The sequence below is a fragment of the Peromyscus leucopus genome, chromosome 16_21 (assembly GCF_004664715.2).
Source record: "Peromyscus leucopus breed LL Stock chromosome 16_21, UCI_PerLeu_2.1, whole genome shotgun sequence".
Classification (NCBI taxonomy): domain Eukaryota; kingdom Metazoa; phylum Chordata; class Mammalia; order Rodentia; family Cricetidae; genus Peromyscus; species Peromyscus leucopus.
The window spans coordinates 72667348-72739436 of record NC_051084.1 but is presented as its reverse complement, the minus strand read 5'-3'; the positions used below and the strand labels follow the sequence as shown (position 1 = coordinate 72739436).

The window sequence follows — 72089 nt, the reverse complement described above, 5'->3', positions numbered from 1 at the left end:
AAAGGCACCACAAGAAAACAAAGGAACTAATTAACCTGGGCTCACAGACACTCAACAGAGACTGAACAGACAACCAGGAAGCCTGCAAGGGGCCCCTTGGCCCCTTGCATGTATGCTAAGTTGTGTAACTTAGTCTTCTTGTGAGACTCCTAACAGTGGGAGCAGGGGCTGTCTCTGACTCTGACGTCTGCTTTTGGGACCCATTCCTCCTACTGGATTGCCTCGTGGAGCCTTAACAGAAGAGGAGGTGCCTGGTCTCACTGCAGCTTGATATACATTGGGTGGCTGATATCTTTGGGAGGCTTGCCCTTTTCTGAAGAGAAACAGAGGAGGAGGAGTGAATGGGGGCAGGAAGAGGGAGATGTCGGAGAGGGTCTGGGAGAGGGAAGAGAGGAGATACTTTGATTGGTATGCAAAAACAAAAAATAAATAAACAGATATTCATGCCCCAAAAAATGTGCAAAACCTGTCGCTGGCAACAACTCTCAAACAGGTAACCCATTCCCAGCTCTAGGATTTCCTTTGTTAGCCTATGGTGTCTCCTGTGGGTATTATTGTCCCGTTATAGGATAACAACATTTTAACTGTTTTCATCCATGTGTGTTCGTGTGTGTGTGTGTGTGTGTGTGTGTGTGTGTGTGTGTGTGTGTGTGTGTGAGAGATCTCCTATAGTAGTAGGCAGGTTTCCATCTGACTTTTTGTAAATGTTTTTAGAGTTATTTACCCCTCCTCACACTCCTCCCTCTCCTGCCCTCCCATCCCACCCCAATTTAACCCTTCCTGTTCCGTTAATCCCCCTTAATCTGTTGTACCGCTGCTTTCTATCTCTTCTCTTTTAAGGCCCCTTATTAATATCCTGACTTCTTCGGGTCTTCCAAATGAAATACACATATTGGAAAATTCAAAGGTAGCATCCAAAAATAGGAGAAAACCTATGACCTTTATCTCAATGGGTCTGGCTTACCTCACTCAGAATGACTGTTTTCAGTTCCATCCATCTACCTGCAAATTTCATTTTTCTTAATAAGTAAATAATACTCCATTGTATAAATATATCACACTTGCCTTACCTGTTCATCATTTGATGGACAGCTAGTCTGTTTCAATTTCCTGAATATGGTGACTGGAGCAGCAATGAGCATGGATGAGCATACCCATGGTGGTATGGCTGGATCATATGGTAAATCTATGACTAACTTTTTGAGAAACCTCCACACTGATTTCCATAGTGGCTATACCAGTTTGCACTACCCACCTGGGGTGACTAAATATTCCCCTCCCCCCACATTTATTTATTCATTTACTTATTCATCTTAGCCATTCTGACTGGGATAAGATGAAATCTTAAAATAGTTTTAATTTGCATTTCCCTGATAGCTAAGGGCACTGAACATTTTTTTAAAATGTTTCTTGGCCATTTATGTTTCATCTTTTTGAGAACTCTGTTTAGTTCCATGCCCTACATTTTGATTGGCTTGTTTGTTTTGATGTTAAGTTTTTTTCTTTGTATATCTAGATACTAACCTTCTGTCAGATGTATAAATAACTGATGAAGATTTTTTCCCCTTCTGAAGACTGCAGCTTTACTCAAGTGATAGTGTCCTCTGCTGTACAGAAATGTTTTAGTTTTGTGAGGTCCTATTTGTCATTTGCTGGTCTTCAGCCTGCGCTATCAGGGTCCTGTTAAAAATGTCCTTTCCTAGGTCAATGCACTCAAGTGTATCCCCTACTTTCTCATCTACCCAGCTATTGCTAATGCTGTTGGCTCTCCTCCAGAACTTCCTGTATTTGACCCACAAATGTGGAACTAGGAAGCTGGTATTCACCTGGAAGCTCCATCCCTACTGATTGACTTTCAAAGTGCTAGAAGGTCCGTGCAGGAGAAAGACCATCACAGGCTTTACCTGTGAACCTTGCCAGCTGCAATTATGATTGGACTGGCAAACCAAGTTCACTGGCCCAGTAGTAACCAACCACCCTTCTGATTGAATTTCAGTCCCTCTCCACAAGATAAACCCCCGTACTTGGCACCATTGTTGAGCCAAGAACCCATAGCTATACAGATCATAGACCACAGGAAAGAATGTACTGCTATTCTTCTTCTAAACAGACATAGAATTAAACCAAATCCTAACGACTTATCATACCCATAGATCATGCATCTCTCAGTTCTCATTAGAGAAGCTTCTATTCGCAATATATGGTAATTAATACAAAGACCCACATCTGTACTCGCCCCATCTCCCAAGGCTTAGGGGTCATTGTGGAAGAGGGAGCAGAAAGGCTGTAAGAGCCAGAGGCAGGGAATCTACAAGGAAACAGTGTCCTCTGAATGCCCCAGGCCAGCTGCACATATGAAGTCACAATAGTTATGGCAGCATGCACAGGCCCTGTGCATGCTCAAGCCACACCAAGTCCACTATGGAGAGCAGAGGTCGACAGGAAGTCCCACCCTCAGCCGAGGAACTGTTAGTAATTGGTAGCTGCAGGGCGAGGGAGAGGCAGCTTTCTTTAAGAATTTTGCCCCTAGGGTTAGTAAGATGGTTTAGTTAATCTCTATAGGAGCCATCTATGCAGGGGATACAAATATCCAGGGGGCAGAAAGCTATGGGGCACATTTTTTGCACACTCCGACACCCATGTTCAGACACCTAGGAAGGCTTTGCCATTTCCTGGGGCATGGTGGGGTGGGGCAAGGCAGGAAAGCTTTGCCATTTCCCCATGGGTCTGAGGTTAGGGTCTTTGACGGGTGCTTGGGAGGGGGAGTGGGCATGCTCTGATTGGGTGATAGGCACACCGGAAAAGCTGATGCATAAAAAGCCCGCCTCCTGTTTAGCACTTCTCTCCCTTTGTCCTGACGTCCTCATTCCCTTACCTGTGATTCTGAATAAATGACCTGCAGCCAACTCTGTATCTGAGAATTCATTTTCAGGAAACCCAAATTAGGACAGATATAAACACACATTTCACAGAAGGAGAATAGGAAAGACCAGCAAGCTGAGGCTCAACTTGAGTGCTCAGATAAATTAAAACTACAGAGGGAAGCACCATTTTACCTCAAAGTCTGGCAAAAAAAAAATTACAAGTGTAATTTTGTTTGAGACGGCGTCTCACAAAGTCAGCTTGGCCTTGGACTTGCTCTGACCTCCAACTTGGGATCCCTCTGCTTGCACCTCCAGTGCTGGTTAGGGCTGTGACAGCTAATCTTGGTTGTTAACTTGATGACATCTAGAATCAACTAAAACCCAAAAAGATGGGACTCGGGTGCTAGATTGGAACTGTTGAGACATCCAGTCTCATGGAATGAACTACCAGACTCTTGGCCTTTCCACTGTGAGGCAGCCATTGCGGGGCTACCGGAACTACAACCTGTAAGGCACTCTAATCAATCCTATCGGCTCTGTCCCTTCTGGAGCCGTGACTAACACACAGGCATACTCCAACAGGTTCATGTGGTGTTAGGGACTGAACCCAGGGCTTCTCGTATACTAGGGGAACACTCTACCAACTGAGTGGTAGACTAGACCCCCAGACTAGAGCTGTGGATCTGAAGGACGTCACGGAGAACAGTGGGCTGGCATCTGAATACAGCCTCCAGCCTCAGCAGGCCACACTCACTCTCCACACCCAGCCCACCCGACTGCCTGTCAAACTGCTCTTCTGAGCTTCTGATGTTTTCCAACATTTGCCCAGCTCTCCACTCCCCTTCCATCTTCTTCTTTTGTACTTCTCTTTCTATAGCCTCCTTTACAGCAAAATTCCTCCAATGAATTATCTATATTTTGTCTTCTTGTTGGACCCATCAACATCGACTGACATCGTTAATGGTTTCTTCTTTCTTGAAGCCCCTGGAAAGCTCCTGTGGCTCTTGCTGGAGTCTTCCCACATGGTTCCCGGTCTTCATTCTGCTGCTTACTCAGTCTTTCCAGATGCCTCATGTTGCTTTGTCTGAGTCCCCAGCACCTCCGCCATATTCCATGGCTACCCACCTGCAACAGCGCCACTGCCCTGGCTTCCTGTCTGGATGCTCCCTTCCTCCTATTCTCCCAGAAGCTTCTCTCTCCTAGGCCACTGGAGGGATCATTAAAACAACAATAACCAAGGCTCTAAGTCAGATCTTGTTCTTTTCCTCAAAGTCCTTCTCATTTCACTCAAAATAGAACGTGAGGTTTTCACACTGTGGAAGAAATCCTGTCTGATTGGCTCCACCCACTTTCAATGATCTGTTTTCCTCCTCTGTCCCCTCATTCGACTCTCATCTCCTCACTGCTATTCCTGGAACTGTCCTGTGTTTCCCATCTCAGAGCTCAGCATAGTCATACCTGCAATGTTCCTTTGGTAGCTATCCACATGGCTACTCTCCCTCTACTGAGTCTCTGTGCAAATGTCACTCCATTCTCAGATGGCTCTTGCTGACCTCCTGGTCTAAACAGCACCCTCACCCCCTCTCTGCCCTTATCTTGACTTATTTTCTCCTTTGCTTTATACATAGCATTATATATTTATAGCCTACTCTCTTCCGCCACTAAAACAGGAGGCTGTATCTATTTTTGATTATACTGTATTTCCATCCTCATCATATTTAGCATAGAATAGGTGCCTAATTAATCTATGCCAAATAAAGGAAAGATAGGTGCACGGATTGAAAACTAAGCAAAAAAGAATTCTCAGAATTTCTCATGATGACGAAGTACTTGCAGCAATATTAATGAGCTGGGGGATGTCAGTCTATATGCTGTGAATATGTGTTGCTCTGATTGGTTGATACATAAAGCTGCACTGCCCTATGGCAAGGCAGCTTAGAGGCAAGCAGGAAATCCAAGCAGATAGACAGAGAGAAGGAAGGAGAGGAGAGGGAGACACCAGCCACCACCCATGGAGCAACAAGATGCCAGCAGACCGGTAATGCCATGACCATGTGGTAACTTATGGATGAACAGAAATGGGTTATGTTATAAGAGCTAGCTAGCAAGAAGCCTGCCATAGGCCATACAGTTTGTAAATAACATTAAGCCTCTGAATGATTATTTTATAAGTGGCCGAGGGACTGTGGGGCAGGGTGGGACTAGAGAAACCTTCTGGCTACATTAATGTCCTTCAGTGAGGTACTGGAAAAATAAAATACTTCATTCAATTATCTTAAGAAATAAACTAAATTCATGTGTCCAACTATCAGTATGGGTAGATCTTAAGAATACAAGTTCAGGGGAGAAGTAACAAGAGATTAGAAATGGAGGATAAAGAGAAGAACATCCAAGTAAAATAGAAAAATAATAAGATACAGTTGGATTACATTTAGGCCCCTCCAAAAGAGGTTGAAGCAGTAGGAGGAGGGATAAGTTAGAAAAGCAAAATCTCTCCATTACGATGCCCAGAGGGCAGAGTGCCGTGGACAACCTACGGAATTAAGACTCAGCTCCAACATCAATAGTGTTAGCAATTCTGACGTCTGTTCCTTTACCCAAAATAACTTTCCCAAGAGCCTTCATGTCCTGCTTTAGTCACATCTCACAGGGTGCTGGTGCCATAGGTTTCAATATTACCCTGGTTCTACCAGTGAAAGAAATAAAACAAGGGAGGGTGGGTGACTGTATTAGCCACAACGCCGCCAAAGTGGAAGCTGAGATCTGGTTCCGGAATCTCCTCTTTCACAGCCATCTCTGGGTGAGCAGTCGGGCCACTCAGGGCAGCACTTCTGATGACAGGAGGGTTAGCAGAGCGTATGTAGAGTGGCTGCAGGTGGCACATTGGAGACCGTGATCCCTGAGAAGGAAACAGGGCAACACCTGTGTTGGTGGACAGAGAAATTACTCTTCCTGCCAGGGAAAGAGGACAGGAGTCAATCAGTGAGGTGGGACCAAGGGGCTTGGCTGGCTGGGCAGGACATACATATGTATTTGGGCCCTGCTGCGTCAGGGACCGGGTGACTCTGGGGACGCTATGATGGACTTAGGTTATTAATAGTCTGTAGACTACCACGAAGGAAAGTATAGAGACCAAACCTAAAACTAAAGCTCTAAGAGGAACAGACCCAGGGATGGAGCCCAGGACCTTGAACATGTCAGGCAAGTGTTCTCCCCGAGCTACACTCTACCCACTGTGATTGTAGCGCCTTTTATTTGAATAAACAAGTGGTATGCATGCTACTTAATATCCATACCATTGAAAAATTAATTTTGAAAAAAAATTTAGAATCCCTTCATAACCAAAGAAGTAGATTATTTGACTTTAAAAATGAATTTTAAGGAAGCACACAGGAGATGGCTCAACAGTCAGCAAATTCATGGCTGTAGGCAGAACTATTTGGTTCTGTGATCCTCAGTTACACAGAAACGCTAGTCTGTGTTTGTGAATAAGGGAGTGATATCTTCAAGTAGGTTTTAGAAATCATAATGAATAGAAATTTGAACTGAAAGATCAAGGTGCAAATCCAGAAATTCCTTCCCAGACAGAAGTTACCCAAGGTCATTCTATGAATATGAATCATACTGTACTTACCTTAGTTACCTGAATCCCTTAGCTATCCTTTTATTCATAAAATGTAGTTGCAGTACTACGAAAATAACCAAAGTGTCTGATACACAGGCATCTGTTTTCTGTTGTTTGTTTGTTTAATGAGAATGCTATGGAACAGGTCTTCCTAGAGAGTGGAGCACAAATGCCCCACTGGTCCTGGGAATCCTAGGCTCCCGGCTACCCCTTGTCTCCCTTGGATATTCCATAATTGTCCCTTGGCTTTTCTGTGCCACCACGCCTATGCTCTGCCTAGCACATTCAGAAGGAGCTCTCAAAAAGGGCCTTTGATTGCTCACCCACCCACCTTAATATTCTGCACTTGCCTGTTGCTCCCTACCACTGCCCACAGAGCCTGGAAGACCTACTTGCTGCCTCCCATGACCTCTTCCTTACATAATGCTTCCCCATCTCTGCACCCGGCCACAGCAAGCAAGGAATTCATTTATGACCACAAGGCCTTTGCATGTGCTGCATCATCTTCTTCCAGAGACAGGACAGCGACCTCCATCCCTCCTGATAATGATGCTTACCTTTAGTTAAAGGTCTCTCCATATGTATGGCACTGATATTCCAGTAAGTTTAAGTGGATATAAAAAGTTCCTTCTTTATGCATTGGTATTCTAGCGCGTAAGTCGCAGTAGTGTGTTAATGCGCAGCAATACACAGGCCTATGTGCTAGGGAGAGCAGAAAGGCAGGGGAAGGAGGGTCACCACGGTGTAGACGTGGGTGAGGAAGGGTCCCTGAAGAGAGCGGAGGTGGGATGGATACTTCGGGCAGGTGAACAGGGAGGATCTCCCAGCTAAAGGGGCATTTGAGCGCAGCTGGAAGGGAGAAGAAGTCAAGGATTTAATAAGGCAAAGCCCAGCAGACAATGTGAGAAAATGCCCCCAAAGCCCTGGCACAAACTGTTCTTTACAGTTCCTAGAAGAGCAAGAGAGCAGATAGAGCAGATCTAGAGCAGGGTGAGCGGGGGTGGCCGTGGGGAACCGAGGTCTGAGTGGGGAAGGGGATACCTACCATGAGGCCCGGAGCTGTGCAAAGCACTTTCCCTCCCAGGGAGGAAAGGGTCATGCGTGGATCTGAGTGGGTGAGAGCCAGGATTCAAAGTGTGTTTTGAAGAAGAATTTGGGCTGTAATATAATTCATAGCCAATAGTGGACTCTGGGAGACAGCAGGAGCCCAGAGCCCACATGGTAAGGGATGATGGTTGTGGAGAGTGACGGAATTCCGGGTTTGCCTTGAGGGCAGGGCAGGCAGGCTTCTCAGTGCCCCCAAGCCTGGGTCAGTGCCCCTGCCTCAGATCTCCTTGAGCTTCTGTGAATGCTTTTGAGACAAGAAGAGAAGTTGCAGCCATCAATGGTCACCCAGAGAGAGATTAGACTGTCCAGGACAAGGAGGCTCCAGACTGCCGGAGGGGCCAGGACAGGCTGGGGACCCCAGGGACACAAAGAAAGCAAACAGAGTCACCTGCTGGCGTTGCCCAGGTTAATGAGTGACTGAGGAGGTAGGAGGAACCCTTCCCAGCTGGACCCTGAGCCACACTTGTGCCCTGTGCCACTGAGCCAGGCCCAGAGAAGGGTCACAGTCATGGACCCTCCGTGTTGGGCTCTCAAAATGGGTGAGACCTCGGCCTGGGGCAAGACCTGAGTGGTCTATGAGGGCCCTGAGCGTGAGGCGGGGCCCTGAGCGTGAGGCGGGGCCCAGAAGCAGCACGTGGCCATACCTGTGTCTGCAGTACCACAGAACATTCCATGCCTCTGTTCTGTCTTCTGCTGGCTCTGCGGCTACTGAGCACTTGAAATGTGGCTCTGCAGCCAAGAAAATGATTTTTTTTTTCTTTTTGAAACTTTGAATGGACTTAAATGTGAAAACCCTGTGTATGTAGCTAGTGGTTGTCTAAACTGAGATGGGCACAGGAGCAGGAGATTTAGACCCCAAATTCCCTGACCTGTACAGCAGGGAAGCTGTGAGTGGTGTATGGTCCGGGGAAGTTCCTGGATGTCACCACGAGGTCCAGTCACGGGAGTCAGTGTGGGAAGGTGGAGACTCCGGCCAGCTGTCCATTCACCAATGCCTTCGCCCGGTTTAGACCAGTGCTCCCAGTGCCTTAACACAGCTGCTGGGAAATAAAAGCCGTCAGTGGTAGCTGAATAAATACTACCCCACAAACGGACAGACAAAACGTGGGGTTTTGTTAGCAAAGCAGAGGCTTTCACTAACAGTGTCCGTGGATGCGAGAGTGTTGGCTAGATTGACAGGTTCACCATCAGCACTCGGGACCGCGAGGGACCGGCTTCCTTGTTTTGTTCTGAAACAGGGTCTCTCGTGTGCTGCTGCAGACTGACCTCGTGGATAACCCTGAACTTCTGATCCTTCTGCCTCTACCTCTGGGAGTTCAGCCTTCATGTGTACACTCTCCAACACCCAAGACCCTCTCTATTACACTTAAAGGCCCTTCTGCCTACATCTCCAAACCTCAATACTTCTGAAGCCTCAGACCTGTTATTCAATCCCTTATCCAAGTCATTTTTACACCCCACTTCTTCACCCTGCTATACCCCCATATTGGCAGTCAAAACCCAAAACAAAACAAAACACTAACAAAACCTTCTACCTAGTCCAAGACCTTCACTCCACTAATACTGCCCTTGTCCCTCTGCATCCTGTGGTCCCTTCCAGGCCCTGCACACTTGGCTGCCCTTCCCCCTTTCCCTCCACTGCCCTTTCTACGCCAACTCCAAAACCCTGGTGCAGACCATGCCCCTCACTGTTTTCCAAGAGCCTCCCCAATCATCTGTGTTCCTAAAGTATCTCAATTTCAAAACCCACCTGGACACTGCCCACTCACCCCGCCTCCCCCAAACCTATTCTAATGTGACAAAAGCCTCTCAAATTGTATTCTTCCCAACAGACCCAGCTTTCAGGTGACAGTTGTTCCCAAATTAACCTTATATTTGATAGAATTCCTAGCCACTCCCCCATGACCGCACAGGCACTGGCAAGACATTCAGTTATCTCAGGATCTTACGTCCTACGTGCGTAATCTGTGCGCTGCGTGATCACGTAGTCGTGGTGTAGCTACATAAGCCCATTTGCGCATGTGCGGGGGGGGGGGGGATCTATAAAATCGGGTCACACGTACCCCATTCCCTTTTTCCTGCACAATCATTCCCACAGGCCTGTCACACCCTTTCTGTTCCCTTCCCTCAATAAACTCATAGTGGGCTTTGCTGTACCTCGTGACTTTTCTGAATGGCAAGCAGTGCCATTTAAGGAATAAACAGCGCCGCCTAATAAATAACAATATTACCAGTCTAAATTTTCCTGACTCCTCTCAGGAACTCTCAGACTGCAGATAAGCACTCCTGCCAACCAGCAGCCTGTTTCCCCACCTGTCTGTTCCTGAGGGTGGGATCTCTCCCCATTTCCCTGGTTCTCTCCCCCTCCCCCCAATCTTGGGACTCTTCTTACCAACTACCAGGGCCATGGGCCTGAAAGTTTCAAATGCACATCCACGATAATTTTTTTTTCTTAAACTCCTTAATTTTACCTCTGTCTAAAGTTGATCTCTTCTAGCAGATTTCAAATCAACTACAAACTGCTACAGCAGCTCCCCAGCCCAGCTGTCTCCTTGGCATCTACATCCTGGTCCAGCTCCACAGATGGTACTTCCTGAGCTTGGATGGCCCCCCAGAACCTGGGCATTGAATGAGAATGAGACAGCCTGCTCTTTCTGGCTTTGACAAACATTCCAGCTTCCTCGGGTCCCTAATTATGATGCCTCAATGTCAACAGAAAGCAGCCAGAGAGAACGACACCCATTTACCCAATGCCTAACCCCAATAATAAAACAAAAAGGTGGGAATGAAAAACACCAGTAGGCCCGAGCATGGCAAACCTGGCTCTGGCAGGCCTTGCCCTTCTCCCGAACCCCTCTGCCTTCCTAACTGTTTGCTTACATTCCTAAAGCTAACCACCAAGGTCTATTCCCTTATGCGGCCATTTCTTCCCCCTGAGGTTGGCCACCAAGGTCCAGTTATTACAGTACTGAAGTCCAGTAATCAAAAGTCCCCTTTGGCCCACCTTATTAACATGTCCAATTGAAATTAAACAACTCATCCTAACACGGGGTTTCCCTTTTCCCATTATAAACCCCCATTTGCCTACTGGCCACATCTGTCTCCTCTCTATCCAGAGGCAGTCCTTGTCCCTCTTTGGACCAATACCCCTCCCCCTCTTCCTTGTTCGATTCCCCTTCTCCCTTCCCCTCTATTTCCTGCCCTTTGTCCCTCTGGGGCAAATAAATCTCCTTTGTCTGAGAACTTGGTCGTGGGTGTCTTGTGCCAGTTCCAGGCCTTTCAGGTGTGCCCTCCATATCTGGATTGTGGTTCACGCCCAATGCAGCCATCACTGGGGCAAGAGGCCCAGGAACCTCACCCCACCCCAGCTCATTAAGCACACAGGGGCCCTCACTGCTCAACCAGACCTGCGTGCTGAGTAGCACATGGTGAGGAACTAGTCCCTGGGTTTCAGAGTCCTCCCCATCTCTGGCTACTTAGGGATGTGACCTTGGGCAATAAATACCACCTCTCTATGGGTCAGCTTCTGGGTGAAAGGGGGCTGATAACGGCACCGACTCAAATTAATAGAATTTAAAAAACTATTTGAAGCACTTTGTTTAAATGTCTGCTTAGTATTCAATCCGCAGCAGTGCCCAGCACTGTCACTTTGGGAAGTGTGAGCTTTCATTACCGGGTCTTATGTGAGGACGGGCATTAGAGGTGTAATCAAGAACCACAGAGTCCAGTCATTAAAATGCGGACACTCACGCAGGGCAGGAAGTGTGAATACTAGGAATTTAAGCTGTTTAACCTCCAGCACTTGGTCAAACAGGGAGATTGGACTAAGGTTTACAAGAGGGTTCCCTGAGGGGTTAATAGGTGTCCTTAAGTAAATTTGGGAAACCTGGGGTCAAGTTAAGTGGATTACTGCTGTCTGCCCCCACACCCTGCTGTCCTCAGAGCTTCCTGTTAATGTGCATTGTAAACCTCCTTCTACGAGTGAATGCTGTCTAGACCTGAGGGCCTTGCAGTGAGCAGAGCAGAGGTCTGTCTTCCAGCTGGATGCGGTTCAGATCCCCAACCCAGCCCATTCGGAGCCCTTCAAGGTATCCTCGAGGTCGCAGTGGGGTTCGTTCCTAACAGGGTAAGGTACTTCCAGTCCCTGGGTAGAGGCTTGAAAACTCGTGCTGGGGCTGCAGCTGGGACTGTTCTCTTCGCCTATCTGGAACCAGCTGGTGAGATGTCGTTTGTCCTCATGTGACCCATCTGGGTGCTGCCTGACCCTGGAGTTTTCAAAATTCCCCAGTGTGAAGAACCACTAACCACTGGGCTGGGAGAAACCACTGACTGGGACCCATGACAACCTGGGTCCTGGAGTGCATGTGGGGGATAAAGGAGGAGGAGACACCAGCGCAGACAGGAGAAGGGACGCTTTGTGAGACTGAGAAGTTGCAGAACGGGAACCGAGGACAGGGTGACCATGGTGACTGGAGCTACACACAGTGTGTCCTTCCCTGAGCACCAAATCAAATACGAAACAAAATGGGGAGCTCAAGTACAAAGCAAGATTCTTGGTAGGAATTGAAGAAAGCAGAACCTAGGAGGTGGGTGAACCACGCAACATCAGGGTAGGGTCTCTCCAAGGAGACTTCCAGAGGCTCAGCTCCAAGAGTCCAAGAGTGACGGCTAAACGGACTGTCTCCTGAAGGATCTCATTTTCAGTTTGGCTCGGTTGGTGCCATTGTGTGTCCTGTTTCCTTCCACGGCAGCAAACTTTATGGTCTGTGACATCATCCCTCACAAAACCTGAGACTATTGGACCCAGGGGGAAAGGAAGGAAGCCAGAAGCCACCGTACTTGGAGGGCTTGCTTCCTGGTGGCAAGAGCGTGGCAGAAGGTAACCGGACATCCGGTAGGGCAGCTTTCTTCCCTTCCAGACAGTGTGGCCCCAAGGGAGCCGCAGGTCTCTAAGCCGAAGAGACCACGTCCTCACTGCATGAGCGGCGGGCATTGCTTGTCGATCCCTGGGCAGTTTAGCTGGGCTCACCATGCTTCTCAGGGCAGAGCTGCGGAGTTAGGCCAGAGGCTGAGACTCGTGTGGAGCAGCAGTGTGCCTGGCAACAAGTGCTGTCTATTTATCTATTTTCAGGTCTTATATTGTTATAGTAGAAGGTTTAAATTTATGTGTGGAGACTATGAGAGGCATCAATATAAAAACACAATATATGTTATTTATTCATCTGTCCATTTATTTTTACACCCGTTCATTCAATCATCATGACACTGAAATCTATGCCCAGCACCGTAGTAAACACGGGAATGACTAGATTGGCCATGACCCTTACACATTAATCAGACAGCTAAGCAAACAGGAATAAAACACATGCATGTCAAATGTAGAGAACACTACTGGGGTTTAGGAGATTAATAATTAACATTCGCCCCATCTCACACCCCCAGCAGTTGCCTCGGTTTAAAAATAGCTGAGAGACGGGCACAGGAATCAAGAAGACAGGGACAAACATATCACTTCCATGACTGACAAGAATGTACATAGGGACGGTCCCTGAGCTGCAAAGCTCAGGCTGTGAGTGGGGCAGACAACGGTAAAACAGCAACTTTCTTAGGAGGGCTCCCTTCCAAACCCAGGGGAGACAAGGGGGTGGCTCCCCTCCACTAAGGGTGAAGCGTGAGTTCTGGAGTGTTCTACCCGTGCTGGCAGCCTGTGGGATGGAGACTGGGCATGGGCCCTTGCTGTCCAGGCAAGCTTAGAGAGAGATTAGCGACAACTGGCTTAGACTCCAGGTGCATGAGACACTCGACCCCCAAGCAGCTCTGCTCCTTGAGGGTTTTGGTGTCAAGAAAGTGAGGGGTTTTTCCCCCTAAACAGGGGACACAGTGTTGAAGCTTACTGCGACAGCTGTGGAGACGAGAGGCTGACAAGACAGTTGAATTACAAAACCCAGTCAACAAACAGGATGCTCAGTCAAGTTTGCAAGTTCACGTTTAACTGTGTATCCACGTCTTACTGAAAACTATAGGTGGGGAGCTAGGTGTGGTGGCACACGCCTTTAATACCCGCATTCGGGAGGTAGAGGCAGGCAGATACCCCGAGTTGGAGGCCAGCCTGGTCAATTAGGATGCAGTCACAGGAACTGGTGACCTGCAGATGGAGAAATGAGGCAGACTCCAGTCCTGCTTAGAGGTAGTCCCTTGAACAATGATGTGGTGAGTATGGAAGCGTCTAGGGCCAAGGGCGGCTGGGACTGAGTGAGTCACTGGGTGGTGCCAGTGCCACCAATGTCAGAAAGGGAGAATGAAATCAGCCTTGGCATTGCATTTTGCTGCTGTCCTGGGATGACGTCATGTTAGCTCCAACACCTGCCTGCTTATCAACTGACTTTAATAGAGTCTGCTATTGAAATGGAGACAGGGGCCTTGTGTGTTGCCGAACAACAGTGTCCACAGCACGTGGCTCACAGTCCTAGTCTTGCTGTGTCTCATACGGCATCACAGGTGACTGAGAAAACTATGAAAAGGCAGACCGTGCGAGTTCGTCCAGAGGTGGGGGAGCACCATTCTGATTATGTGACCCTGGACGAATCCCCTAACTTTTGGATTGAATTGTATAATGAATATTATGGTGATATTTTATTTGTACTGATATGTGATTTTATTTGTATGTTAATAAATAAAGTTGCCTGGGGGTCAGAGCTAATAGCAAGCCCTAGCAGAAGCCAGGTGGTGGCGCACACCTTTAATCCCAGCTCTTGGGAGGCAGAGCCAGGGGGATCTCTGTGTGTTCAAGGACACAGCCAACATGGAGACACACACCTTTAATCTCAATACCAACCATAGAAGACCTGGAGGTCTGTACAGACAGGCAGTGACGAGGAGGTCATGTGGTTGGGTTTACAACCAATGAGAAGGCAAAACAGAAAGTCTTTATAAAGACAAACACACAGGAAGTAGGTCTCTTTCGGAGAGGTACAGTGACAGTGAAGGGTAAGATTTTAGCTCTTAGCTAATGCTCTGACCTCTTGGCTTTCATTTTTGCATTGGTTCTGTGTTTCTTATTGAATAAGACGGTTGGTTACATTTACAGAATATAATCTGCCATCTCATATGGCTGGTGCAAACTTCCAGTGAATTACAAATATGGGAAATATTTTAGTAATACTAGGAATTATTGAGGACTGAGTGTGTGTGTGTGTGTGTGTGTGTGTGTGTGTGTGTGTGTGTGTGAACAGCAGTGTCTCTTTCCTCTCCTCATGATCAACTCTGTAAGAACACAAATGTGTTGGGTCCTTCCCACTCTGTCCTGGAGACACTGACATGGAGCAGACAGCAGCGTGTCCTTGTCTGTCCAGTTGTCCATCCACTGGCTCACACATGCTGTGGCCCTTTCCCATCTGCATCTGGTCCTTGTGAGCAGCTGCTGTCTCCTCAGGCTACCTGGCCTTTTCCCCCGTCACTCTGAGGCCAGCAGCAATATGGGAATCCACCCCCATGTCCTTCCCGGGCTACTCTTGGAGGTGATACTCAAAGACACTGTGCTGGGTCAGCCAGCCCAGGATGCACCCTTTGAGGTGAGTGTGGCTTTTCTGGAAGGTGGGGAAAACCAGGTGCCTATAGCTTTTCCAACATCCACATGTTAAGGCTGAAATCCCCAATGGGATATTATTTGAAGGTAGTTGAAGAGGTAACAGGGCAGGGCTCTGAGATCTCATAGTGGGACTAATAGCCTGATTAAAACAAGAGATCAAAAGTTAAAATATATTTTCAGTTGTGAACCTACCCTTTAATAGCTGAACTACATGTCTAGCCCTATACCTAACCAAAAAACTGTTTGCAGTTGATACCCACTGGCAAAGGAAATTCAGTTTTCTCCAATGGAGTGTCAGTGGGTGTATCAGCTTCACAAAACAAACTCAGGGTTTTTGTGGGCTTTTTAAAATTTTATTTTGGCTCTTTTGATTGTTTATTTTATTGTTTTATTGCATTATTTGTTTGTTTTGATTTTCCTCTTTTGTGGATTTTTTGTTTTGATTTTTAGAGAGAGAACATAAAATTGGGTGGGTAGAGAGTTGGAGAGGATCTAGAAAGAGTTGGCATAGGAGAAAATATGATCAAAGTATACTGAATGAAAATAATTTAATTAAAATACAGTAATATAGAGATTGATTGTGCACATTCTGCACACACATACACACACACACACACAAACCATACCACATGCATACTGTATACATTTATACATATACCATACATACTCTCTCTACACATTTACATATATAACATGTAAACTCTACATATTTGCATACCCCACACACTCTGCACATGTATATATACCACACACTACACATGTACACATAAGCCACACATTTATTCACACGACACACATAGTCTACAAATTTACATACACCACAGACACATTCTACACATTTAGATACATATATACTCTATATATCCTATACATATATACTCCACCAAAACACTCTACACACACACACAAACACACACACACACACACACACATACACACACACACACACACACACACACACATACACACACACACACACACACACGAAAGGCCCATAGAGAACAAGGCCCTCTGGAAGCCAGACACAGAGAACTTAGCTGAAACTCCATGAGCCAAAAGCTCTGTTATGGAAAGTCTGGCAGAGATGACCACTCAGACACAGTTTAAAGTCAACTGAAAATCTTTGTTTCAGCTGGCTGGGACTACACTCAAGTATTTGGGACCCAAGTGTAAGCCTGAGCATTTAAAGCAAGGGGCTTTTAAAGGCAAAACCACATTCTGGTCTCTCACTCCACAGTTGCGGGGGGAAGTTTTACGTAAGCAAGCAGCTTAACAGAAGCTAAGATAAGTCAGCTAGTATATCCTGACCTTGGGTTCCTAAAATAGAGTAATTTTCATTGGAATTCTCCATCAAGGAGATCAAATTCTAGTTAAACCTAAAATGGCCTCAGCAAGAATACCAGATGGAGGAGCCTCTGCACTGTCTTGCCCTGCCACAGCTCGATTTGGATTTCTTTCCAAGAGCTCTAAGAAATAACTAAAAAAAATAAATAAATAAATTTCTGCCATTTGAGTCATTTAGTTTACAATATTTCATGTAGTGAACAAGTTGGCTATGCAGGTCCTAATCTATAATACGTATATATACATATACATCTATATATACCATATATACACAATACACACACACACACACACACACACACACACACACACACACACACACACATATATATATATGTAATTAGGCTCTGTAGGTTTCCCCATCATAATCTTGATGCCCCTTGCTCATAGAATCCCTCCTCACTCTCTTCAACTGGACTCCTGGAGCTTAGACTAGTACTTGGCTGTGGATCTCTGCATCTATTTCCATCAGTTACTGGATTATGATGGGGAAACATACAGAGACAACCAAACCAAGCTAGTGGGAACTCATGAACTTCAGACCAACACCTGTGGAGTCTCCATGGGACTGGACTAGGCCCTCTGCATAAACAGATACAGTTATGGTAGCTTGAGCTGATTAAGGGGCCCCCTGGCAGTGGGATCAGGATCCATCCCTGGTGCATGAGCTGGCCTTTTGGAGCCCACTGCCTATGGTGGGACACCTTATATAGCCTTGATGCAGGGGGAGGGACTTGGACCTGCCTCAACTGCATGTACCATGCTCTGCTAACTCCCCATGGGAGGCCTTACCTTTTCAGAGGAGGGAATGGGGTGTGGGTTTGGTGGGGTAAGACTGGGGGAGAGCAGGAGGAGGAAAGAGAGTGGGATATGTGATTGGTATGCAAAATGAATAAAAACTTTCTTAATAAATAAATAAATAGAAAGAAAATAAATAAATAAACCACATGATCCTCTCAAAAAAAAGTAATTACGCATAAGCTTGAAAGAATTTTAACACCAAAGCAAAATCCCTATCTGGTTACTACCTGCTAGCAAGTGTTTAAGTCTTTAAGGTAGGCCAACTCTATCCCGTGGTCTTGGAGAAAATTATGTTGCCTTTGCTTTCCTGTTTTCTGCCTCCCAAACATGCATAAAGGCCAGCCTTGAAAAGGAGATGTCACTAAGGTGTGAGTGTGTGAGGAAGAGGGAGAGAGCTTGGTTGCAGGGAAACCAGGGAAACCGTCTTCTTCAGCAGCTATTTGTGCTTCAGTGGGGTCGTGTGGACTGTGGGGTGCATGGTGGTCACCTGGGGCCTGTCTTCAACACCAACCTGACGCAACTGCATTCAGCCAGCCTGTGGGAAACGTGGTTCCCACACTGGATGTGAAGTGATTGGCAGGCGTTGAGGATGTCTAGTGCCAGAGAGAAGACTCCTGCTCAAAAGGAGCGATGTGTATGCTACGAGGAAGAGTATGGGGTGAGTTGGCCTCAGGCAGGACTGCGACCAGGGGCTGCAGTGATGTGTGCGGGGCCCCTAGCCCTTCTGTCTGCTTTTCTCTGCAGTGGTTTCTCTCGCACGTATTTTCTGGCCCGGTCTGGGCTCCCTGAAGTTGGTAGTAAAGTGGGGGTAGTCTGGCTCCAGATCTCCAGGGTGTTACATCAGGAGAGAGAGAGAGAGAGAGAGAGAGAGAGAGAGAGAGAGAGAGAGAGAGAGAGAGAGAGAGAGAGCCCCTTCCCTAACTCTGCAGACGAGCTCCCAGAAAAGAATCTAATGATAGCTTGGGTTGCAGGTGTCCTGTTGGTCTGATGCGCATGGCCAGAGCAATGGACAATGGGTAACTCTGCAAGGCAAAGCGAGGTCTGTTAAATGAAGATGAAATAAGCAGGCAGGTCAATGCACTTTTGCCGCTCATAGATACAAGCAGGATTTCCCAGGTACGAGTGGGCCAAAAGCATAAGGCAGAAGAGTTCTATGAAGATGCAAGTTTGGAGGCCCAGCAGAGACAACAGGCACTCCTGCTCTGGGCATGGTTGTAAGCAAGAGCCCTGAGAAGATCTAAGTGAGCTAGGAGTTTTGTCCGGGAGGGCTGACCACGCTCCCATTCTGTCTTATGATGTTACCTAAATCAGTTTGGGTATTAGAAATAGAAATTTCCAAATTTGGGCTAGCAGCGGCCGTTTGTCCAACGTACATTGGGGCCAGATTTGTGCTGAAAGGTGAAGCAAGGTCTCCAGCTTCAATTCTCCTAACTAGAGCTCTTTTAAGTCAGCCCTCAAACAGCCAAAGGAGTGTCTTTTGTGACAGAACACTTGGAACCCAGGCTAGGCCCAGGACCAACAGGGGTCAATGTCCTGTTGTGTTGAGCATCCTCTATGTCTAGAATGACCAAATGCACCTGGACATAGGGGGGCAGCACCAACCTATACAGTTCCAGGGTTGAGGAGCCGCAGGGCTAGTGGGGGTTTGTCTGAGCTTTCGGCTGAAAGAGCAATCTCACAGCCAGTGGAAAGTCCTCGGTGCCTTCAGAAAGCTCTGGTGAGCCCCTGGCCCTCTCTAGGTGCCTCTGAGTTAGGACCAGCATTCCCTTGTCCTGGTGTCTTGCTGTGTTGTATGCATGTTCTAGTTGAATGCAGTGTGGCCTCCCACCTAGGTCACAATGTGTCAAGGTAATTCAGATGAGAGAGAAAAGGCTGCCTGAGAGAAGTGGGTTATAGAATATTAGTGTAACTATGTAAAGATGTGTTGCATTGGTTATGTTTCGGAATATTTGTTAACTAAGTAAAGATATGTTGCTGTTTTACCTTGCGTGCCTAAGGCACCTAATTCGTTTAGTTAAAAAAAAAAAAAAAAAAAGCTGAGCAGCCAATAGCTAGGCAGAGGAGTATGGGGATATTTTATTTGTACTGAAAAATGATTTTATTTGTATGTTAATAAATAAAGTTGCCTGGGGGTCAGAGCTAATAGTAAGTCATAGCAGAAGCCGGGCGGTGGTGGCGCACACCTTTAATCCTGATCACATGACAGACAGATCTCTGTGTGTTCAAGGATACAACCAGCATGGTGACTCATGCCTTTAATCCCAGGAACTGATGGCAGGAAACAGAAAGGTATTTAAGGTGTGAGGATGAGGAACTAGAGCTGGTTAAGCTTTCAGGCTTTTGAGAACAGTTCAGCTGAGATCCATTTGGATGAGGACACAGAAGCTTCCAGTCTGAGAAAACAGGATCAGCTGAGGAACTGGTGAGGTGAGGAAGCTGTCTGTGGCTTGTTCTGCTTCTCTGATCTTCCAGCATTCACCCCAATACCTGGCACTGGGTTTGTTTTTATTAATAAGAACTTTTAAGATTCCTGCTACAGAGAAGGTATAGTTGGGGCTGGCAGACAGAGAGAATGTAGGAGGCAGAATCTAGGCTCAGGGAGAATGGAAAGAAGAAAAAAAGGAGACAAGAGGGAGATGTTGGGGGCTAGACAGACAGACAAGGAGGCAGCAGGAAAGGAGGACATACAGAAGGAAAAAGTAAAAAGCCCAGAGGCAAAACGTAGATGAATAGAAACAGGTTAAATTAAGTTATAAGAGCGAGTGGGGAAGCCTAACCTAAGGCTGGGCATTCGTAATTAATAATAAGTTTCCATGTCTTTATTTGGGAAGCTGGTTGGCAGCCCAAAGAAAAATCACAACTTCAGGGCCCTCTCGGACCCTGGGCCAGGGAGCATATGAAAGCCATGAAGGTTGGTCCCTGGGTGGACTTGAGGCAGTGCTCAGATTTCCCATCCAGAGTCTTCAGCATCATATGTTAGATTGTTTGAAAAGCTGAAGAGAGAGGGAAGGCAAAGAGAGCCTTGGTCTGACCTTAGGTGGGACCACGTTCATTCATCATAAGGGGCATCTTGTCACCCACGTGTTGTGAATGGCCTAAATGCCTACAGGGGACAATAGGATGTGTCTCTTTTAGAGGTGGACATGACTTCTGTAGTCTGCAAGGGAAGCTAGAAAGTGTAATCTTCAGCAGGAAACTATCAAAACCCCTAGTAAGGTCAAGGTTCCATTTGTTAAAGTCACAACATCATCATCTAACTGACGGTGTAAAGGAGAAATATCATTTTTATAGGATTGTCCAGCAATGTCCCAGGGACACCATTTTGAGATCTTGAATAATTCTCCAAGTTGTCAGTTGGACCACAGGCTATCTGTCTGTCTTCTTTAATCAGGACACAAGACATCATATGACAACTGTGAGAAATACTCTCCCAGAAAGGGAATGCTTTCAGAAGGAGACTTGTGAGTGAGACGTAGTTGTCCAAATACCATGGTTACATGTGTTAGTTATCTGGCTGCGTTGTGTTCTTACCCTGCAAGGAAACGTCACAAAACACGACAGAATCCGCTTATAAGAGTTTATTAGAAATAAAGGGATAGAGAGTGCGCAGGCCTGTGGGAGAGACACATGCGTGGAGAAGAAGGAGCCAGGAACATGGCGCTCGACTTTTAAAACCGGCTGGGGGCGTGGCCAGGTCACGTCACTACTCTACGCGTGTGCGTAGATCACATGGTCACGTTGCGCGCTTACGTGACCATGTAACATCACGGACCCTGATCACGCGAGACCCCTTGGCCCGGAACTTGCTAGGCGGAGATATCCGGGCCCACCGGGTATCCTAGCTACGAGACGCCTTGATCCGGAAATGGCTAGGCGGAAGTGTCCACCTGGTAAATAAACCCTTCAACATGTAAAATCTGAGGACTGTCAAAGAAACATATATATTGATCACTTTAATTCTGGTTATACTTCCCCTCTGGGTGTTTCACACCATGTCGGATGTTGGTGGCCAGAAGTAATGTTTTTTTCTGTCAAGGGCAGTTGAAGATCTGTCCTCAGAAGTTACTTGGGCTTAGGAAGAGCTCTGGCTCTTCTAGGGCTTTTGTTTTGTTTCTTTGTCTGTGGGTCCATCTATGTGAGGTCAAGTCAAAGGCCTTGCTTGACCTTTGCTTTATTTGGAAGTGTAGACATAATTTTTTTCCTCTTTGCTGGCCCTTTGTTCTGCAGACTGGACACTGGTTAGAATCCACCCAGTGGTGTCCCCATGGCCTCCCTAAAGCAGAGAACAGGCAACTTTTCATACTTACAGGACAGTTAGAGATGCCCAACCTTTCCCTGCAACTTAGTTGAAGTTGGAGGGCAAGGGGGCAATAGTTTCCCTTTCTTCCCAGAACCCCATCAGTGTAGGCCTCCCGGAAAGGTTGCTGAACAGAACTGGTCGGCTGCACCAGTTCGCTATTTGTAATTTACCTATAATGTTTAGGTGAAGTCTGAGCAGAAATTACACACTTTAAAAATAAGCCTTGACTGGAAACACTTGACTAGTCTAGAGTCTTTGGGGTCCATTCTGTAGTATTTAGTTTTGGATGATCTACAAGTAAAAGAAAAGCTGGATATGGGGAAACTTAGGGGGATTTTCCTGTTGTTTATGAAACAACTCTAAATAAAGACGGTGTTATAGCTAAGAATTGTCTGGCAGCTTAGTGGACATACCCTCCTATCCTTTTAGGGTTAGACTGATTTCTTACCTTGATCAATTAGTGGACCTCAAAAGAAATCCAGATGGGCTCCCCAAATGATGCAGTCCAGAGGTCTTGGTTGGGCTAAATTTTTTGGCCAGTTAGAGAATTAAAAGGCAGGAAAAATCTGGAGGGCAGCAGGTGGCAGTGGAGAATTCTCAAACACCTCCCGATGGAAGAAAGGTGTTTATTGGGGGTGAGGTAGCACAAAAGACACACAGAGAAAAAGACCCTCTGCAAAGCAGAGAGGGACTCAAGCTGAAGATCCAGTCCCTTCTCAGGGGGGGCTTTAAAACTCTGAGGAGGAGTTTTCCTCTGAGGGTGGTCAGTTTGAAGACAGGTAGGATGGTTGATTGGTCTGCAACTGTCCTGTGACATGTTCTTATCTGGCCTTGGACTTGTTGAGCCAGTCCATCAGCAGGAGGCCTGCTGGTGGGAGACAGAAGTTTACATGGCCTTTGTTTTGAGCTGTCAGGCTTTTGTCTTAAATCACAAGGGCAAAGGAGAAGCCAACCATCTTGGAAATTCTCCACCTTTGTTACTTAGCCATGGCCCCTCTCCCTATCTGTCTGCTTACCTGGGTTACCAAACTTTTCCAAAGTATCTATGTCCATTTATATTTCCATCAGTAATGTCTCAGTTTTCTACATCCTCACCAACACTTATTATTGTCTATTGTTTTTATTTTAGCTATTCTGGGGGGGGGGATGTTATTATATCTGGTGCATGCATACATGCATGCCTGTGTGTGTGTGTGTGTTCTTTTTTTTTTTTTTTTTTTTTTTTTTTTTTTTTTTTTTTTTTTGGTGCTAGGGATGCAACCCAGGAATTCACAAATGCTAGGCAAATGCTCTACTGCTGAGCTACATCCCCAGGCCATTTGTTCATTATTTAAGTATAAATGGTGTTTCCCATTCTATATATTGTCTTTGAATGTATAAACTGAAGGTATGACCATTCCATGGTATGGTTAAAGGGGAAGGTTTCTATTATAGATATAAAAGAGAGAACAGCCAGAGGCATCTGGAAGGGTCTGGAGCATAGAGAGAAAGAGGTAGTCTGAACATGCCAGCAGACTGGACATGGCCAGGGCTCTCTTTGGGGGGGGGGGGAATAACAAATAACGAATAAAGAAAACATAGTGAGAGAAGCAGGAGAAGAACACCAGAGAGAGAGAGAGAGAGAGAGAGAGAGAGAGAGAGAGAGAGAGAGAGAGAGAGAGAGAGACGGATGGAAGGACAGACAGAGACAGAGAGACAGAGACAGAGACACACAGAGGGAGAATCCCAAGGTTATAAGGAGAATTAGTAGCTGGGAAGAGGAAAGCCCTGAGCTGGGGGGAGTTTAGGGTAGGAGAGGGGATGAGAAGGACTAGGATGTTAGCATGGATTTTGAAATGTGTGTGACAGGTACTTGTGTTACTGAAGGAGCCTGGAGGCCTAAGCATGTGCTTTGATATGCTGATAGGCACCACAGGCAGTCATTTGTCTCTTCTGGCGTATGACACCTTTTGGTAGATGGAAACCAGTTTTACAAGTTCCTGAGGAATTCTGGTTTTTATCTACTGCCAGAAACCCTCCTTTGGTCCAGGTTGAGTTCATTTCTGGATATTTGGACTGCCTTTTGGATTTTTGGGAACTGGAGTTTCCTTTGGACCTGACATTGAAACAAATATTTTAAGGTCTAGTCAAGTCCTGTTGATCCTGCTCTCTTGGAGGCATGGCTAAGAAAACTGCCACATACAGCATCATGAAAATTCACACGTTTTAATTTATGAGTTTTTAACTTTCACTCTTAAAATTTGACTTAATTATTTGTATGTAGTGTGAGATACAGTTCCACACAGTAAACAATTTGACTTTGTCCAAAGAGAGAGCTAGCTTTCCCCCTTGGCTTGGTAGTCTGTGCCATTCATGATAGAAGGGTCTTGGGTTCACAACTGACTTGTTGCAGCATGTTTTACAGGAAGAGGAAATTTGAAAATGCTGGCTTGTGAAACCTTGACTTCTGGACGGCTGCAGAGTTCCTTGCAATTGGAAATGCAGTTGTTCTGTGATCAACTACTGGAGGTAGACCTTTCCAGAGGAATTTGAAAACGATAGGCCACACTCCCAAGGAGCTGTCTCATTGCTTGCATAGGAAACGAAGAGGAACAAGAAAGAAATGGAATGTATAGTCTCTTAGTTGCTGTTATCTATCGTGACTAATGGATATAAAGGAAAATTCTGGGGTCACTTCTGATGCTGGGTAAAGTTTGGCATCCAACTATTTTATTTTTTACATTAATTTTTAATTAAAATATAATTATATCACTTCCCCCCTCCTCCAACTCTTCACATGCCCAACTTGGTCTGTCTCAAATTCATGGGTTCTTTTTCTTTAATTGTTATTGTCAGGTGTGTGTGTGTGTGTGTGTGTGTGTGTGTGTGTGTGTGCATGTATGACACACACATAATACATAAATACAACCTGCTCAGTTGCTTTGTGTTACTTGTATGAAGCCTTGTACTTCTGTATTCAGGGATGGCCACCAATTAGGGTGCTCATACCCAAAGAAGACTGTTTCTCCTTCTCTCGGCATTCCTTAGTAGCCTGTAGTTCTTTGTCTAAGGTTGGTGCCTTGTGAGATTTTCCACTTCCATGTTAGTATGTCTATTGGCCTGTGGAGCCTGCTATCAAAGGATGTAGTTGAAATTAAGCTGAAAGAAAGTGTCAGTTTGGGTCTTTGTGTTGGTCCAACCTTAGGTCCACTCTGATCTAAGAGCTCCAGGCCCTGTTCCGAAGGAAAATGTGATGTTGAAACAATGGTGAAGGTTAGGATGTTTAGAAGAGAATGGGCAAAGAGGAAAATGAAAGGTAAAAACCCCCATGCAGTGTCAAAGACATTATTAATAAATGGGATGAATAAAGACACATGGCTGGGGCCAATATCAAGGCCACATTGCTACACCCTCAGAAGTTGGTTAGACAGATGGCTGCCCTCCACTCTAAACAATCAGGCCAGTTGTTGGGGTCAGGAGGAAGTCAAAAGACTGCCAGACCCCAGGAGTGCATGAACCTATGGGCAGACCTCCTTCTGTGATGACAGGGTAAGGAGTCGGGTGGCTTGTAGATGACAGCGTGGAGACCACCTGGCTTTCCCTGCCTTGGCGACTACAGATTTTCCTCTTCTAGTCCTGTCTTGGAAAGAAGAGAAACACTGAGTTGGATCCCTGACTTTGATTATTTGGCTAGATCTTTACTATTTTAACGATCCCTGCTATGCCTTTACTGAACTTCTGTATACTTTTTAAAAAAGGTATTCTGCCATCTACCAGCAACAACACCCACAGATGAAACCCAATGATGCAATTGCTGTGTTGGTGGAAGAGTCCATAGCAGCCCAAGGGATTGAACTTCTAAGATTGAAAACAGAATCATTTATATCAGGGTGACATTGCCTTTCAAGTAAATGATGTATTTTGATTCTTAACCAGTAGTTTTTGCAATAAGGGCGTTCTGCAAATGCAGTGTCGGTTATGAAGAATTTGTAGGTGCGAAGAATACTGTAACTTATTCATTTCATTGACTCATGATGCCCAGCTGGAGAAGTATTGGTTTTGTTTGTTTAGTTTGGTTTTTACCATAGGTACATAGATCCACTATTATAACACAAGTGGTTTTAGCCTTGTCACTCTTGACTATGTAAGTTAGATAACTACTTTTTGGAGGAGTAGGAGACTATCCGCACACTATAGGATCTTTAACAGTCTCCTGGAGTTTCCTTATTTCATTGCTGAAATACTACCGCCCAACCTCCACACTAGCTATGACAAAACAGCTCTAAGTGTTGCTCAATGTCTCTGGAGGGAAACCATTACCCAGTAGAGAGCCACTGACCTTTCACAACATCTAAACTGATCTCAAGGTAGACAGCTGGTTGCTCCTTGATGACTCTTCTCCATGGTGGTTACACCCTCCAGTGTGGGGGAGGGGTAGTAGAGAAAAAGAACTGGAGGTCAGCAATTATCACTCCTTTCCAAACTGTGACTTAGCTCAACTCTTGGTTCAGGCTGCTCAACCTTTGTAGCCATGGTTACGTCACAGAGATATCCACAGGAAACAACTGGTGTCTCCACCAATATATTATGCAATCACTAGAGAGAGCTAGGGTTAGCCCGAGGCTATATCTGGACATTTAAGTTCCTTTGATCTTTTGTTATTGTTACTTATATGTGGAAGAAACCTAATTGATGCAATTAGGCAGTATAAATTGATTTATTTTTGAATACTTAGAGTCCTATTACACAATTAGGTTTAGTAACATGATTCTCCAAAAAGTTCATCATCTTTAAGGAGCATGGTATACTGTTCTCACCAGTTCTGTTCTGTGAGGAAACTTGGCCCAGAGGAGAAAGACATTGCTGGAGTCTATGAAGCAAGATCTTTTGATTTTGAATCCTTCAGTCTGATTCTTAGATCAAGATTAAGTTACCTTAATGTTGATATTCTGTGTCTATACTTAAAGCTGAAATCATTCACTTTTAAACCACAGCTTTTTACATTAAGAATGATGATATAAAGACTTATTTTGTGATAAGACATGAATAACAAAATTTTCTGTTTCAAAGTGCAAAATTCAAAGAGATTTTAGTACGTTCAGAGTGTGCAACCATCACCACCACTTCCGGAAGACCATCTCCCGGAAGGACACCCTGTGTCCTTCACGCCTGCACTTTCCCCATACAATGCTAATCTGGCTAATCTGATATCTATCAGAGTCTTTTCCTTAGTACCAGGTTTCCAAGGCTCATTTGTCAAATAGTCCATATCAGAACTTTTTCCCTTTAAAGGCTGGATAACATTCCAATGTGTGGACATACCACATCACAAATCTTTGAATTTGGGAGAGGTCCAACTCATTCATTCATTCATTCATTCATTTAGACAGGGCCTCAATAAGTAGACCAGGCTAATCTGGAACTGGCAGTGATCCTCCTGTCTCTGCTTCCTGCATGTGTGAGGAGTACGAGTATATGCCACAATGCCTGGCTCCATTTTTTCCCCATTCTCTTGCCTTATCCCTTTGTTGCCATATTTAAGAAATTATGGTCAAATGTTAAGTCAGGGAGATTTATGCCCACATACTCTTCCAAGTCCATTTGAGTTAGTTTTTGGTATGAGATAAAGGTTCAGCTTCACTCTTTTGCATATGGGAAATCCAGCCTTCTGAAACCCATTTGTTAAATGGTGTTGGACACCTGTTGAAAGGATGATTTTGTGGCTACAGATCGTTCCACAGTATGTTGTTATCCACTCCCCATTCACCTGTAGTGTTGTAGAAATGCATATCACTCTGCCCAAACCTTTCTTTAGAGGATGCACCCACCTCTCACCTCCAGGAAAGGCAACCCTAGACTCTTGTAACCTTCACTTTTGGATGGAGCTGACTGACTACATGGAGTCACACTCAGCCAAGAATGACATCAGATTTTACTCTGGGAATGTGTTCCCCACAAGGATCCATTGTGAATTAGATCAGGTTTCAAGGGTGGTACTGTGGGAGACAGAACATTTGGGAGCTGGGGTCCAATGGAAGTTCCTTAGGTCACTGGGGGCATGACCCAAGTGTGGGACCCCTTTCTCAAGGGACCCATTGATATTCAGACAGATTTATAGACCCTCTCCCTCACTCTCTCTTTTTTTCTGCTTCCTGACACAAGACTGATCGTTCTTCCTCCACACCTGTCCCACATTGACACCGTGAAGTCCTCAGCCAGAACTGGCATGTGCCCTTTAAAAGCAAACAGTGGACTGACTCACTTCTTTCTCGCTATAAGTACTGGGTGCTGTGTATATTGTAGTAATAAAAGGCCAACTGAGAGCCGGGCGGTGGTGGCGCACGCCTTTAATCCCAGCACTCGGGAGGCAGAGCCAGGCGGATCTCTGTGAGTTCGAGGCCAGCCTGGGCTACCAAGTGAGTTCCAGGAAAAGGCGCAAAGCTACACACAGAAACCCTGTCTCGAAAAACCAAAAAAAAAAAAAAAAAAGGCCAACTGATATGGATACTGAGCTCCACAAGCAGATGTGTAGAAATAAGTTTAAAGGTAATAGGAAATCTTGGGATTGATGCTGCTGTAATGACTCTTGTATGAAGGGAACCAAAGCAGATTTAACATCCCAACTGTGAAACATGGAGAGATGTGTTTGTTAACATCAGCTTCTCTGCTTCCTTTATTTCCTCTCTTCTCAATTAGTTTGGGGAGATGTTTGCTCTTCTGTAAACAGGCTTTCTCTGATGGAGATAAACTTTGCATTTGTTGAAAGAAAGAAAGAGAGAGAGAGAAAGAAAGAAAGAAAGGAAGAAAGAAAGAAAGAAAGAAAGAAAGAAAGAAAGAAAGAAAGAAAGAAAGAAAGAAAAAGAAAGGAAGGAAGGAAGAAAGAAAGGAAGGAAGGAAGGAAGGAAGGAAGGAAGAAAGAAAGAGAGGAAGAAAGAGAGGAAGAAAGAGAGAAATGAAAAATAAGCCCAACTCAACTGACTTAAGAAAAAAAAAAGCCACAGAAGCTGCCTTGGCTCATCAACCAGAAGTCCAGGCTCACTGAGGACCTAGAGTTGTTTCTCTCCATCTCTCAGCCTCACCTCCTGGGGCATTTGCTTCATTCTCAACCTCTTGAGATCTGTTCCATCTGTGCACAGCAGGCTGGAAGGGAAGGAGAATTCCTGAGAGTTCCTCATGCTTGCCTGGGATTCACAGCCACTGGGACTACACTGCTGAGTCACGGCCCAGACTCCACCAGTCCCAGGGGCGTCTGATGTGGACCTGAGTCATCTGTCCTCTGATGGGGAAGGGAAACCCTGCAGAAGCCACACTGTAAATGTAAAGGAAAGTCTGGGCTCTGCTATGAAATCAGCGGAGGAATGTGTGCATTTAGATGCATTCCATTTCTTTTTCTGATATTGCAAACTGTGAGTATCTTGTACACAAAGATTACATATATCTTATACACATATCTTTCATTGTTTCCTTAGAATGCTATGATCCTATTTGCAAACCATACCAAATTACATACCTTAAACCAATAAGGATGAATTATTTCTCACTGTTCTGTGAGTTGAGCTTAGATGGGAAATTCTGTCCTGTGTACTACTGTCCTGTAACTGGACGTGTTCGGAGTTTGATGGGGGCAGGACCATCCAGGGTAGCCTTCCCTGCCCGGCCTTTTCTCTCCATGGCCCATTATTACCCCACAGTAATAGTCTGGGCTTCTTTATGCTTTGATAGATGGCTTCCAGGAGTGGGACAGGGGGGAACTGCCAGCTACTCCTCTAAGGCCTTGCCTTGAAGGCCCCAGTACATCACCTTCCTTCTGTTCCCAGCATGAGTGATAAATGCAGCTCAGCCTCAAGGAGAGAGGATGCACGAGTACTCGAGTGGTGGAAATGCCTGGCAGATGCCTGCCTGGCAGACGCCATGCAGAATTAAGCTCATACCAAAAGTTGTGCCCTAGAAACATTTTGCTGCTGTACAGCTCCCTGCAGTGTGCAAGACTGTGCTTCTTGCACACACAGATTCCACCCTTGGTAATTCACAGGCTTAGCAGTAACACGGAGAGTACTGTCGCATAACTATCCGAGAGGCTAAACTTCACATACGTCTGGGTCACAGAAATACCTTGACTATCTCTGGCGTCAAGACTTGATATGGTATGCATGTATGTGCCATCACCTAGTTTCATAAAAGGCATCTTACCGATTCTATTCCCTCTTCTACTTCCCCAGAGTTGCCATTATATTGAATTTGTGGTTATACTTCCTTGTTATTGTTATCATATATTTTGGGGGATGGTTTTGTTGAGTTATGATCCACACACATACTGTACAATGAAGCCATTTAAGGTACACTGTGCAGCAGATTCTGGGACAGAGCTATGCCACCCCACCCCCCCAACAGCCAACTTTAGGACATGCCCTCCTCCCTAAGATGGCCTGTGCCCTTCAGCAGTGACCTCACCTCACTCTCCCACTCCCACCCGAGGGAATTACCAATCAACTCTGTGTCTGTTAAGTCACCTTTAGGGGGCGCTTCATGCAAAGGGAATTGTAGGGGTTTTGTTGTTTGCTTGTTTGTATTTTATTTTATTTTTTTAGGTTTCTTTCACTTTGGGCATCTGCATCCATTTTATAGCCTGTAACAGTACTTTATTCCTTTTTGTTGCTGAACTGAATCCATTGTATGAGCTTTCAATTTTTATTTTTCATCTGTGAATGGCATGTAGGTTGTTTCTTCTTTGTGACTATCATAAATGATGTTATTGTGAACTCTAGCAAAGTTCTATGTGAACTTAACATTTTCAGTGTTTCAATCCCTACAGGGGGAGTTGCTGGGTCATACAGTAATTCTGCAGCTAACCTTCGGAGCAAGTGTTTCGAAGTGTTTCCCCTTTGTCCAGAGTGTGTCCTGAACTGCCTCCAGCCTTCCACACCCCTGCTAATGTGTAAGAAGGTGGCAGTTTCTTCACCCTTTACCAGCATTCAGTCCTCTCTGTCTTCTTGCTGATAGTGGGTGTGCAACCACATCTCACTCTGCTTCCTGTGCACGGTTCCCTATTGAGGTGAGCATCCTTTCATATACACATTTGCACTTGTAAATAATTGTTGATTTGTTTCTCATGCATTGAGTGATTACTAGAATTTTATACAAGTGTGTTATGTGTAGTTATGCATATAAGATAGTTATTTCAATAAATTTAACATTTTTGAGATTCATTCATATTGATGTATGTGGCTAAAGTTCATTTCCTTTTTTTTTTTTTTTTACATATATGTCTTATGAATAGCAAGGTGTATTTTCTCTTTCTTCCATGGATGACATTTAGGTCATTTCTAATTCTTTTGCTCTTACATACAAGGATGCTGTAAATATTTTTATACACAGAGGCACTGGTGCCATAATTTCTGTAGGGCATAAATGGCAATGGACCTTCTGGGTCACAATTTCAAATCTACTAGATTCTGCCGAACAGACCTCACTAGTCACCGCTGCAGCACTGACCAGCATCAGCCTTCTTGGTCTGTACTGATCTATAGGAGTGAATTACATCTCACCATGGCTTCACTTGGCATCTCCCTACTTACTACTGAAACAGAACAGCTGTTCTTATGGTTAGGTGTTCCCCTGTGATATGCTGGAGGTGCTGGTCCATGTTTCTGTCCTATGCTTTTTTCCTATTGCTTGTAGAAGTTATTTTGCCATGTGAACAGCGAGATATGCTGTCCACTGTGTATATTTTGAGACCTCCAAACACTGGTCTCTTTTTTAAAGACTCTTTTTATATCACCTTTTGATGAGCGGAAACTCTTAATTTGAATGTAACAAGTCTATAATCATGATGTTTGATTTAGGACCCTTTGTATCTTAAACTTTTTCCTTCCTTCAAGGTTACGAAACTACAGTCTCAAAGCATCTCCTAAAGTGTTTAAAGCCTTGCCCTTCATGTTTAAATATTTGCTGGAGGTAGAATTGATTTTGCTGTGTATAGGGGAAACATCTGTGGTGCAGCATAGATTACCCACAGTCCCAGCCCACAGAAAAGCCCATCTGTGGCTTCCTGGTTTATTTTGCAAGTTGGGCTTTCTGTCCAGCCCCTGGGTGTGTGCGAGTCACCCTCTAGCCTCTTTCTGTTCTGCTGGAATTTGCCCGTTATCTTAGCAAGTGTGTTGCTATTAGCTGGACAGATTCATCTGGTGATGAGTCCTCTTTTGTTCTCCTTTCTCGGGAGAATCTTGACATCCCTTGTGCTCCAGCATGGACCAAGCACACGTCCTACCCGAGTTACAGCCCCAGCCACTGACTGCTCCTCACCTTCGCCCTTCCATGTAAATTTTAGAATACAGTTGTTGATACAGAACAAAGCTTATTATAATTTTTGTCAAAATCACTCTTCTGCAGCAGAATCAAGGGAGAACAGACACTTTCCCAACACTGAGACTTCTAGAATACCACAAATGATGAACCCTCTTAGTTTTATCTTTTAAATACATTTCACAAAAGTTTGAAAGCTCTCTCCATCTGGACTTGTATGTCTTCAGTAGATTTATCTCTAGGTTCTGAGTGGTTTTGATACTATTAAAAATGATGCCTCTTTGGAATTGTGTGTTCTATCTGTGCTAGCATGGGAAGATGTATTTGACTTTTTCATATTGATTGTCTTTTTGTTTTTGAGATAGGGTCTCAGTATGTATCTCTGGCTGCCCTGGAACTTGCTATGTAGACCAGACTGTCCTGGAAACTCACAGAGATCCTCCTGCCTCTGCCTCCCAAGTGCTGGTGTTTAAGGCGTGCACCATCATGCCTGGCCTAGCCTTTGCCCCACCCCCTTCCTCCTCCTCCTCCTCCACCCCTCCTCCCCCTCCTCCTCCTCCTCCACCCCTCCTCCCCCTCCTCCTCCTCCTCAGGGCATTTCTTCCTCTTCCTTCTTTTTAATGCACTGAACTTGCTCTTTAGCTCGTATTTCTGTGTGGATTCTCTGGATCTTGGATCTGACCATGTAGACTTCTCATCAGTTATAAACAGTGAGTGACTGTCCTAGGACATCCTGCATTCTGCCCCACATCCCACCCTCACCCTTCATTTCTTTGCCAGGTATTGGGAAGAACCTCTAATATTAGTTGAATACACGAATTTCTTTTATTCCATTTTTATTCTTCTTGATTTCCAGAGGTATGGTGGGTTCAGAACTGGAGATCATTGCAGAAGAAATGAGTGTTTGGAAGCTGACTGCTCTGCACTCCAAGAGCAACTTCCTCAGTGTTTTTTCTAATCTGTATCTAATTTTTCTAGCCACTTGTATCAGCTTCCTGGTTTTAATTTTCAAGTCATACAAGATAGATAACAATCTGAACAGTGAGGACACGTCCAAGTCTCTCTGTTCCACTTCGGCAGAGCCTTGTGGCTGCTGTCAATTCCCAGAGTGACTCTGAAGATACGTCATTTGCATATGCATGTGCGTGGCTTTTCTTCATACACATCACAACATACCCACTCCTCTGCTCCTTCATTATTCACTGGCACAAACAGAGATGCTCAAAATAGCCCTCTTTCCCATTTACAGCTGTCACCTAAGATTTAAAAGAACATTTTTAACATTCATGTATTCACTGTGTGCATGTGTTTTGTGTGTGTGTGTGCACATGCGCACACGTGGGCACTCGCCTTGCGGCATGTGCCGAGGTTGGGTTATTGACTTGCAGGAGTCAGGGTTTTTTCTCCTGTTCAGAGTCCTGGGGGTCAAACTCAAGTCACCAGGTTCAGAGATTTTCTAACATTCATCTGTCCTGGTCCTCTTCCTACTGCTTTTCCTGTGCTCACAAATGGCCAAAGAGTGTTTACTAAGGCTCTGTGCTCTTCAGCTACCTTGCCCAGCACAGTACAGGATTCTTTCCTGCAAATCCATTCTTAAGATCTCAGCAGCCTTGGGGACAGAAGAGGCAGCTTTCATCAGCAGGTGTCTGAAGCCCAGGACCTAGCTGAGTTTTCTTCATTAATTCCTGATTTCAAGAAGAGAGTGATCTTTGCCTGGTTTTGTTATTGTTGTTGTTGTTGTTGTTGTCTGAGTTGCCAGCTCTGGTCAGCAGAGACCTATTAATTATTAAATTGAACAAATAAAAGCTTTCTGTAAAGTTTCTGCCGGGCTGGAACTTTGAGTCTTACTGCTCTCGCTCAGCTTGCTCCTGCACTGGAGAGAGGGTGTTACGTAAGCCTTTGCCTTATGGTCACTACATCTGCTTTCCTAACTTTGTTAGCTTTATTAGCCTTCATTCGTGACCTGCAGCTTGCTAGTGATGCCTTTTAGAGAAGGAATTAAATCGTTGAGTTTTACTTTCTATAATACTAAAAGTACTTTACAAACAGCATGTACCAAATGACTACGCTAATGAATAAACAAATTAAATGTAAACAGATTTTGTTAGAGTTTGGTTATTATACTAAATATCCAGTCAGGAATCAGGGACGTTATAAAAACCATAGAAACTTGTGGGTTTCACAGTCATTGTCATAAGACAGTTCTTCAACTCTGTTTTTAAAGAAATGAGTCCACTCTCAGTTCAGAATTGGCTTAGTAGACACGACATAAACCTCAAATAAGTATAATTTAAATCTAAGCGTAATTCAGTGTAATTTTCTCTCATCAAAAAGTCCAGGTCTCACCGGGCGGTGGTGGCGCACGCCTTTAATACCAGCACTCGGGAGGCAGAGCCAGGTGGATCTCTGTGAGTTCGAGGCCAGCCTGGGCTACCAAGTGAGTTCCAGGAAAGGCGCAAAGCTACACAAGAGAAACCCTGTCTCAAAAAACCAAAAAAAAAAAAAAAAAAAAAAAAAAGTCCAGGTCTCCACACAGGACTCCTGTGGCGCCTGCCATGATGGCAGACATCCAGGCTTCTGCTGCCATTTTCAGAATATGACTCCTCCATCACAGTGCAGGACAAAATCATACCATCACATCAGCGTTCCCACCAATTAGAAAATGGAAGAATACACCCTCTGCTTTAAAGGTACTTACTTCCTCCAAGTTGCTTCCAGTATTTTTTTTTATACCTCATTGGGCCGCAGCAAATCAAATAGGATTCTGGGAAATGTAGTTTCTACTGGAAGCAGCCATGTCCTGTCCAGAATTTGGGAGTTTTATTGCTAAGGTTGATAGGATAGCACAGATATTGGAGACAAATAGAAGTTAGACATATATTTGGATAAAATTTGAACGCATTGTCAGAAAAAGTTCTGACGGACCATTCATAGCTTGTTCTCTGGCTCCCACACTGTTTCTTCACATTGCTTCAAACCTTTGTTTCCATTTTCCTCCTCTCTAAGAGGAGGACTCCATCTCACCTTTGCACACGTACTTACTGCTGGGATTTAGAACTCCTAGATTAGATGCTCTGCCACCCTGCTTTTCTATCATCTCTAATATCTAATATCACTAATACTTCTGCTTTGTAGCATCTACCACAATCGAAATTGCAAGTTATTTGCATTGTGATTTGCTTTATTCTACCCTACCCTCACCTTCAGGCCTCCAAGTCCTATGAATCAGGAAACTTAGTTTTCTTCATGCCTATATTCCCAGCATCAGGTTAATTGGTTTCTTACTAAGTCTCCTCCAATCCCATGGGAAAACTCACTGTTTATTTGATTAAACAAAAATAAAATAGTCTGCATAGGAAGAGACATGAGCTTGGCTTTAAGGCGCCTGTAGCCAATACAGAGTCTCCTCAGTACTGCTCTGGCCTCCGGACCACAGTGATATACCCACAAGCCTGCAGCTCACACCGGAGGTTTGGAACAATTCTCCTCTGCTTCTTCATCTGCTCATTGCCTGTCATGCCTGCAATCTGCAATGTTAACATTTGAGGTTTAAAGGTAAAAGAAAAACAAAACAAAACAATAAACTACAGGATGTGGAGGTTTCAGGATTTAAAAAAAAAAAAAAAGTCCCATGTTTTATAGAATCAACTAATGAGCTTTTGAATAAAACACTTTCATTTTATAAGAGAGATAATTGTTGAATAACCTAATCCATTAATTATCAAGAATGGAATTTCACTTTGTATTCAAAGTCTTCCTCAAATGCCCTGGTTTAGTCTGCCATAGTAAGAACAGCACACGCACCTGTAGATGAATTTCTAAATGGTCTTATTAAATAAAAAACACAGAGCCAAATATAGGGATGAAAGCCTTAGATCAGGGAAATATGGAAAGCCACCAGCCAGCCAATCTTACCTCACCAACTCTGAAGCTTCCAAAGGTGAGTTACTTCCTGTCTACCCACGCCTTTATTACCTTGATGTTCTGCCCTCTCATTGGCTCTTAGCCCAGCTACCTCACTTCCTCTTCCTACACAGCTCTGTCACTTTCTGTCTGTCTGTACAGACCTCCAGGTCTCTATGGTTGGTAATGGGATTAAAGGTGTGTGTCACCATGCTTGGCTCTGTTCCCTAGTGTGGCCTTGAACATACAGAGATCCTGCCTGCTAAGGGATTAAAGGTTTGTATTGCCTGACTTCTTGTTTACTTAAAAATGGCTGGCCTTTCCCCCTGATCTCCAGGCAAGCTTTATTTATTAATATTTATAAAATATCACCACCCCCACCCCAGGGTTCATGCTGTCATGGACAGTCAGTCTTACCATGCCAGAGGCCAGTGTTCTATCTGCCAATCTGTGCTGACCCATCCACAGGTGCAGAGTAAGCAGGAAGCGGTGTGGAGTCTGTAGACTCTGGGGTGGCCCAGCTCTTGGAAAGCTGTTTTAATATGTGTGGCACTCTGCTGGTTTTTGGTTACCCCTTCACCCCTGAAGTGGTGTGTCAAAAAAATAAAATTCAAGCAGCTGGGCTTCTGGGCTGGCAGAGGATTTTATTTTATGGAGGAGTTTTTATCCTTGTTTTGAAAGAAATAAAATAACTTTTTCATAAGTGTAAGTCACATTGGGTGTGAGTGAGAGTCACATCTGAGTTCAACAACTTTTTAAAAATAGCCGAGTAAAAAATCATTTTTTGCTATCTCAATGTTTAAGCATCAATGGTCAGAATTGACATAATGTGGGGAGGCTGGGGAGGAGGAAGCTGACCTTTCAAACACCTCTTGTGATAGCTAGGAAGCTTCCAGAATGCAGAGATTTGGAGCTTTAACTTGTTTTGAAAGCTGTGAACTTCAGCTTTCCTATAACATGAGGCTTCGATGGACCGAGGAGAAGGAGTTTCCACATTTGTCAAACCATGGGACTTTTCTGGCATTTCTTCAAGATTTTAACTTAGTGATGCCTGTCTTTCATCTTTGAAAGTTTGGTGTTTTAAATCCTTTTTTAAAACTCCCCCATGAAACAGGAAACTTTCTCCCCAGGTTTTAAAGTGCTCCTTGCCTGTTACGCGTCTCCCAGCTCGGAGCCAAGTCTTTCCTTCTCCTGCGCCTCGCAGCTGTGTCCCACGCTGGCACCTCTACCTTTAAAACAGTTCACGAACCCTGAGCATTGAGATGAGAGGATGTGGAGGAAAGTGAAGTGACGAACTTGAATCTGAAACGAAGCCAGTCCTGTTCCACACTGTTCCCAAAATACTTTGTCTTCTAGAGAAATGTAGTCATCAAAGTCGAAGCACAAATCGGGAGTCCGGGCTATAGTTTTACCCATTTAAAAATACCCACCTCCCAGTGCATTTCAGCAGTTACCACTTCAGATGGGATTGGTGTTCTTAAAAACACACGCTCATCTCTTCCGGTTACGAAAACGCCTGCATAACTATTCTTAGACACTTGAAGGGACTTCTGAGTCAATGGGGACACTAGACTTTTCTGCAAGCTGGCTGTCCGTCAGTCCACATCCTGGCTACTTGGCATTCAGTAAGGTATGACAGAGGAGGAAGGCATGCAGTCAGTTGATGGAGGTGGACCTCAGCTGGGGTATTGGGGTTATGGAGAGCAGTTCTGAGGACAGCGGCAGGAGACAGGTGGTACCACGGCTGCACTGTTGCCACTCAGTGGGTAAGTCTGCTTCCAGCTTAGATCTCAAAGAGGAAGTGACGCTTCCCATCACATCCATGGTAGATAGTCCCTTTTTTTGCTCTAAGTGACAGATGTCACACAGATCTAGTGAGAGCAAGAGAGTCAAGCATGATAGCACATCATTCCCAGAAATATGGGTGGAAGAGTGCCAGCATTTTGGGTAGGCAGAGATTATCAAGAAAACAGAGCCCTCCTTGACAACTCTGCGTTCAGTCCTGCTTCACAGAGGGAATTGAGGAATCCATCAGGATGGATGCTGAGGAGGCTGAAGAGGGCTTTTGTGGTGCACACAAAGTCAGTGCATGCTTCCCATGCACTCGGGTGCATGCCACTGCTACTGGTCAATGTCACAAAAGAAACCAGGAGGAACATACAGCTGAAATTACTCAAACCAAACAGAAGCCATGAGTCTGCTGAATCATGTGCTTAGCCAAATGGATAGGTATTTACAATTAAACAGCCGGCGGGCGTAAGCTCAAGGGGCAGTATAGACTTCTAGCTGAGCAAACTATGGTTTTTGAAAACAGCCATCTCCATCATCTGAGTGGAGAGCTGTAGCCTTTGGTCCTCACGTCATCTTGTGCTAGAGCTGAGGGCTAGCTGGAGTTGGAACAAAAGCCACAGGAGATGGGCACCTGCCATTCAGACCACCCGGCAGGGGACCAGGCTGCCTCTTGGGCAGAGTGGTATTTAGAAGAGCTGTGGCAAGCCTGAGGTGCAGAGACTGTGTGGGCCGAACACCAGACTTGGGATGGAAGGCTGCATCTTCCTTTGCCTCTGAATCAGCTGAGGAATCTTTTTCTTCCCAGGTCTGAACATTCTCATTTATAAAATGAAAAAAAACTTCATCCTTTCAGGACTAAAATCTAAATGAGAGGTTGTATGTGAGAGAATGTTGTGACTAAACATACATATCAGTGAGACTTTTAAGAATTAGGAGATGACAAAAAAAATCAATGTTGTAGAACAGGGCAAACGTTGATGATAAGCTCCCATCAGAGGAACCTTTGCTCTGTGAGTCTTGGCCTTCCACAGCAAGCATTCGACTCTCCTGTTATAGCACAAAAGGAGCCCTTCGTAGTATGTGAATGAATGTTTTCATTACACTCTACTTACAAAACCAGGAAGTGGGTAGGTTTGACCCAGGAGATATTGCCTGTCCACCTCTGAACTAGAGGCCTACTGGATTCTAATCGTCTTGCTAGGTGACCTTGTGTGAGTTATTTTCAGTTCCCAAGCTCTATTTCTGTTTGTCTATTACCACTGGATTCCCCATGTCTCCTCAGTGCTGTGACACATGGAACAATGAAGAACCTCATTAAGGAAAAGAGTTTTAGTGAATAAGATTTTGAATTACAAAATTATAGCAGTACATGGATGAATTTGCTGCGTTATAAGTGTTACGTGGGTAGAAAGAAGGATACTCCATTGTCTTAGTTACTGTTCTATGACTGCGACAAAACACCATGACCCAAGCAACTTACAAAAGGAATCATTTAATCTGTCACTCAGAGTTCTGAAGTGCTAGAGTTCATGAACATCATGGCAGGGAGACATGACTCTGGAGTGAAAGCTGGGAGCTTACATTTCACCCACAAACATGAGGCAGAGAGAAAACAGGGAACAGTGTGGGCTTTTGAAACCGCAAAGTCCACCCCCAGTGACACACCTCCTCTTACAAGGCCACACCTCCTAGTCCTCCCAAATAGTTTCACCAAATAGAGACCAAGCATTCAAATATGTGAGCCTATGGGGGCCATTCTCATTCAAACAACCACACATGGGTACCAGTTCATGTATGCATGTGTGAGCAGTTTGTATGCATGCGTGTACATGTATAAGCCATCAATGGCTGTCTTCTATCGATAGCCACCTTATCTGTCTATCTATCTATCTATCTATCTATCTATCTATCTATCTATCTATCTCTCATCTATCTATCTATCTATCTATCTATCTATCTATCTATCGATCTATCTATTGATCTATGTATTTATTTATTTAGACACAGGGTCTCTAACTAAACCTAGAGCTCATTGATGAGAAGACTAGCAGGCCAGTGAGCTGTGGGGACCTGCCTGTGTCTGCCTCCCCCAGCACTGGTGTTACAGACATGAACCACTGTGCCAGGCTTTCATATTGTGATAGGGACACACTGAGCTATATCTCTATCTTCTAAAATAAAGAAAAAACCCTAAAGGTCTGAAGATATAGATCAATGGTAGAGTGTTTGCCCAGCATGAACAAGGTCCTGGGTTCAATATGGATACTGGAAAAATAATTTTTAAGTAGATGAATTGGTAAATTCACCCTGGCTTTTAAGATTTTTTTAAAAAAAATGGCCTCAGGAAGGTTTAGGGCTCTATGCAAAGTCACATAAGTAATAGGAGTGGAAAAGGGTGAACTTGAACTTGATTTCTGCCCTCTGCTCACTGAGACATTCAGCTGGCTCTGGACACTGGCTCGGGGGGCTCAGGGAGGAGTAGGCAAAGCGGACAGTGGAGACTGCTAGTGCACTTGGACTCCACAGCTCCCTTCCCCACAGTGGCCTCTCTTGCCTCACTTCCAAGGATCTGTGCTTGCTGACTCACTCTCGGAGGGCTGTTTCTTTAGCCATCTGCTAGAAACCCACACCCACATACACACATCTCTTGCAAGAGGATCCCAGCAAACCAAAATAAGAGGAACCCTTGTGCCCAATCCAAGTCACAGGAAATCAGAAGAGGATCCAAGGAAGGGTGATCAACAGAACTATTTTTATCTGAGATGGTCGTGGTTTCATCCATGAAAGTCCTTGGAAACCACTCAGTCCTGAGAAAACCAGAGAGGACTTGGTTAGCACGACAGTTAATTCTGGGTGTCCACCTGACTGGACTCAGGAATACTCAGAGAACTGGTAAAGCATTATGTTGGGGTGTAGACTGTCCCACATCCGAGTGCACTTAGGAGGAAGGGTTTGTCCTCTGTGCATGGGTGCTGTTGTAGCAGTGGTGGGTGGGGGCGGCACAGACAGCAGAGGGGATTGGTCTTTTCCTTCTTGTAGCCGGGATCTACTCTTTTCCTCTTGCCTCAGCACATCAGAGCTACACTTCCGGTTTCCCTTACACTCCAGTAGCCCCCTGACCCCTGTATTTTCAGGCTTTTAGGTTTAGACTGAACATCCCTGTGTCTCTGCCTTGTAGACAGCCTGCTGTGGGACTGTCAGCCTCCCCGAGCATGGGAACAACTCCCCTAATGAGTTACCTCTTACCTGTCTCTATCTATCTATCTATCTATCTATCTATCTATCTATCTATCTATCTATCTATCTATGTCATCTATCTTTCATCTACCATGTATGTATGTATGTATGTATGTATGTATCTATCTATCTATCTATCTATCTATCATCTATCTATATATGTCTGTCATCTATCTTTTATCTGTTTATCATCTATGTATCTATCTCTCTACCTATTATCTATCTATCTATCTATCTATCTATCTATCTATCTATCTATCAATCAATCATCTTCTATCTCTATACTATTGTGGTGGTCTAAATGAAAATGTCCATAGGCTCATATGTTTAAATACTTGATCCCGATCCTTTTCACCAAGATGGCGCTGAAAGCGAAGAAGGAAGCTCCTGCCCCTCCCAAAGCCGAAGCCAAAGCGAAGGCCTTGAAAGCCAAGAAGGCAGTGCTGAAAGGCGTCCACAGCCACAAAAAGAAGAAGATCTGCACATCACCCACGTTCCGGTGGCCCAAGACCCTGTGGCTCCGGAGGCCGCCCAAATATCCTCGAAAGAGCACGCCCAGCAGAAACAAGCTTGACCTCTATGCCATCATCAAATTCCCCTGACCACTGAGTCAGCCATGAAGAAGACAGAAGACAACACCACACCTGTGTTCATTGTGGATGTCAAGGCCAACAAGCACCAGATCAAACAGGCTGTGAAGAAACTCTATGACATTGATGTGGCCAAAGTCAACACTCTCATAAGGTCTGATGGAGAGAAGAAGGTGTATGTTCAGTTGGCTCCTGACTATGATGCTCTGGATGTTGCCAACAAAATTGGGATCATCTAAACTGAGTCCAGCTGACTAATTCTAAATATACTTTTTCACCATAAAAAAAAAAATAAAAAAAAAATACTTGATCCCTAGTTGGGGGAACTGTTTGGGAAGGATTAGGAAGTGTGGCTTTACTGGAGAAAGTGTGCCACTTGGGGGTGGGCTTGAGGTTTCAAAAGACTTGTGCCAGCCCCAGTGTGCTCTCTGTCCCCTGCTTACGGCCTAAGATGTGGGCTCTCAGATGTTCCTGTCACCATGTTTTTGCTCTGGAATCGTGATTCTAGCCCTCTGAAGCACAAGCCGCAAGTTAAGAGCTTTCTTTTATAGGTTGCCTTGGTCATGGTGTTTTTAGTCACAGCAATAGAAAGTCCAGAGATCTTGTGTCTCTGGAGAACCCTGACTTACACACTCACCCTGGAAGTCAGCTAATGCAGCACTGTCCTCTTGCTTACCTTTTAATACTATGCTGGTCTGCTCTCCTTTGCCTTGAGTGTGAGGTCTGGTGACTGTGCACAGTGCAGGAAAAGGGTGCCGTGACTCAGGACTTATGCCAGATGCTGTCTGTGGCCATCCTTTCTCTTTGAGCCCTGAGCCACTTGGACAAGTCCGAGAGGGCTGAGGCTGACGAGCTGAAGTGACACATCGTCCTCTGCTATCTCTGCCCCAGTTGGGCCCAGCTTTCCATTCACCCCACAGCACCAACCCTGAGTGAAGTTGCTGGGAGTGAGCAGCTCATACACCTGAAGAAATCTGCCACTGAGCTGTGCAAGCAATTCCAGTTGAGATGAACGATGAGAATTACTCAGCCAGGTGTAACATTGGAATCTATAATAAAATGATTGTGTACGATGCCTGGTTCTAAGGTAGCTGGTTATGGCAAGAGATAGTTGAGGCAAGTGTAAAATCTGGCCTCAATAAAGCACTCGTACCATCATAAACAACAGGCCGTCTTCCAACAGGTGTTCTACCAGTTCTGGGTAACCCTCAGGCTGCTGCATGAGCAAATGGTGCCAGCCAGCTGAGAGTCGTCTTTATCCCCACCTGCCTTTCCTCTAACACCTTGGCGTGCCGCGTTGCCATATGCTCCATGGACTTCTTGATAGTCACCTCTTGCGCTCCAGTCTTAGACTGTTTTGTTTTCCACGGTGACAGACTGCATGCCGCGGGCCATCATCTCTATGAAGTGGACTCTCACGCATCATCACATCCGTCCAGAGTAGTGACCAGCTGACTGCTTCTTTCCAATTTGGCTCCATAATTGAAAACCTGATGGGTGAAACAGCAAAGCTATGTCTTCAGCGTCCTTGAGCACATGATACACTCTCGCCACTGTGGCTGTACTAGGTGTCTTCCCTCTGCTGCTTTACAAACCTGATCGCTGTACTGTTGCATGATATTTTATTTGTGTTCTGACAGATGAAGCTTGCTTGGAGTCAGAGGGCGGAGATAGCCACTAGTTAACCATAGAGGTTTGGAGGACTGTAGAGAGAGGGACAGGAAGTGGTAAGGCGGAGTGGAGACAGGATCTCGGCCCTTTTGGTCAGAGGAATGGAAGAGGTAGGAAGTACTTGTGGGTGCTCCCCTCCTTCTCTGGTTGTTCAGGTTTTTACCCCAATGTCTAACTCTTGGTTTTTGTTGATAAGATTAATTAGATTTTCGCATCATTGTACTCCAGCTCTTTGAGTGCCTCTAGAAAGGCCTGTTCTTCAGAGAAGTTAACATCTGTGTTTAGCAGGGGTATTGAAAGTAGAAAGCAAGTAACAGGGTTTCAGATCATTTTGAAAGTTTGCAGCATTCATCTCCCTGAATTTTGCTTCCAAGGCTTCTCCTGCATATAATCCTTTGCATGTTCTTGCACTGTGAGATCAAAAAGGTGGCACTGGTATTTATTTGCCGTGTGTTCAAATGGTAGAGATGAGGTTCACAGAGTCAGCTATTGAGGAAAATGGCCCCTGGAGACAGTAGCTAGAGTTTTTCTCTCCGAGTCCCACCAAGCCCTGGCAGTCCAGTAGTCCATAAAATAAACATACAGACGCTTATATTATTTAAACTGCTTGGCCATTAGCTCAGGCCTACCACTGTCTAGTTCTTACTCTTATACTCAGCCCATTTCTGTTAATCTGTATGTCACCACGTGTTCCGTGGCTTTACCTGCTGCCTTTACATGATGCTCCCTGAACAGCAGGCTGGCGTCTCCTCCTCTCTGCCTTCCTGTTCTCTCAATTCTCTCTGCTAGTCCTGCCTATACTTCCTGCATGGCTACTGGCCAATCAGTGTTTTATTTATCAATCAATCATCCACAGCAGGAGACCATGGGCATGTCGGAGTTGTAAGAGGCCACAGGATGCAAGAAGCAGAAGATGATGGTAATGTAGATGTGGCCAGTTTAGGACTAAGACTTAAGTCCCCAACTTCCCAGACAAGCTCCCTCAAGATCCTCACATGGTCATCTCCCTGCCTTCCTCAAATTCTGTTGAAAATACTCAGAACTGCTGAGGAAATAAGCCCTGGCAATGTGGGAAGGGGCTAACATCACCCTGAGAGGTATTAGTGAATGTGTGGATGACAACGGTGTAGGGGACACAGTGACAGTAAACAGATGGAGGAACCCACCACAGCTGGAGTGGAAGCTGCCACTCAGCCTGACCCCAGGGAAGTGCGAGTGTCTGGGCTGGTGAACTGTGGAGGGAGTGCTCAGGAGAAGACGACCCTCAGCAAAGCTGGGCTGACGCCCACTCTCCTCCCATGCATAGATGTTCCCCTAGCCTAGCCTTGAGTGTGAGAGCTCAGCCATAAGCTCAGCGATAGACCAAAACCTGATGGCTGTCTGGGGAGAGAGCGAGGCAACCCACAGTGGAGGGCTGGAGGCCCCTGGTAATTCTGCCCTGGTTCTTCAGGAAGAGCGGGAAAGATGGCCGGCTGGCACTCTCGTGGCCTGTTGAACGTGAATAAATGCTGTTTCCTGCACCTAGAGCAGCAACAGAACAAAGGAAAGCTCCACCCAGGCCTGGCCTGCTCCACAGAGCATTTACTGGGGCCACTTTTACAGCCTGGGTAACTCGGATGGATGTATTGCTAAAAGCCCACCCCAGCATAGGTGAAAGCTACATCTCTGGAGTCCCCATCCCAACTTTCTGGCAGCTTTACCCAAGAGTCCTCCATGATTGTTCACAGCTTATGTAACTGCATGGGGGGTCTAGGGAGACATGGCTCTCAGGAGCCTCCCACCTCCCTCCTGGAGGGAATGTGGCCGTCTAGAGGAAACAGCTCCACAATGCATCAGGAAGTGCAGCGGCCTCCAGTCCACGTGTCTCACACCTGACAGCAGCAACATGAGGTGTGTCCAGGGAAAAGTGCTCACAGCACTGGAGAGGAAATGGCCAGCCAATGGCCCGTGTCTGCCCACCCGTGTGTGAGGATGAAGGGACGAGCTGCAGCTCCCGGGGATTTGCAGGAAGCTGTGTTCTCCCAAAAGGTGCAAGGAAAAGGAGAGAAAACTCATGGTGGAAGAGAACTTTTAAAGATGACCCATTTGTTTTCATCACTGAGGGGACATTTGCAAAGGAAAAGGCAATCGGGAACGAGTTCTTTGAAATTAAAAATGTTGGATAGACATCAAAGGGAATAATGGTGGTAACAGAATAGAATCTATGGATAAAATAAAAGTTCATGAATTTGTATAGTCTTTATAGGGAGACTGACAGATGTGGAGGGGGAGAGAGAGAGAGGTGAGAGAGAGAGAGAGAGGAGAGAGATTCTACAGAACAGAAGAAGAACAGAAGAACAACTAATAGCTACAGAAGGAATGATGGAATTAGAAAATCTCTATTTTGCAGGCACCATGGTATTAATTCAAGCAAGGGCCATTAAAGGATGCAGAAGTGTGTAAAAAATTGATTCAAAGCATCGCCAATGAATTACTTATGAACTACTGTGATTGTTAACACTGACTGTGACAGTTAATATAATCAACTTGATGTGATCTAAAATCACACAAGACTCATCTCTGGACATGACCGAGGGAGTCTCTGAACAGTTGGCTGAGCAGGGAAGACTTGCCCACTATGTGTGGCGCCATTCCGCAGGCTGGGGTCATACAAGGATAAACAGGTGGACACAAGCATTCACATCCTTCTGGGGGTACCGCCAGCTCTCTTCCCCCCCAAAAGGCTCTAACAGGCCCAAACATGGCACTAGCAGTCTGTGCACCCCCTCCCCTCCCCCTTACATAAACCACCAAATTATGGTCCTAACACTAGCCACCAAGGTCCCTTCCCTTATTTGGCCCCTTTCTTATGCCTGACTCATTCCTGGGGCTGATCACCAAGGTTCAACTATCAAAATATCAAAGTCCAGCAGTCAAAAATCCCCCATATCCAGTCAGAACTTACCAACTGATCCTAGTTAATTCTAACACAGACCTCCCGTTTTTTCCTCTTAAAATCACTCCTACAAAGCTATTTGCTGCTGTTTCTGTCCAATTCAGATCTAGCCACCTTGTCTTTGCCTTGCTTAGTAAAGGTCTCTCTGTGCTGGAAATGGGTGTTTGGATGTGGTCTGCGGGTCTCTCCAGCCTCCTGCTCCTGCCCCGCCTCCTGCTCCTGCCCCGCCTCCTGCTCCTGCCCCGCCTCCTGCTCCTGCCCCGCCTCCTGCTCCTGCCCCGCCTCCTGCTCCTGCCCCGCCTCCTGCTCCTGCCCCGCCTCCTGCTCCTGCCCCGCCTCCTGCTCCTGCCCCGCCTCCTGCTCCTGCCCGTCTCCTGCTCCTGCCCCGCCTCCTGCTCCTGCCCCGCCTCCTGCTCCTGCCCCGCCTCCTGTTCCTGCCCGCCTCCTGCTCCTGCCCCGCCTCCTGCTCCTGCCCCGCCTCCTGCTCCTGCCCCGCCTCCTGCTCCTGCCCCGCCTCCTGCTCCTGCCCCGCCTCCTGTTCCTGCCCCGCCTCCTGCTCCTGCCCCGCCTCCTGCTCCTGCCCCGCCTCCTGCTCCTGCCCCCAGATCTTCCTTTCTTGGATGGATTGTGCCCTGGACCTCTGGGCCAAAGTCCTCCTTTAAGTTGCTTATGTCAGGGTATTTTATTATTGCAATGATACAAATAATGGATACATTCACCAAGGGGAACATTTTCTGAGGTTTACAGAGGAAAAAACCTGACAGGCAGCTTGTCTCAAGCCTAGAACGAAAGGCTGAGGTGCCTACTTAACATATCAAAGCGGACCTGGTCTCCAGGTTCTCCCAGCATCCCTCAGTGCCTACCTGTTACCCGGAGTGCCTGGCATACCCCGCCCTCCACCCTGAACTCTCCAGCCCAGGGGTGGGCTGCCCCCCCTCCCCCAGGCTCTTCCCTGTATTAATCCAGACTTACCAGGTTACCCTTCCTTTTTTGTATCTTTGGCCTCCTGGCTGCTGCACCTGGTTTTCCCCTCCCCTCTGCTTTCCCCCTCCCCCACATGGCCCAGCTCAGCCTGGTCATGTCCACTCTGGACCCCCAGACGTCTCTGCCTCTGGCTATGCTCGCCCACAAATCTATAATAAGTTTTCTTCTCCATTATACCTAGGAGCAGTCATGGCCTTTCTTTTTTTTTTCAGCAAACATTACCAATAAAGGGTCAATGTCAAGGACTACGTGGTGGTGTTCTTCCTATGCAGTCCTGAGCCGACCCCAAAGGAGACAGTAGATACACCCACACTGTAGATACTTGCAGAGTGAATGGCGTGTCCTTCTCAAAACTTCCATTGTGATGAAAGACAACAAAAGGTTGAGAAATGCATCAAGCTAAAGAAGTCAAGGGATCCACAGGAACAAGGACAGGGATGTTGCTAAGTGGCGAAATGCTTGCCTAAGTAACATGTGCACAGTCCTAGGTTCTATGCCCCATGCCGAAAGAACAGAAAGAGTGAAGAGGTGCCAGAGCTAAGTGCAAAAGTGAGCTGTACGAGATATTATTGGGGTCAGTGGCAAAATTTGGTTAAATCTGTAATATATAAATGCAAATGTTTCTGTTATTGGATGAATTTAAGAATTTGATATTGAAGTGTTATAGTAAAGGAAAGTACTCCATATTTGCAAATTAGAGATGTCCAGAGAAAGAAAAATAAAGCAAATGGGACAAAAAGGAAAGAAAAAGAAAATTGAAGGTAGTAACTGAGTTGGTAAATTTGGGCTGAGAATGTAAAGTAAATATTTATACTATTCTGGACACTTTTGCAGGTTTAAAATATTTTTGATGTAAAACTATTGCAATAAAGTGAAAAAAAGGAGACATGTAAAAACTGAGCAGAAATATTAGGACATAGTATTTGATATAAGGAGAACACATATCCACTGTTCCATATAAGTGCATATGTATACTGTGCTTTTACAAAACGAAGTGCTGGTGTGGTGGCGTACTCATACCCAGCCTGGGGTACAGGGGGAGACCCTGTCCCCAAAGACCAAACTGAAACTGAATAACAGCAGAGAGAGAGAGAGAGAGAGAGAGAGAGAGAGAGAGAGAGAGAGAGGATTTTATGTAGAAATGCAATCGAAAAGTTGGATAATAACGTGTTGAGGTTAAAGGATACTTACCGATGGCCCTCACGTAGTTAAACTGACGAGCTTCCATCATCTACAGAATACATAAGTAGTATATAACAGCGCTTCACTGTGAGATGAGCTTACACGCAGGACTTTACCCCCACTCACTGACCAGACTGGGCAGTCACTGGGCTCTGGAATGCAGAAAGATCCCAGGGGAGGGGAATTCGTCAATGTCTAATAAAACTGTTGTACCATGCACTTAACCTTGGACCCAGCAATCCCACTTCGGCTATTTATCCCAAAAACACATCTCTTAAAAACCATGAACAATATTTTTACAAGATTCCTCATTACAGCACTAATTATAATAGCAAAATATTAGCAGCTACCTATAGACTGGTTACATCAGCCTGTGAGGATACCAATAACAAAACACTCATGATGAGATGGCCTGAAAGGTGGTCATTTATTTTCAAGTTGTTCTAGAGGCTGGATCAAGACATCAGCAGGATTGATTTCACCTCCTTGTCCTCACATGGCCTTTCCTCTGGTCTTTCCCTCTTGTAATGACACAAGTTATATTGGATTGGACATCGCTACTGAACTTCATTGAACTTGAGCACCTCAGTAAGGGCCCTACCTCCAAATACAGTTACGTTCTTAGGTGTTCAAAGGGATCTGGGGTTCAATTAGCACATAGTCCTCTGATACGGGAGAGTGACTAAATAGATTATGAGATAGACTATGGAGCACCCCATAACTATTAAGGAAAGTACAAGAAAACCCTAACGTCTGCAGAGTCTTTTTTTTCATATGTATTCCTGTCTCTCCTACATATTTTATGTGTACATATATGCCATAGTCATAATAAGCTTGTATGTTATGATTATGATATGATAGTCCCCCACGGGCACGTGTGTTTGAACACGTGGTCTCCAAGAAAGCTGTGAGGTCTTCAGGAGGTGGAGCTGCTCTGGAGGGAGAGTGGACCACTGAGGTGAGCCTTGAGGCATTATAGTCCAGCCCTACTTCCTGTTTCCTGCTGGCTTTCTGAGTGCAGATGCAATGTGACTTCCTGGCTGCTGCTGGGTCCCCCTGCTGTGCTGGGCTGTGAATCAAAGCCAACCCTTTCCTCTGCAGTTGCTTTTCAGCATCTTCTGTTGCAGCAGCAGGAGAATGACGGAGAACTGTCGTTCATATGCATCTGAGTACTGTGGACACCAAGATGGCCCTCTGAGAGTGTTCTCTGAAACCCGGGTTCTGACACCCAAACTGGACTGTTGAACACAGAGCACAGTCATCCAACCTGTAGTTCTTCCTAATGAATCAGTTAATTACTGTGCTTCCTTACCACAGCACATCAAACTGAACTGTGGATCTTCTGAAAGCATAGCTCTAATTAACCACGGTTTCGCTGATCTAATGATACCTCTAATTAGTTCTTGCTGCTGCAAAATTAAACTTACAGTTTTGAAAATGTCTCAAGTATTCTACTTGACAGTTAATATTTCTAGGATTTAGGAGCGCCTGGGTTTGCAGGTTTCCACTCTTATTTAAGCAGATTGAAGTTTATTTTTCTCTAGAATTTGGTATATCAGGACTCCACTCAGCCATTCCTATGTTCCTAATATGTGAATTTGTTGACTTTCTATTCCTCTATCTGTGCTGTAGCTCTGGGTATCAAGTGCACATTTAACACACACAGACAGACACATACACACACATAGGCACACAAACATTTTTATTCTATCTCGTTTGTGGATTTATCTTGGGCCAATGCCCAAGGCATTGCCAGAAGTGGGTGTTGATTGATGTATCTGTCAGGATAGGCTAAAATGCACTGCAGTTACAGTATCCACAGAGAATAGACCGACTTTTTTCTTACACTCTCTTTGTGTTGTCTATTTCTCCATACGGAGAAAGATGCAATCAACATGGCCAATTCAGTCCAATGGGCTGAGAACTAACTGCCATTAAACAGGGTTTACTTAAGTTTTTCTTAAATTATCCATGGTCGGGGTGGAATCAGTTACGTCCAGGCTCTTGGCCTCTTATTCAAAGAATAAGGGCTCCCACAGATTTGCAAAAGTAGCAAGGAAGGTTTGTCTGGAGCAGACAATAGTACAGATTAAAGAGGGGTACAGAGTCGGGACTGATAGTGGCCATGTAAATGCAGATACTCAAGGGCCTCGATTATTGCTTAAGTCTTCATTTTATAGGGTTCAAGAGGGGTTTAATTCTTAATGGACATAGAGAAGGCAGTTCTCTATTTTGATTGACAGATTAAGGCCTATATTAATTTTCCCTATTGTCCATGCCCTTTCCCATAAGGCATCTGATTTTAATCATATGCACACTCAATTATATATAGGCATCAGACGGAGAGCTGGCTGGTTTTATATCAACTTGACACAACCTAGAATATCTGGGAATAGATAATCTTAATTGAGTAAATGCCTCCATAATTCTTATAGACAAATCTGTAGGCATTCTCTTGATTAATGATTGGTGTGGAAGGACCCTACCCACTATGGGTGGTGGCATTCCCTGTCAGGTTGTCCTGAGTTCTATAAGAAAGCAGAATGAGGCAGCCATGAGGGGCAAGCCAGTAAGCAGCACCTCTCTATGACTTCTGCTTCAATTTCTGCCTCGAGTTCGTGCCCTGACTTCCATTCATTATGGACCATGATCCAGACATGTGAGTTGAAATAAACCCTTTCCTCCTCCTCAGGTTGCTTTTGGCCATGGTATTTTTTATCACAACAGAATATCACAATAGAAACACTGACTAGGACAGATGGAATATTTTTCCTTGAAAGTTCACGGAAGGACAGTTTCACTTACTGGGCTTATCCCGCAAACCAATTCAGACCAGCTCATACTGGCTATACTGGAGTATATTTGAATGGTAACTACCCAGATTTAATTACTGTTAGGAGGACAACAGCTTATACTGCTGTTTAGAGAGGGTATTTGTGTAGCTAGAAGCAGGTAGGAGACCCATGTTTCTAGGTGCATTGTTCAGAGAGGGTGTATGTGTGTGCAGCATGCGCAGGTTAAGCAGAAAGGCTGCCCAGTGCATTAGAAGAGACTCACAGATTACTAAAATAGTCCCTGTGGTTGCCTGTCTCATTTGCTCTTTATTTTCTTTCTACAATATTCATGTAAGTGTCCATGGTGTTTCAATAAAGCAAAAAAACCCTCTAAGACATTTATGCAATATAGAAGTTACTTCTGATGTTGACGAGATAACCTAGTATTGTGCCCACAGCATAAAGGACTCACCTTCTGTCTTACACACAGTTCCCAGGATGCAGCTTCACTTTATGATCCAGGTTGACAACTAGGTCTCTAGCCATAGCGTCTATTATCCATTCAGAGGAGGGAGAAATGGAAAAAGGAGGGCATTTTTGTCAATGGACACACTCTTACTTTCACACCTTTGACCATTATTTAACACGTAAGACATGCATCTTGTCAAACACTGAGGATTCTGTTACCAAATTAGATGAGAATGAGTGACCGTGAACCAGGTAGGGGATCTGCCGCACACAAAAGAAAGTGTTAGGTTTTCACACATGCTCATGCAATGCAGACAGAGGACCAGGCTTGCTGTAAATAAAACAAAAGCAGACACCAGCGACGAATGACAGATTACTGAGAAATTTCAAACAGAGTAGAGATCTGAAAAATGGGTTGGCACGAACCAAGAAAAAATGACCAGAAGGAAAAACCATGCAATGGCATTGGGGAGACACCTGATGTCAGAGTACAGAGAAGAAAGGCGTGTGCATCAAGGTGACCCAAGGAGGCAGGCAGCGGTTGGGACGACTGTGCCGAGCTCTGCAGAGGGTATTAAGAATTTGAGCTTCACTCTGAAAACAGTGCTGTGTCACCTAAGTCTCAGACAATGAAGAAAGTATCAACAAGTGTACATCACAAGTTGTAGAAAACACATTAGAAGGGCAAGAGTGGATGTAGAAGACCTGTGGCCTCCGACAAGGGCAGTGGAGCGTGATCTAAGCTGACTCTGGAGAAGACGAGATAAATGAAAGGATTCTGGACCCAGTCAGAGGGCAAAGCCAACAGGACTACGGTGTAGATCATCTGGGAAGATGGTGAGGGGAGAAATAAGGACATAAGGAAGAGTTTTCCTCTTTCAATTTTAGCTTTTAAAATATGCTTTTATTAGTTCTTTGAGAATTTCCTACAATGAGTTTCCTTCTCCCAACTCCTCCCAGATCCACATAGGGAGGGAGATTGTGTCCGATATCTCTCTCTCTCTCTCTCTCTCTCTCTCTCTCTCTCTCTCTCTCTCTCTCTCTCTCCCCTTTTCTTTTCAATCAAGTCCTATCTGTGGTGATGATTCATGGATGTGTGGCCTTCCATTGCAGTGTGGTTGATGTACCGGTGCTTAGCACCTGTAAAGAAAGCCGACCACTCTCCCAGCAGCCCCACCTGACCAAGGTTCAGTGAACAAGAGCCTTCAGAACATGCAGCCCTGAACGGACCACCTGTGCCACACCCTTCTTCCCTGATGGACTTTGGTTTGATACTTACTGTCAGTACTGTAGGGGTTCAGAAGGAATATTGTGTAACAGCTTCCTGTGAGATTGAAACCAGTCATCCTAGGGGTAAAGAAGAAAGGTAAAGAACTCAAAGCTGATTTAGGAAGTCCCTGAAACTGACCAGACTGACTATGTCCCTCCTGGACAGGGTAAGCTGTAAGAGGCGAGCATCCTCTCAGACCAACTAAGTGGAGCTGCAAAAAAGACTCTTAGGCAAGATGAGCTGCAAAAAAATGTTGAGGCCAGACCAGCTGCCTGGAAGAAGCAGAAACCAGCTGCACTGCCTGGAAGAAGCAGAAACCAGCTGCGCTGCCTGGAACAGTCCTTGGAAAGGTCACTCTCCAACCTGCTGAGCTGCCTGCAGGCTGTGCAGTGTGCTCCAGGGTCCTCACCTTTGTGAGCTGTCACCATGCTGGGGTGGGCCCTGGTGATGCAGCTGCCTGTGAGTCATTTCTGCTCCTCTACGTAATCCCTCACCTAGACTCCTGTAAGTAACCCCAATAAAAGTCACTGGTGCACCAAGCTGGACTTTTTGGGTGAATCGATCCAAACCCACCTCTGGGTTTGAAAACCAACCAAAACCCATTGATCCCTGAGCATGAAATCCCCCCAATCTCTGGACTCCCCCAAGCTCGGGACTTGAAATCTCACCCATTCCCACCCTCAGAATCTCCACCCTGGAAACTCCTCCCCTAAGAAACCCTGTAAAAAGCCCACCTCCTGTTCAGTTCCCTGCTGCTTCTCACCTGAGCAGAGGCAGCCCCCCCCTCCCGGATTTTTCCCTCCCAATAAATCTCTTGTGTGAGGTTTGTTATGAGGTGTGACTCTGTGGTATTCCTTGGCTCCAGGCTGCTAGGATCTCTTTTCCCTCAAAGCGGTAACACTTACAATGGTATCTGTACTTTGTGGGCTGTCTGGGGTGAATAGATGTTTGTGTTGCATCTCCCCAGAAAAAGTTTTGTCACACAACAAATATCTACTCCATTCTGGAGATGTCTCTGGCTCTCTAGAAAACGGGACAGGTGCTAACTATCTATATGGGTCTTTGGGGTGAAGCCTCCGTCCCTCTGCAGTTCCCTGGAGTCTTTCTTACAACTAAGTAAACCTGAATTCCTTGTTGTTTCTGGGCCCAGAAGATGAAAGTCTGGTGTGTGTGTGTGTGTGTGTGTGTGTGTGTGTGTGTGTGTGTGTTAGATGAGGCTCTATAGGAAAAGAACTTGTAGAATGAATCCATACATGCATATATAGAAAGGGGGTTTATTAGATTGGCTTACAGGCTGTGGTCCAGCTAGTCCAACAATGGCTGTCTACCAACAGAAAGTCTAAGAATCCATGGAGCTGGATGTCTCAGTATACACTGGAATCCTGAAGAAGTAGATTCCATGCCAGGGAAGGCATGGGCTTGCCAATGAGAGCAAGCAGGGAAAGAGTAAAGGATTCCTTCTGCCATGTCCTTAGGTAGGCTTGGAGCAGGTTTGGCCCAGATTAAAGGTGGATGTCCCCACCTCAAAGATATGGATTAGATATGACTCTTCCCACTTCAAATGATTTAATTAAGAAAAAAAAAAATTCCTCACAGTTGTGCCCAGTCATTTGGGTTTTAGTTAATTCCAGATGTGGTCTGCCCGACACCAAGAACGGCATCACAGTACGTAAGTTATACTCAAGAGTGCCCAGAGTAAGGAAAGACTGATCATTTCATGCTATAAGATTTACTCAGTACCTTCCTTGTGCCAAGCCCAGGGCACAGCTGGAGTCATCAGATGGGGAAACTGAGTCTGTCAGAAGTGAGCTGGGAGAGAGAAAAAAGCATGCTCTATGTTTCTATGACCACTAATACTCAAATTCATATGCAATCCATTGCTTTTTCTTCTTGTCTTGGGATTAACCATGAATTTTAGCACTTCTATTTATAACTGAATTTTAAAAATGATTACAAACAGAATTAACTTCCGTTCTGACTCTGATGTAATGCTAAAGGGCTCATTGAAACACAATGCAGTCCCTCCCAGAGTGCATTAAAATAGCCCAAAGTAGCTGTCAAGGCATAAACAGCTCAGGGGGGGAGCATGGCTGTGGCTTTACTGAACAGATGGTCCAGTGACGTCAGTGTCTCCAAATTACCTGCAGCCAAAGCAGATGGAAAAATTAACGTGGAAGCCAGGCCTGATGGCAGGCCACAGTCTCAGAGCACCAGGGCTGCCGACAGCAAATGCTGGCGTTCTTTGCATTGTCCTGAGAGCTACCTTTCCCTTCGTGTAGATTCCGTAAATGAACAACAGTGAACAGTCCCTGCCACCAACCAATACAGGCTGGAGGAGATGGCCTTTTGTAATGTCCCTGCTGTTAAAAGCGCATACTGACTCTAAACAGAAGTGATTGGGGGAGATGGCTCAGCATCCACTGTACAAGCGAGCGAGAGGACCCAGTTTAGATTTCCGGCACTCCTGCAGATGCTGGTTTTGGCAGCTTATGTCTGGAACCAGAGCTGGGGTGGAGGTGAGGGACAGAGACTGGCTGACCTCCGAAACCCGTTGGCCAGCCAGTCTTGCTGAACTGATTTTTAGAAAAAATGGCAGAGAGTGATTGAAGAAAATACCTGAAGTGCACACATGAACAGTAAAAAGAAGAAAGGAAGGGAGGGAAAGAAGGAAGAGAGAGGAGAGAGGGAGGGAGGGAGAGAGGAGTGGGAGGAGCGGGGAGAGAGGAAGGAGGAAAAATTTAAAAACTAAAGCAGTGTGATTACATGCATAAAAGCTTCCCTGTTAAGAACCTTTCCCCACCAGCTGCTGGCCCCTTAACCCCTCCCTCATCACACCTCCCTGCCACACCCCCCCTCTTGTTAGTGATCTGCTACAGAGTAACACACACTCAACTCAGCCAGTCCGCCTGAATTATCTGCACTACAAGATCTGAAATCCTAGGGCCAGAACGGCAGAGCTTCCGGCTCACGGATGAAGTTAGTCTCCAGATGCCCAGTCTTACCATGGGCAGAGTCCAGAGGTGCCATGAGAGTCCATAAGTCTCTGTGAAACATCACAGCTCACACCGCAGAGTGCCTGACTCCTAGCTCTCAAGAAGTACAGAGAACAAGGTACCAGGCTTACACAGAACAAGCCAGAAGGAAAATCAGAAGGACCTAAAAACAAAATTTCAGCTAGTGTTTCCACCATGCTTATGTCCAGTTTCATGACAGCTGAAGGGACACTACATCACTTGAACATGTGGCTCTGAAGACCTTGCCTTTCTCCCCAATTCCCTCTGCCTTGCTAAAACCAAGATTGTATTAGATTACATTCCTGAAGCCAGCCCCCAAGGGCTCTTCCCTTATCTGTCCACTTCCTCCTCCTGAGGTTGGCCACCAAGGTTCAGCTAGGAAGCATTGAAGTCCAGCAATCAGAAGCCCCCTTTGGCTCACCTAATTAACATACCCAATTAACACCTCACCCTAACACAGGGGTTCCCATTTTACCTTTATACACCGCCTTTTGCCTATGGGCCACGTCTGTCTCCCCTCTATTCTGAGGTCATCCTTTGTCCTCTGGGACAAATACCCCTGCCCCTTTTCCATGGTTCCCTTCCCCTTTCCCCCTTCCTCTCTCTCCTGTCTTTGTCCCTTATTGTTGCCCTCTGTCCCTCTGGGGCAAATAAATCCCCTTTGTGCTGAACTTGTCTGAGAACTTGGTCTTGGGGATCCTGAGCCAATACTTTTCCTTTTAACAGCATTGTCCGGCACTGCCCCATGTGCAGTTTTCTCTCCAGCACCTTGCTTGGACTGACTTCCTCAGAATTATTCATAGAGTACAGATCTAGAAGGGAGACTGAATCATCACTTTCTCCTTCAAAGGGTTTTCTGTCATCATTTGGACAAGTCAGCAGTGGCTACCCACAGTGTTGTCCACAGTGCCCTGTTCAGAAAGTTCTAGGATAGAGTGCCTCAGGCCAAGCACATGACTGATTTCAGTGTCTGTGGAGTACATGCTGACTTGCTAGAGAAGTCAGTAAGAACATAGCATACTGATCCTAAAGCCAGTATCAAGGAAATTTTTTTTTTAAAAAAAAAGTGTGTTCATTTGATTGTAATAATGATACATGACTCATATATACATATATATGTTATCATTATAATGACTCATTATAGGAATATTTAAAGACATAAATGAAAAAATAGTAAGTACACTTAAGGTACATCAAAAAATAAAGTTGGGGAGGCTGGAGAGATGGCTCAGTGGTTGAAAGCACTTGTTATTCTTTCAGAGGACCAGGGTTCGATTTCCAGCACTCACGTGGTGGCTCACAACCATCTGTAACTCTAGCTCAAGGAGATGCAATGCCTTCTTCTGACCTCTTCAGGCCTGAAGCATGCATGTGGTACGGATACATGCATGCATGCTAAGTGTTCATACACATAAAATAAAATGAGGAAATCTTTTAAAAATAAAAATAAATAGAATGAGGAGGAGAAACTGGTCTCAAGAATGACAATCAGAAAACCTGGGAGGAAGAAAGGAGGTTGAAACACCAGTTAGTTGAGTGTCTTACATGCTGCCATTGCTCACACCTGGACACAGAGCAGTGTGAGAACTTGTGCTTCATGTGTGCTGGGGAAGGGGCGGGGGACTGAAGTCTCCCAAGATGATCTATATAATCAGACCTTTTCAAGCAAAACACCAGCAGGAGTTTTCATATCATCAGAGGCTGATTCTAAAATTTATCTGGAAGCAGAACAAAATTCACGGAGGCATTTCTGAAAGATTAAGAAGAGGAGCCTCACGGCTAATTGTGTAATTCTTAATTGCCTCTCAACTAATTACAGAACTGTGCGTTTGCTACTTTTCTCCTTGCTGTGACGAAATACTTGACAAAAGTAACTTAAGGCCGGAAGCCTTTCCTCTGGCTCACAGTTTGAGGGGACAGTCCTCTGGGGGAGGTCATGAAGCAGCTGGTCACATTGTGTCCACCGTCAGGAAGCCGAGAGAGATGAAGGCTGGCACTCCGATCCTCTCCTGTGTATTCAGTCTGACACCCCAGCTCAGGGTGCCACCCACACCACTGGTGAGACCTTTCCCTTGGTCAGAACTCTCTGGAAACATCTTCACAGGTACACTAAAAGATGTGTGTGCTTCCCATGAGCTCCTCAATTCTATCAAACTGACAGACTGGGTCAGCCAGTTACTTCTTGCCAACTTGACACCTGAACACACTTTAAACCATAGCATTCTATTCTTGGCCCTGAGGTCTCATGTTCATCTCATGATGCAGAATGCATTTATCCCTCCTCTCCGCTTTTACTTTGTTTGTTCACGTGTTTATTTTGTATGTATATACCATAAGCATGCACACAGAGGTCAGAGAATACCTTGTGGGGTTCAGCTTTCTCCTTCATGCAGGTCCAGAAGTCAAACTTACAATGCTCAGGCTTGGCAGGCTTTATGAGCACCTGTAGTCTTTCTAATTTCCATTTCTTGTTCAGAAATGTAAGTGTAGAGTGTCTTCAGAAACAATCTCAGAACTATAAGCTATTGTTTTTAAAAAAGTTACATACTTCTAGTCTAGTCCTCTGCCTGTTCCACGTGCAGCACACACAGCCTTTCTGCATGGCCCCACCTGTGCCTGGAGTGTCCCTTTGCAGGTGCCCGCGGTCCTGGTGATGTCAGTCTCCTGGAGTCTCCATGACAGTTCAGGCTCCATCTTCATGCAGTGGCTTCTGAGAGTCGCCCAGCAGGTTGGCCTTGGCAGACACTGCTTGGCCCACTGGATTTCTGGACCCTCAGTGCAAGCCTCCCTGACTCCCTCCCATTGGTCTCTTGCAGACTTGCAAAACCAGCACCATGTAGGCTGCATTGTTAAAGTCCATGGCCAGCTCGCCCTGGACCACACCGAGCAGCTTCTGTGAGTCTTTGATGCTGTATCTGAGAAAACATTCTGTAGGCAATTGTTTCTGCCTTCACTCGCGGTCTCAATCTAGGCTCCGTCCTTTCAAATTAATTCACATTTTCACAAGTTGGAACCTTGACTGGTGGGTTCTCAGCCCTGGTGCAGAGAGGAATTTCTCTTTAACAACTACAGCTGCTTTGTTTGACATTTTGCTGAAATCTCCCTTTTCCTATTGTTCTCTTCCCCTTGTTGTGTAGACCTGGATAAGGACTGTGAGCAGTAGCCCCGCCACAGCCTGACTGCTGGCCTGTCTAGAGAGTGCCTCCAGCAAAGAAATTAGTCTCTCACTTCTGAAACCAGCTTCTCTGTGTTCTCAAGAACTTTCAGCCATGGCCTTCGCCCAAATGTGACGCAAAGGTCACATAGCCCAGTTTCTTATTCTTCTCTGAAACCTCATGAGCTGGGCCTCCATTGCCTGTATGTCTCAGTCTTCCAAACTTCCCAAGAATGCTCCTTTAAGCTCTGCATTTTCCCCCCAACATTATTCTATTTAGCTTACTTATTTTTGCCTGTGTTGTATGTGTATGAAGGCCAGAGGACAACCTCGGGGTTGTTCTCAGGCTGCACCTCTTTTGAGGCAGGGTTTCTTTTAGCCTGGAGCTAGGCAGAGTGGGTGAGGCAGACTGGCTGGTCAGTGGGCCCAAAGATCTGCCTCCTCCTCCTCCCCATGGGTGCTTTCATGTAGGTTCTGCAGACTAAACTCAGGTCCTCGGAGCAAGGACTTCATTTATTGAGATTTTTCTCCAGCTTCCTGTGGTGGTATTGTGTTCACCAAAATATTGTGTACTCTAATAAAAATATCTGGGGTCAGAGAACAGACAGCCACTAGATACAAAGGCTAGAAAATGGTGGCACTCACACCTTTAATCCTAGCATCCCAGAGATAGAAATCCCTCTGGATCTCTGTGAGTTCAAGGCCACATTGGAAATAGCCAAGCATGGTGACACGCCTTTAATCCCAGAAAGCCAGCCTTTAATCCCAGGGAGTGGTGGTAGAAAGCAGGAAGATATATAAGGCGTGAGGGTGAGAAACTAGAGGCATTTTGGCTGGTTAAGCATTTGGCTGGTTAAGCATTCAAGCTTTGGAGCAGCAATTCAGCTGAAAGCCATTGAGATGAGGACACAGAAGCCTCCAGTCTGAGGAGACAAGACCAGCTGAGGATCCGGCGAGGTGAGATAGCTGTGGCTTCTTCTGTCTCTCTGATCTACCAGCATGGACCCCAATAACTGGCCTCGGGTTTGATTTTATTAATAAGAACTTTTAAGATTCCTGCTACAGCTTCCCAACAGACAAGTTTAGTTGTTCTTCAGTGGTTAAACATGAATGTCTGAGAATCTTCATAACTAGTCCCCTGCCACTGGGACCTCCATGATCATGCTGGCATCATAGTCATGTTCCACGCTGTCCTAAGCCAACACCGTCTCTGTCCCTTTTTCCACTGCCACTTTTTTTTCTCACATGTGACTCAGTGCTGAACCACCATGACAGCCCCCAAAACCCGTGTTTTACTGCAACAGAGGGCAAACTGAAGTCGTCTGGATGGCCATCTATGTGAGCTTGTCCTCCAAAATCAACATTTACCTTATTTCTAAGGTAATGAGTTGAACTAAGGGTATGAGCTGTGAGCCATGGCTACATTGAGTCAGGGTTTCCCACTCTTGGATATGATTGGCATTTGAGACCTGGAAATTCTTGTGTGGATTGTGTTATGCACTGTAGTTTAACAGTACTGTATAGTCATTCCTCCGTGCTGGGCATGCTAATTTCCATTTGACTGAAGCAGCAGGATATCTCACAGAGACCCTCATGTGATCAGGCCTATTAGCATCCTCTCCAGAGATGGGTGGGTTTATGGGACTCCTATGAGATCCTGGGGAGTTGTCTCTCCTCCCTGGGATTCCAGTCCTCACTCCACCAGAGTGAACAAGTGACCAGAAAAGGCTTCTCTGCCCAAAGTCCCCTAGGAGACTTCCCAGTGCTCCTGTGACAGCTTCAATAACCTAACTAGTTCACCAAGCTGGACTTAGAATCTTTCTTTTGTCTGAGAGTTCCTTAAAAATCACAGTGAGCCACAATCCTTGTCTCTACTCATTACATACTGATAGTAGCCTGTCCCTCAACTAGCATGCACACACACACACACACACACACACACACACACACACACACAAAGCCTCCAGATATTGCCAAATGTCCTCTGTGGGACAAAATAATTTGTTAGTGTGTTGCCCTTTTGACATATCAATGTCTCCAACATAAAATTGAAGCAGGGAGTGAAATGCAAGTAGTTTATGTGGGAGGTGACCTCAGGAGAGCAGTCTAAGGGAGCAGGGAAGTATATTTTTACTTTTCTCATTGTTGTAAAAAGAAAAGTCGGTCAAGAAGAAACTCAAGGGAGGGGAGATTACTTGGCTCACAGTTTGAGGGAACACAGTCCATCACAGGGTGAGGGAGCATGGTGGTGGGAGGAAGAGGGTCCTGGGCATGTTACATCCATACTCAGGAAGCAGGAAAGAATGAGCAACTGAGATTTTACGACCTCCCCCTCCCCCATGTACCTCCAGCTGGAGACCAGGAATGCAAACACACAGGCCTGTGTGGTACATTTCACACTGAAATCCCCACAGGAAGGGGAGTCGGAAGAGGGAAGAAAGGTAATAAGCAGCTTGCTGTTACACAGCAAGAGGTGATCCCCCTAGGGACTTCTAGCATGAGGAGCTTGGTGTCTTGTGACTCCCACTGGGGGAAAATAAGACCACAACTAAAGTTTTTGAGCCAAAATTGAAGCAAGCTTTATTATATACTGCTGTGGGACGGTCTGTATGTCAAATCTGTTGCTCTGATTAGTCAATAAATAAAACACTGATTGGCCAGTGGCCAGGCAGGAAGTAGGTGGGACAAGGAGAGAGGAGAATTCTGGGAAGCAGAAGGCTGAGGCGGAGAGACACTGCAGCCGCCGCCATGACCAGCAGCATGTGAAGACGCCGGTAAGCCACCAGCCACGTGGCAAGGTATAGATTTATAGAAATGGATTAATTTAAGATATAAGAACAGTTAGCAAGAAGCCTGCTACGGCCATACAGTTTGTATGCAATATAAGTCTCTGTGTTTACTTGGTTGGGTCTGAGTGGCTGTGGGACTGGCGGGTGACAAAGATTTGTCCTGACTGTGGGCAAGGCCGGAAAACTCTAGCTACAATATACTGGCCAGGATGGACACAGGACAGACCCTTTCTTTCTTTCTAATCATTTACCATAAGATACAAGTGCCTGATTACTGAGAATGACTGTTGCAAAGCAAGTTCCTTTAAATAAAGGAATAGGAAAAAGTTACATATGAAACCTGTTTATCCTTTAACATGAAGCAAAGCAAACCTGTCTGTCTTTCTCAGGCAGAGATCTTGTAGCTCTAGAAAAAGCAAGTCCTGGTTTTTACACATGAAATGAACTAACAAAGTGGTCGAAGCCTTGAGGAAGGAGCTGGCTGCCTGCCACTGCCAAGCGGACAAAGCTAGAGTTAGTCATCAACACCATCAGAGAGCTGAGGATAAATTATAGCAGGAAGTGTAATCCAAATGGCCTGTGTATCTGTTAAAATGACAGAGACTTACCCACTCCCTAGACAGCTACCCTAGGCTCCCATGGTCTCTATGGCTTGTTGGGGGCAGAGGTGCCAGGGTAACATCAGTCTTCTGCTGCCAGGCCCAGGAGACCTGAGAGGCTTTCTCATGATGAGGAACTTGGAGAACTTGCTTACCTTGTCTAGGCAAAGTGGGGCAATCAACTCTCCAGTGTCCTGTTTGTCCACAGTTTGGGCAGGGTCCTTGGGGAGGGTGAGGCATGGGGCAGTTTTTCCCAGTGGTCAACATTACCACAATCCAGATAGCATTGTCTGTGCCCCATAGTCTTCTTTAGTGACCTTAGGGTCACTGCCAGGAGCTAACATTTCTGTGTATCATAAAAAAGTTTTTCCATTAAACATTTTAAATGCCAACAAATCTCTGAAGAGTTTGAGGACCATAATCTATTAAGTATATCTGAGCTAAACAAACTTTGTTTTTAGTTACTAGCTTTAGGCTTAACCTTAAAAACACATATAGGAAGCTAAAAAAAGCTTCTCATTGTAAATGAAGTACATTTGAACTTAGCAAGCCTACAAGCATAGTTCTGAGAACATTAAAGAATTCGATCCTTTAAAAGGTGACTGACCATTAACTTGCATGTCTTAATTATCTTTAACAATTCATAATAAGGTAGCTTTTATAAGATTAGGAATTTACAGCTTTATCTCTGTTAAGTTTGAACATTAAAAAATGACAACTTATGGATTGAAGCTCTTTTAGCATCAAAATAAAACTTTAAATCACAAATACAGTCCATAGGGAGACTGGCAACCTCACTTTCTTGGTTATTTTATAGTACACTATTAAAGAATATCACAGTTTCTTGTATGACTCAGTTTATCAAAATAACTAAAACTTAACAAAGTTACTAAAGACAAAGAGGTTAGACATACATTTCAATCAGTTTCTCTTAGTCTGAAGAGATCTTAGGTAAGGAGAGACGTCTGTAGGCTCTTTGCCAGACTGCTTAGGTCATCTTGCTGCATCATTAGATTTGGTTCTCATACCTGTGACCCTAACTCTTTAGTCTTTCTTTCTTTCTTTCTTCCTTCCTTCCTTCCTTCCTTCCTTCCTTTCTTTCTTTCTTTCTTTCTTTCTTTCTTTCTCTTTCTCTTTCTTTCTTTATCTATTCATTTAAGATTATATATTAATAGAGATGTCATAATATAAAATGTTTTACCACCTTAAAATGTCCCATAGCCTTATAGATTTAAATATTTAGAAAGTTGTTCCTTAAATAAAAAAAAATCCAGTTGTTTATAGTTTAAATTTCCTGTAAAACTGCAAATTTTCCCTTTAAAGAAGTTTAAAAACCCTCAATTCTGGGCTCATACAATATTAAAAAATAGTGCCCTTTTTGACTTTAAGATTCACTCACAATCCTCTAGGCTTCCCCAAGGGGCTCAGGTCACCTCTCTGGCCCCACCCTCAGCAGCACACACAGCTTATCTTCTAGGCCCCAACCTGCTCCATTTCATTGCAGTTATTGCTCCTGGTTGCTATCATATGGCACTGGCATCTCCAAACCTGCTGGATCCCCATTGCAACTGGGCTGCATTTTCACCAATAGCCTGTCCTGGGCTCGATAGGAACTCCAGTCCTGCCACACAGTGCCAAGCCTCAGGTGCTTTCCATGACCCCTGCATGCCTTTAAAACTCATACCACCAGGGTGCCTCTTACGTTACAAAGTTAGACTGCCAGCACAAGGTACATTCTTGTATATAAGCGTATGGAGATACAGCTTCAATACTTACTAGACAAGCATTGCCTTTATATCCTTTCTTTCATAAACTTTGATTTTATGAATTTATTTTCAGGACAAGAACTATCATACAAAAATCCATCCTAATCCAAAATATCTTGGAGACCTTTTTTTGCCTCCTTGGCTGGTTTACACCATGTGGTCACCTTTAATCAAAACAATGGTAAAGTCACATGGCATCCACCCTCTCCAACCCTAGCAAAGATGGCTGTCAGCCATATGGCTGCCTCCAGCCATATGGGGGAGGAGCTTAGATGAAGCCAGCCACATGTTGTGTTGTACCCGTTTCTAGCAACCCCCAGAGACCACAAAGGAGCCCGTTTCCAATGCAAGCACATAGGGGTGCTTTTATTGTCAAGTCTGAACCTGGGCCACCACATGGCAGATGGAGGGAAATGCTTCAGCCGCAGCGGGGCCCAGGGTACAGAGTTTTTATAGGGAAAAACCCCAAGCCAGAAATTACGTGCTTTGGCAATTTGGGATTGAGTAGAAGGGATATTTTGGACAAGGTGATTTTTTGAAACTATTGATCTAGACTCTCAGTGTGAAACCACATTTGAAACCATTGAGTTCACCTTTTGGTGGGGAACCACAACTTGCTGAGCAGGATTATCTGGATATCTTCAAGGGCCATAAACTGCAGACAGAACGTCTGCAGGAACATACTGCCCTGTATCTGTTCGAGTTGTCATGGCACCTTCTGAGGTCCTTCTTGGAACTGAGTACAGCAGGTGGTCTAAGATGGTGCCCCCCGCCTAAGATGGAGTCCGTATTGCCTTCACAGACCCTTATATCCCAAGATGTTGTCATGCCACATGGTTCCTTTAAGATTACCTATGTATACATTTTTTTAACTATCAACCCCCGTGTTACAAATTTTAAGTTAACGTTTTTTTTTTTTTTTTTTTTTTGGTTTTTCGAGACAGGGTTTCTCTGTGTAGCTTTGCGCCTTTCCTGGAACTCGCTTTGGAGACCAGGCTGGCCTCGAACTCACAGAGATCCGCCTGCCTCTGCCTCCCGAGTGCTGGGATTAAAGGCGTGCACCACCACCGCCCAGCTTAAGTTAACATTTTTTGTTACACATTTTTAACCATACCCAAAAGAACTTACAAATCTTGAGGTACAAGAAGTTCACATAACAGTCTTACAAACCTTGAGATAAGGTTTATATCTTAGTGAAAGTTCTAGGCAGTTAGATGAAACCAATAATCACGTTTTTAAGGCTGTTTGGTTTTCCTTTGCTCTACTATCCCTGTCAGAGAGTCATGTGGCTCAGCTGACACAGGACAGAGAGGAGGAGACTTTTAAATAAGCATGTTTGGGTCTAGAGGAGGGAGAGCCATATAAGCCAACTCCAGAGCCAGCTTTTCAATAAAATAGAACAGCATTAAACAACTTTAATATTATCTAAACCCAAAAGACATTTGAATCTCTGCTAACTGAATCCAGTGAGCAGAAAGCCCAGAGATAAATTATGAGCCCTGGGTGTCACAGCAGCCATAACAAGCAGTGTTATGTGGTGGGCAGCAGCAGAGACAGCAAAAACAAAACCTGTAATCACAGAAGACAGAAAGCTCACACACTCGAAGGAGACCGGTCAGAACAAACGTGTGGCACCGAGCCTGACCCAGTTCCATCTCAGCTCCACATTTGCCACAAAACTATGGACACTCAAAAAAACAGACCCATCCACATCACAGAACAGACCAAACTTCTCAAATAACCAGAACAGGCAGACAGGCAGGTGATATCTTGCGTTTTGCCCTGAATGGGAGAGTACTGGGTCCCATCAAACCCTCCATGTGCGAGATCAGGATCCCAACTGTGGTGGTATTGTGTTCTCCAAAATATTGTGCACCCTAATAAACTTATCTGGGGTCAGAGAACAGAACAGTCACTAGATATAGAAGCCAGAAAATGGTGGCACACACACCTTTAATCCTATCACTTGGGAGGCAGAGATCCATCTGAATATCTGTGAGTTTAAAGCCACACTGGAAACAGCCAGGCATGGTGACTCACGCCTTTAATCCCAGGAAGTGATGGTAGAAAGCAGAAAGGTATTTAAGGCACGAGGACCAGGAACTAGAGCTGGTTAAGCTTCAGGCCTTTGAGCAGCAGTTCGGCTGAGATTCATTCTGGATGAGGACTCAGAGGCATCCAGTCTGAGGAAACAGGATCAGCTGAGGAATTGGTGAGGTGAGGTGGCTGTGGCTTGTTCTGCTTCTCTGATCTTCCAGCGTTGACCCCAATACCTGGCCTCAGGTTTGATTTAATTAATAAGACCTTTTAAGATTCCTGCTACGCACAACAGACCAGAAAATTACAACAGCATGCCAGGGAAGGCCTCTGTAGATGCCTGCTGGTTTTCTCAGCACAGCAGTCTGTGGTGGTGGACAGCAGCAAGACTGCGAAACTGAAAACACGACTCAGAGCCTTGGAACATCTCGAGGTGTTCACCTCCTGAGGCAGCCCTTCAGCCCCAGGGCACCAGAGTGAAGGTCCAGCTTTAGAATTCCAGTAGGTGGTCTGATCTCATTAGGCCTTCAGAAATGTTAATCCCGTTGGGTGAGAATAAGACCACTACCACAATTTTTGAGCCAAATTTGAAGCCAACTGTATTAAATACTGGCCCGGATGGACACTGGCCAGGTCCGTATCTGGGATTCCCAGATAATGGCCCAAACTACATTTGTCAGAGGCTTATAAAGGCAAAACCCAGAAGGCTACATACTTCCCTCCTTCATCCAATTCAGGGCAAGCATACACACTGACATGCTTCCTGCCTACGTACCTCCTGCCTGTGAATGATCAAGCGCATCCTGCGCAGTTGGGGCAACCAAGCTTGTTTACAGAAGTGAAAACACGTGGCTTGCTTGTTCTCTCACATGAACAGCAGCCCCCAGCATTCCAGGAAGTTATCTGTCCTTGGACAAGTGGGGCTGACGCTTATAGATGCGTTTTTGTCTTATTGATCTCTTAGGCACAATAATTTAAACTTAAAAAGTTCCTTTAGCCATCACACTTCTGTTCCCTCTCTGCGGGGCAACGTGTCCAGTCCCATGCTGATTTGCTCGGTCTTGGACTTTTCCTTTAATACAGATTACTTGCAGCAATGAATGCTTCGTCTCATTTTCAAATTTCTGGTTAATATAAACATTCATTTGAGCAGCTCCATCTCTTTGGTGTGTGGATTCTCTAATGTAGATGACCTCTAAAGCTCTTCCTCAGAACCCACATTCAAGGATCCTTTGTTAGGATTTGAAGACAAACCTGAAGATGCCTACAAGTAACCAGGAAGATTACGTACAGCCTGTGGCAGGGTGCCAGGTAGGTGGAAAGGTACTCATCTTTTATCTTGCAAATTGAATACAGAAATAACTGCAAGAGAATAGGTAAGACTTCCCACACAGTCGCTCTCTTTCTTTCTTTTTAACTAAGGACACTTGTAACCATGACTTCACTGCTGAATTGACATCACACTGGTTCCTCTGACAGACTTTGTCACATAAAGCGGTAGGATGGGCTTCAGCTGGGGTGTGGTGCAAGCAGGAGAACAAATCCATCATCAACGCTGTGCCTGTTTGAGCTTCTCAGCTGTACTTCTCTCACACTCACAGCCTCCCACAACCCTGTTAGAGAAATGCGGATCAGTTTGGAGCGTAAGGAAGAAATGTTGGGCAAAGTAAATTCTAGCCAAAGAAGATAGAGTCAACCATCTCAGTAAATGGCGGACCGGTGATTCTCGTCTTGTTAATTTATACAAATGATGTTTTCACCACATGAAAACTGCTTAAGATCCTCTCTGAATCAAAAGATTGTATTGCTTTCTAGCAATGAAAGCTTTGGTATATAGCTCCTGATTTGTCCATAGCTCTTATTTTTCCCTCCAGGAATTCAAAGTCATTTCACCTAAGAAGGGAAGATAGATACACATGAGTCAACTTGACCAAAGAAAGGGCAGAATATTAAAATGGCCATTGAATGCAGTGAAGGTGCTAATGATGAGTGACTTGGCCAAAGTATACTTCCTAGGGTCCTAGAACTGCAGCAGGAGTCCCTAACCCCTGCTTTGAATACAGTCCATGGGGCATAGTCATGTCCCTGGTAAGGTTACTGTTTAGGTGTCTTCATCTGGTTCATTTATCTGCCAGTTAAAGAATTAAAAGGCAGGAAAAACCTCAGACACAGCAGGAAGCAACAAACTTTATTACAGCTAAAGACACACACACACACACACACACACACACACACAGGGGTAGAGGGGGAGAGAGAGAGACAGAGAGACAGAGACAAAAGTACATCAGAGAACAAAGTACATCAAGAGAAAAGGAAAGACTCCCCAAAGCAGAGAAGGGAGTGAAATCCAGTGGGAGGGCCTGGCTTTGGTGGTATAGGGCAGACTCTCCTCCTATGATTTGGGGTTGGTCAATAGCTGACATAAACATGTTCAGCCCGAATGGACCTTGAACACATCTGGCCAACCTGGACCAGTCAGCCAGAAGGGGACCCCTGATGGTGGGTGAAAACCCGGAGGAAGAAGATGGAGGTTTGCCATCTTGCCATCTTTGTTATCTGTGGTACCTTTCCTGTCTGTCTGCCTGTCAGGGATCTGTCTCCAAGTCCCTCCGTGGTGTCTAAGGACTTAATGAAACCCAAGTGACCAGGGATGCATGCAGAAGTTGTAAGCCAGAGCTCTGCCCAGCAGATTCAGAATGGTGTCTCTAGGTCAGATTGGAGATTCACCCACAATCCTTAGCCTGACTAGAACAAAAAGAAAGGATTTCACACCAGCCGAGCCTTTTCCTTTTCTAATATGTAGAAACGAAATAATGACCTTCTTCGCTGCCAGGCAGTTCAAAGACTAGCCCAACCCACCTTTCTCGAAAACCCATGATCTGCTTTTCAAGGGGAGATGAAAGTGCCAGGGAGAGACAATGGATCTGAAACACCGGCTGACTTTTGAATATTCATGGCTATTCTAATGCAAATGAACATTTCAAATTGATCTGGTTTTGCCCAGGTGTTGTTGGAAGTGCGCTAAGCTTATAAAATTGCTTCTCTGTTATTCAGATCCCCAAGAACAACTTCCTCCACTTATTTACAATTCTTTTAGAAGGTTTCCCAGGTGTTCACCTTGGGCTGAAGTTCTGGCCCCTAAAACACAAGGGCTGTGATTCAGCCTAGCCCACAGGAAAGCCTGGCCTAGTTTAAATGGAGCCCAAGTCTGAGAGGCCCACCTTTTTTTGCCTGGGCCAGGGAGGCTTATCACAGATCAGATTGCCCTTCCTTTGAGGTAAGCTCAAAGGAAAGCTCACTGTTCCCCGAAGAACAAAGGGAGCAGAAGATTCCACCAGGGTTTAGGAGTGCTTGTCCCAGCTGTCTGGCTCAGAAAATCAGGTGGGCTGTTTGGACTGGCCTGACTCTTGTACCTCAGGGCTCCAACCTATAAATGGCCTTGGCCTGTAGCCTGAGGCTTTGCCAGATAAAAAGACTTTGCAAGACACACGACTCCCTGGGCTGATGGAGATATTAGAGTCTTCGGTCTCTGAGTGTGCTGACAACCGGAGGCTTTCCCTTCTCAGCAGGATTTGTGGTGAGGGTTTCCTGGGAAGAGGAGGGGACAGGGATGAGAAAGGAAAGTCACTGTGACGCCAAGGACCTTTGTGGAGGAAGAGGACAGACACTGGCCCTGACCCTGGTCAGTAAAGGAAGCTTCCACAGTGTTCACTGTCTCCCAGGAGGTGGGAAGCCCCTTGGGGTCCATTGGAGAGGAAGATGCTGTCTCTAGGCTTTCATTGGCCCAGGATCTTTGTACCATCTGAAGACCACTCCCAAAGGGTCTTGGGCACGGTCTGATTCCATTCCTTGATTAGCTCTTGAAATATATTCTTTTTAAAAATTTAATTAATTAATTTTTTTACATCCCAACCCCAGCCTCCTCTGCCTCTCCCCACCCCACTACTACCTGCCACCCACCCACCCCCATTCACTCCAAAAGGAACAGAACTCCCATGGACATCTACTGTGGGATGGTCTGTATATCAAATCTGTTGCTCTGATTGGTCAATAAATAAAACACTGAATGGCCAGTGGCCAGGCAGGAAGTAGGTGGGACAAGGAGAGAGGAGAATTCTGGGAAACAGAAGGCTGAGGCGGAGAGACACTGCAGCCGCCGCCATGACCAGCAGCATGTGAAGATGCCGGTAAGCCACCAGCCACATGGCAAGGTATAGATTTATGGAAATGGATTAATTTAAGCTATAAGAACAGTTAGAAAGAAGCCTGCCACGGCCATACAGTTTGTAAGCAATATAAGTCTCTGTGTTTACTTGGTTGGGTCTGAGCGGCTGTGGGACTGGCGGGTGACAGAGATTTGTCCTGACTGTGGGCAAGGCAGAAAAACTCAAGCTACAGACATCAGCAAAGCACGGCATATCAAGCTGACCTACAACCAAACCCCTCCCCCTGTATTCAGACTGGGCAAGGTAATCAGCATGAGGAATAGGTTCCCAAGAGCCATTACCAGGGACAGCCCCTGCTCACATTGCCAGGAGTCCCACAAACAAACCAAGCTACACAATTGTCACACATATGCAGAGGGTCTATGTGAGTCCCGTGCAGGTTCCCTGGTTGTTGGTTCAGACTCTGAGTTCCCATCAACCACGCTAGCTGTTTCTGTGGGTTTTCCTCTGATGTCCCTGACACCCCACCTCCTACACCCCTCCTCCCTCTCCTCAGCAGGACTCCTTGAGCTCAGCCCAATGTTTGGCCTGCCATGAGTCTCTGAATCTGCCTCCATCAGTCACTGGGTGAAGGCTCTCTGGTGAGAATAGTCACCAATCTGATCACAGAGAATGGCTAGTTCAGGCTACGCATCCACTGCTGCCTGGAGTCTTAGCTAGGGCCATCCTTGTGGTCTCCATGGGAGTTTCTCTTGCATGATCCTGTAAAGCCCCAATTTCCAATCATCTCTCTCAGCATTATCCCCCTCCACCCACCCGCAACCTGATTCCTCAAGTTCCCATGTCCACCCACCCTCAGTCCATCCAGGAGATCTATATCTCCCCTTCCCAGGGAGAGCCATGTGTCCCTCCTTGGGCCCTCCTTGTCACCTAGCCTCTCTGGGTCTATGGGTTGTAGCCTGGTTACCCTTTACTTTACAGTTATCATCCACTTATGAGTGAGTACATACTATATTTGTCTTTCTGGGTCTGGGTTACCTCACTCAGGATGATTTTTTTTCTAGTTCCATCCATTTGCCTTCAAATTTCCTGATGTCATTTTTAACAGCTGAGTAATACTCCATTGGGTAAATGTACCACATTTTCTTTATCCATTCTTCAGTTGAGGGGCATCTAGATTGTTTCTAGGTTCTGGCTATTACAAATAAAGCTATTATGAACATAGTTGAGCAGGGGTCCTATGGTATGATTGAGCATCCTTTGGTTATATACCCAAGAGTGGTATTTCTGGGTCTTGAGGTAGATTGATTTTCTGAGAAACCATCATATTGATTTCCAAAATGGCTGTGCAAGTTTACACTCTCACCAGCAATGGAAGAGTGTTTTCCTTGCTCTTGAAATGTATTCCTAGCTCCTAGGCTTCTCCTCTCCAGCAGAACATTCCCCCTCAAATACTCTATGGGAAAGATACTCCTCTCTATGCCTGACATGCATTTATTCAATGAGCATTTACCAATGTTCTCAGCAGGTGACTCTGATCCAGTCTCTGTTCAACACTTCTTGGTCTGTGGATTCAAACTACCCTCTATCCACAGTCTGTCTCCCTGCTCCATGGTCACTGTCACTGCCACATCCTTCTCTTGGGGTGACCTTACGTCCAGTCCCTCTCCTCTGGGCTCCAAAGCTGTGCTCACCTGAGCCATGAAAGATTTTTCTCTTCCTCTCCCCCCCCCCAGTTTTCCCCTCTTCTCCCATGCATATCTGTTTAATTTCTCCTGGGACTGTGAACACCTGGATTTATCTGTGATAGTTTGGAGGTTGTGAACTAGTTTGACCTTAAGAAGCACAT

At 45.4% G+C, this 72089-nt stretch overlaps 1 long non-coding RNA gene and 1 pseudogene across 1 annotated transcript; one reads left to right on the top strand and one right to left on the bottom strand.

Moving 5' to 3' along the window:
- Positions 1–5130: 5130 nt before the first annotated feature.
- Positions 5131–9558, bottom strand: LOC119086823. Its single transcript, XR_005090187.1, has 3 exons — positions 9465–9558; positions 8466–8633; positions 5131–5763 (listed from the first exon to the last, which is right to left on the bottom strand). It is a non-coding gene; the product is annotated as an uncharacterized LOC119086823 (long non-coding RNA).
- A 31637-nt stretch (positions 9559–41195) lies between these two features.
- Positions 41196–41734, top strand: LOC114702155 (annotated as a pseudogene).
- The last annotated feature ends 30355 nt before the right edge of the window (positions 41735–72089 follow it).